We start from the raw sequence: 72089 nt of genomic DNA, 5'->3' as shown, positions 1-72089 counted from the left end.
CACCCGACGTTCACTTGTAAGAAATGGCTTATAAGCCGTGACAATTTTTATCACGCGTTTTAACATTTAACTTAAGTCCAAAAACTGAGACAATGTGGGCTGAACAAGTAATGCTTTATAAGATTAAAAAAAAACAAGAAACTATTTCACATTATTTTGAGCAAAAAACATGAGCACACGTAGGTCAGGCAAGGAAAAAGTTGTAATAGTTTACAGCACGGCATTGAAATAATGGCTACAATGTGCAGCGCATACATGGTTACAATATGCAGCGCATTATCCTCTTGAGGGTAAACCATCTGAAACCTACACGCTCACAACAATACATTTAACCGACAGCTGCTTTCTGACAACCAGGTAAGTCTCGCCTGAGCTGGGTATTCGAAGGGGAAGACCCATGGTTCCACAGGGGGCGTATCTGGTTCACGCAGACATTCAGGGTGTTTTTGTTTTATTCTTTACAGAACTTTACATATTTTACAAAAAAAGGATGTGGCAGATATGTGGATGCCGTCTTTCGTTATATCTGTAGGGCTCGGTGGACAATGAATGGGTGAATAACCGTTGCAATGTTTAATAATGAACCAAGATCTGTTAGCTAACTTGTTTATTAACGGCTTAATTGGCCATGGCGCAATTGCAGTTTTAAAAGGAGTCATTATTAAAGGCAAACAGAATTTCGACAATTCGCGAAAAGGCAACGAGGTTGGCCAAATTAATAGTAAAAGTTTGCCTTTCTTCGCTTGATTCAGAAACCGCGTTATGAAAATAATACGTAGAATAGTAACTTAGTCGTCTTGATGTGTGGCGCCGGCGAGTCCACCGAAGAAACGCTGTCGAGTTAGTGACGAGGGGACAGAAACAACTGCGTCATTCTTCTACGCATCAATATCAGCACAACCTCATTCGCGCTTTCAGCGCGCAGTTTTTTTAATTAAGTGAACAAAGGCAAAATTTTAGCGATGAATATCTCAGGACAGAACGAGCGGGTTGGTAGAGATAATTAAGCTTGAGGAAGAAACGAAAATGGACGGACAAACACAACAAAAACGAACACCTCGTTACTTTCGCTCAAAGCTCGTTGTTCGCGAACTTTTTAAATTAGGTTGGCCTTTATTGATGGCTCTCTTTAAAGCTGCAATTGCAACATGGCCCATCAATGCCTACCGCAAAAATTAAAAAAAAAAAAGATTTGAAAATATTGATTTTTTTTACGTGCCCTATACTCTGTTTCACCTTGTGTTGTACCGCAGGAAAGGCTACAAGCGCGAGCTCCTTGCTCTAGGGCACATCTCAACGGCACGAGCTCCCGTGCACCAAGGGCAGCTGCCAACGCTATGAGCTCGCGCTCCTAGTTTTCGCTACATGCACCGCTCAAAGAGAAAAAAGAAAAAAGAAAAAAAAAAAGGCGGGCTGCGCGAGCCGGATAACTCGACTACAGCGCCGCCGCGAATTGTCAATACACGCGCCCTCACGAGCTCCCGTTGCCGAGCCGCTCCGGTCCCTACACTACCCAAGTATTCTAGTACACTGTATTTATACTTCGTTTCAGCTTAAGTCCAGGCTCAGCCGACGCTATACGATTGAAAGGGACGAATTAAGCAACGTCAAAGTCGCAAGCTGCCTTTTCTGTTTATGATTGGCACACCATGATGGCGTGCTTTTGAAGCTCTTTGATTGGCCTCATCAGCACGTAGCATCGGCTGCGTCTAGACTTGAGGTGAAACGAAGTATGTGATGATGAACCTATCAAAGCAAGAACAACGCACAAGAGTCCATACGAGGGCACGCACAAACACTCCTCTGCATTTAGGGCGGCCGTTTAAAATAGAAACGGTGGTCTTTTCCAGTCAACGTCTACTAAAATCTGTCATCCGACGGCCACCATTTCCTGCCGTACGTGCAACTAAACGTACTCTATCTTTTGGTGTGTGATTCGCCCCCTTCATCCTTTTTATATATTCTTAGGTGAGTCTACAACGGAAAGACTTGTATACGTTTTTATTTTCTTTCTTTATACTTATAGAGGCCTTAGTTTTACCAGATAGAGACCGCATTGACATTCACAGCAGTGGAAGAACGGCAGTGCACCCGCCGATGGTCTGCTCTTCCGACAGAGGCTCGCGGCTGCAGCGACTCCGCGCACCACCCTTCGCAGCGCTCCGTCGCACGCTTACAACGGTGCAACATGTCCATCTCTCCTTCTGTAACTTGAAGTATGGCGGCTTGGCCCCAGTGATGTGACGTGGAAATAAAATCAAGGTTAAATATTAGCGATCATCAACAAACGGAAAGCTCGGGCAGAGATAAAATGGGCGCCCGGTAGGTAGCACCCATGGCCACACTCTAAGAAATGCCCGTGCGTCTGCTTTCCCGCACAACAATTAGAGACCCAATCACCGCAACTTATGGAGGCAGCTCAGCGAATGACGATGCCGAAACATATGTTTAGACTAGAAAACGCAGTCTGAATTGTGACATTAGGCAATGCAAAACGTCACGCCCTTGCATTGCATAATATCACAACTCAGTCCGCGCTTTTTGGTCTAAACATATGTTTCGGCATCGTCATTCGCTGAGCTGCCTCCGTAAGTTGCGGTGATTGGCTCTCCAAGTGTTGTGCAGGAAAGCAGACGCACGGGCTTTTTTTAGAGAGCAAGTGCAAGCCACAGCGATCTGAAAGCGCGGCAGAATTAAAAATAACGGTCGTGGTAAAACTGCGCGCGATCGGCGAGCTCGAAAACTTCTAGCAAACAAATCGTGGGGCTAACGTGGTAGCGGAAGCGTACGTGTTTTCTACGCGGGGCTGCGCGTCGAAAGTGTTTGCTATGGGCGCGGCATACACACGCCTTTCGAAAAATCGGTCACTGCGCGTGCTCCTTTTCAGTCGACGTGTTAATAGAAGGTTCGCAAATTTCATGTTACCGTCACACAAGGGCAAACATTCGCTATCACAAACATCACACATATATGTTTCGAGGTAGTTAAGGAAGTCTGCGATCGCGCAAGCTTCTTGCCACGAACGAATCCCGGCTCGAGCTCTCAGTTTCGACGTGCACCTCGTGGTTCTCTTACCGCAGATTGTTTCTTCATAATGTTCCTGCGATCTTGCTCTGCCAAAACTGTATACTATAACGAAAATTGTTCGCCTTTCGTGATCCTTTGGCTGTCCTCTTAGCTCGTAGTTGTGTCCTATCAGCTCGTAGCTTTGTCCTAGCTCGTAGCTTTGTCCTATCAGCTCGTAGCTTTGTCCTATCAGCTCGTAGCTTTGTCCTATCAGCTCGTAGCTTTGTCCTATCAGCTCGTAGCTTTGTCCTATCAGCTCGTAGCTTTGTCCTATCAGCTCGTAGCTTTGTCCTATCAGCTCGTAGCTTCGTCCTATCAGCTCGTAGCTTTGTCCAATCAGCTCGTAGCGTCGGCTGCGTCTGGACTTAAGGTAAAACGATGTATGAAGGTCTTTGGCGAACGTCAAGCGGTATATACACAAATGCACCCCGGTAGAAAGCTTGTACATACCAAAATGACCAGAAACAAACTTATCACATTTAAAAAGACTATAAAATGACTCTTCATTCTCGAATAAACAGGAACATCTCAATAAATCGTGGATGTTCATAGAACTAGACAAGGGTTTTTGTAGTTTGAATGCGTTAACTTTTACAGAAACAAATAATAAAAACGCGTGTCGGCACAGTTTCTCCTCGCCTCTCCAGTAAAACGGATGGTGACGTATGTCGTGTGAACCAAAAGAAAGGAGAGAAAAAGCTTCGGTGCCTGCTCTGCTAACACTTGGTCATCTGTCTGGCATTAACTTTCGTTGGCTTGTGCTGCTAATGTTCATAATCGGATATTGCTATAGTTCTCAGATTTCTCTCACGGCACTAATTTGCCATAATCACATAGGCGAATATTTGCCGACGAATTGAATGTTACCGGGTGCACCGCAAGTGATGCAGTGTTCGTAGCCAATTCGTGAGCCGAATTCTGCTGACATGCTTCAGCACAAAGTATGCATCGACGTAAAAAGGCAGTGCGAAGTAGAGAATCAAATATATAGCGATTTCTTATTTTTCTAAGTTTCACAGTGAAAACCCCGTTTCTGCATGGTTGCCTACCCACGTGTGCTAGTTTTCATTCATCCCACTAAGCAGTATACAGGTTGTGAAATTTGAAGACGACACAGTACACACCCGACCATTGAACCTCCCCGAAGCACAATAGCAACGCAATAGCGACACAGCGAAGCTGACATTCTTGCAGGAGACGACGCAACAATAGGCAACAGTGCCGAGAGATAAGGTCAGTTGACTTCACAAGAACGGAAAGGCGTCGGGACAAAGAGAAGCCAGAGAGGCTATAGCTGGGATACCCAACTGATTATGTGGTCACTTTCCGCCAAGTTCGGTTGCAACGGAAAAGCTTCATAGCCAAAACGGTGCCAAGCTGTCAACCGTAAGATTTTTGTTCCGCGCCAGCAGAATTTGTATCCTCTCCGGCGTAATTATAGACACACTTTTATTTACACGTAAGAGAACCGATCACCCGAAAGAATACACGCTCATCGATCCATCTTATACCTACGCTACTACAGGGTTTCGGTAATTCTCAAATTATGTTGTTACATGCAACGGAGAAAGTGATTGGTCCACAGCATGTGCCTGTAGAGATCAGCTAAAGGGTGTAATCTCTCCAAGGTCGCAGGGACGCCGCGCGTTCCTCGCATTTTGGAGAACTGGCTGACGCGCACTCCAGTCGGACCAAGCACGTTCAATAAGATTGATGAGGCCAGTTTTGACTGCTTGCCTGAGCTGTTTTTACTGGTTCTTTAGATGAAAAGTAAATATAGATGTCAATTCAGAACACTACCTCTAGTCGGTGACAGGTTAAGCGTAAAGTGGAAGCTCCTCGCACCTCTTTCCACTTTGGCAGAGCGAACGCTGGAAGGAGGTCCCCTCCTCTCCAGCGTATACGCTCTGCTAAAGGGGAAAGAGGTGGGAGGAGATTCTACTTTATCCTTAACCTTTCACTGACTATAAGTACGTTAAAGCCTTTTTTACAAACACCCAATGCATATTCGGAGTTCTATTGCCTTGTTATTATAGCACCCAGGAAATGGCTATGTTATTAGTTACTGCATACTATTTTTGACCTTGTAATGGACCACATGGGACGCTATTTGTAGTCGCAGCCAACGCAACGCTGAGAAGGTGTCCCGTGACTTCACTCACCACGCGTCGGTGCATCCAACAGGAAGGCCACGTGGCACGCCCTGATATCTGATTGGTTCCGGAACGCTCGTAGCGTCCGTTGCGGTCCATGTTAAAGATGTTAAAGCGAAACATAATAGTTTGGGGAGAACGATCGATGAAGTGTCCCCATACATGAACTTTGAAGAAAGCGGCGCGATGCTTCAAATGCAAGCATACGCCCTTTCCGAGTAAAACATTATGTAAGCTACTATATCCTTGCGTAACATAATTGCTTCTTCGCGCAACCTGCAATACTGCTGTCAGTGTTCATGAGATGTAAATGTGGGTAGAAAAATAATGCTGCTCTCTGTTGTTTCTGTAATTCCCCTAACGTTTTGCCAGCGAGTCTCCCTGGCTAGCAGTCAGATATTATGGCTTTGAAGTTTGTACCTCGCTGTGCCCGTTGCCCCCGTTGTCACTTCTCGGCAACTCATCGGCATGCCGTGTGTGTAGCCCCGTTTTTTGTTTCTTTTAATATATATTTTTCACGACTACAGTCCGGAGTTCTGGAAATACCTCCTCCGTTGTCGTCTGCAAGGCCACGGCTACGGCAAACAGCCACCACAGACACACTGTTTACGATGGGAGGAACCCCGGAGGGGGCGACCTAAAAGCGACGCAGTCGGTAACACTTTTTAGGATCACTTTCCTGCTCGGGAAACTATACTGCCACTCGCTCGCTCCGCCCGGTCCGAATAACAGATGGAAGTCGACAAGGCCTTTCGGTCCAGCGGTGACTGCGTGCGAGAGATACAGCGTGACGACGCGACCACGTATATACGCAGCGTGTTTTGACTCAGACGAGGGCGTCGTAGGGCTTAGAGGGGTTGCGTAGGTGTCCCTTTGTTCGTGCTGCTCAAGTTGTCGCCCGCCGCGGACAGACAGAGCCGCTGGGAGGAGCGCGGAGCCCGAGGGGATGTGCATAATGAATTACGCGAGGAATCCTTTTCTCGCGCGAGAAGAGAACGGCCGGGCTCTATGCTGACCTTGACTACTGGAGCTGGCATGCAGCGGTGCTGGCTACTGCGCGCAGCGTACGCAGAAAGAACAGAGCTCGTTCGTGAGGGTATTACGGACAAGGACGGAACTCCCCGAAGATTGCCACGACGGCTCCCGACTTTCTCGAATAAGAAACACAAAACAAATAGAAAAGAGTAATAATCAACAAAAGAGATGGTGGGACAGGTGGATATGTGTTCTGTCCCTGATGGATATGTGTTTTTGCCGGCCCATCTTTTATGGCCCGCAGCGCTGCGACCGGCGATACGACGAGGAATCAGGCGAGCGGAACGGTGTCCCGTGGTGGCGACCAAGGGCGTGACGTAGACCCTCCTCTTGCTGAACGGCAGTTAGGAGAAAGTTGTGTCGTCTGTGCGTCTGTGTCGGGAGCCAAGTTGCTCGATCGCGCATCGCGTTTGTTGTCGTGTGGGGTGGTGCGGGTGCCAGGCGTGGTGGGAAAACCAGGTTACCCCCTGGGCACGGGCCGCTCGTGGAATATATTACCTTGCGAAAGAAGGGGGGAAGAGAAGAGATCAAAAGAAAGGCGTGCAAGGCACTCGGATGTTTCAGATGCGCGCTTCGCTCAGCTTGTTTCCCGGAAATGTGGAACGAGGGATGACGGGAGGCGATGATGTATCGAAGAAGCGACTCCTTTGTTTTCGAATGCGCGCTATGTTTTGAAGTAAAAGGGCGAAGTGAGAGAGGAGGGTTAGCAAGAAAAATGCCCGATAAGCATTACGGCCGGCAAACTGAGTGTTCTCCCTGACAGAGGCTGAGTAGAAATCTTCAATATCGAAGTAAAAAAAAAAAAAAAAACGCGTATGTACGTACTTTTTTTGAGAATGCTTCTCCTCATTCGATCAGCTGACAAAGCAGTCCACCAACCGCGAGCTATCAAACTCGCATCCTGACATACTTGGGGAGCGATTAAATTTCTTTATTTTAATTACTTTTTTGTAATGTGGAACTATAATTGATTAAATTTGGTTAAAAGTGATTATAGTCAGCGGCGTAGACTTTCCATTTTCCGGGGTGGGGGGCAGGCTGAGAACATCTCCGGAAGGGGGGGGGGGGGGGGGGGCGGAGTAGTTCTTTCACGCACAATTTTGTGCTTTCCCGCGCAATTTTGTTTGCACCGGCAATTATCAGTAGTTTATTTCTTGGGGGTACATTTTACAGCGTATGTATATCGCCATGTGCCCGTCGCTGTGTGCGTTATTTTGTTTACATGCCACTACTAGAAGCTCGTTACGTGGTACGTAGACAGCGTCTCGGTAAGGATCATGGCCCGGGGGGGAGGGGGCAGGCCCCCCCCCCCCCCCCCCCCCGTAGTCTGTGCCAATGAATATAGATGTAATTTGTTTAAATTTAGTTACATTAATTGCAGAATTATAATTACAATGAAAACATCTTATTTATGATTTTGTGACGCTTGAGATTTGTACCGTAGGGTCACTGACAGGCGAAAGAACACTGAACGCGCTGACCCAGCATGAACGCACAGCTGGACAACTATCAAGGTCACAGCATCTGCACAGGTGCTATGTCTTCGAAGCAATCTTATTGGCTGGGACCACAGACAGTACGTTCTTGCAACATTCCGATGCTGATTTCACTGTGGATGGCCTTACACCGAGGGTCAATCACACCATGAATCTATTATTTCCATGTGCCTCTATCCCCTCTAAAGACCCACGGTATTACTTGAGGCTAAACTTGCATCACTACATGAACACAATTGGTACGATAAATATAAACATGTCGTGTTCTAAAAGATAAAAAATAGACCATGACTAAGGACCAGTAGAATGATTGAAAATAGATAAATAAAATTTGTCGATTAAAAATACCAGGAAGGAGTCTAGCCCTATAACCTTACGTAATGAATACGCTACCATATGAATCCCCAAAGTTTGTTTGTGAGATGTTTTGACATAATTTCAGTTCATGTTTTTTTCAATGTTAGCAGCTCTTTGTTTTTTAAGAGCGTTAAGGTTATGAAGTGCTGCCTCCTATTCCGAATCAAAATTTATATATTTATTTATCTCAAATGATGCCCGCCCTTGCCGCTTATTGCAGGGTGGGAACACAACGTTTTCGTAAGACACAAGAAGTTGAACATCGAATAAACACCATAATTGCATCGCTGAAACTCAAGATAGATAATTGCATGCGCTTTTTCACGAAACGCATCTACACGACAGATAACGAATTTAAGGAAGACGCAAATAACAACAGTCTGGGGAAAGCGATTCCATCTTTAATGGTTTTCACAAGAAAATAATCTCTATAATTATTTATATTATAGCTATATACAACGGGTCAACTGCCAGTATGAATGACCGTGACCGAGTGGAAAAAATGATGTATACTATAGATGATATTATTCGCTCCCATTCTTTAAAATGTTGTTTAGCTTATCGATACAAAATGGTGTTTTTACATATAAATAAAAATAATCGACTGTAGTGCCAATTCTTAAGTATGGCAGTTATTTGGTGTTAGTAATTATCGTCCTGTATTCTTATTAAATATATTTTTTCAAAACTGTTTGAAAAGTTAGTGTACAATAGTTCGTATATCTTTTTTGTTTAATAGATAGCTGTGCAACATGGTTTTAACGTGGGCAGACCTATTGAAATAAACCTAGGCTGCACACGGTGTTAGGCCAATATTCGAATTACACTGGCAAAACATTGAGCAATGATGGTCCAGTGGAGTCAATCGCTTACCAACACTGGCTGTGCCATTGTGTAAGGTTTCCAACGATGGCTCAAGTTATCCATTGGAAATACAATACTGGAAGAAAACTGGAATACACTGGGCAACGTTGGCTTGTCAGTTTCCTGGGCTTGCCAATATTGGTGAACAATGGCATAAAATGGACAATGTTGGCTTGTCAGTTCTATTTCTATTGAATTACCAATATTGTATGAACAGTGGTATAGAATCGGCAATGGTGGACTATAGTTCTATTTGCTTACCAAAATTAGATGAGCAATGGCCTAAAACGGGCAATGTTGGTCTGTCAGTTCTACTGACTTGCCAACATTGGAGGAATACTGGCATAAAATGGTAAATGTTGGCTTGGCACAACCATTAGCTTGCCAACAATGAAAAACAAACCATTGGCATAAAGTGGCTGATGTCAGTAATTATTTATTTATTTATTTCAAATACCCTCAAGGTAATAATACATTGAAGAGGGGTTGTTAACATTGCAACGACACTGGCGACAAATGGCTATATACCTATAAGAAACCCGGGAGGAGGGGAAAAAGGGGGACAAAGGACAAACAAAAATCTGCTAACAAAGCTAGGTGACTTGTGCGCGACTGAAAAAAATCGTTATTCTTGTCCAGCTCACTTGCACCTCTGTATTAATTGCATTATCAACAAATGGCCAATGTTGGCTTGTCAGTATCACTGGCTTGTGAACTTTGTTTGGTACAACACTTACATAGAATGGTGAATGTTGAACTGTCATGTAAATATTGACATGTCATGCGCAAAATTACGCTTGCTAGGCACTATTTCAAGCACGACTCGTAACTTCCACAGTTAGCTGAGTACATCTCTAAGTTATCTTTTGCTAATTATTCAGACTCAGAGTCAGGTAAATCAAATGTAACTATATATATATAAAGCATTTGATAACGTCGATCATAAGCTGTTACTGCTGAACTTATAAGAGAAATATGGTCTTAGTAGAGCTTTGTACAATATTCGATTCAGTAGTTAACTTCATTAAAGACGGAGCTGTGTAGAATATTCACTTGCCGTTCACTACCTTTCATGTCTGTATCGCTAATAGGTCTCAGGTTTTGGTCCTCTAGTCTTAGTCGCCTAGTGTGTCCATAAGGCGACTTGATGTCCTCCATGAAATACTCTCAGGCACTTACGTTCACAAACGGCGCAAAATTGTTGTTTAGTCAGCTGAATTTTGTTTAGCCTATAACATTTGCAATCAAACAAACATTTAATTTTTTTTTTAGAAAACGTTATATTTTATTGTTTTCAGATTTTCTAGAAAATGCAACCACATTTTCTAGAAAATGCAACCAAAAGTTGGACTATGCTTCTAAGGAATCTTCGGGTTCTCGTGGTCAATCAGCATTTCTCTTTCTCCGTGTGTCCTTTATTGTTAATCAGTTTCTGCGTACGATAGGGAATATGAACTCGTTTAACTTGGTAGTTATTTCCTGTATTTTGAGACCGTACTCACAATCGCTCAAGATGTGAATTTGAAATCGTAGTATGTAATTTCATCTTTTTATTTCTGCAAATGAAAGCGTTCAACACATGCACTCTTTTTTCACTGATCTACAACATGCATGTTTTAAATAACTCACCATTTCTCGCTTCTGAACACGAACGTTCGCGTAACAGTTAACACGCACACTTGTTATACCTTTACCGCAATACTCACCGGTTTAGCAAATTCAATATGTTTAAAAGCAGGCAGTTTTCTAACACCGATATTTTTGTTCAATGCTGTCCTTTGAAGAACGTAATTATAATTATATTTCTATACGTGCGTATTTGATGTTTGTGTGTACATATATTTGTGTGATTTACGTAACAATGCTCGGGCTCTCGGTAAGGACGTGAAATAAACGATGAATGATTGGATGAATTTTACAGCTGAAGTAGATGGCTAAGAATACGCTAATTCATTGAATATTTATTTCTTATTGTATTATTCTGTTCTGATGTTACCTAACACAGGTGAAACCAACTAGACAACGCAAAAGTGAGGGCGTAAGCATAACTCCCAAAATAGTTTGTTCGCACGAGTTTTCGTTCAAAGAAAGCACTTACTAAAGCCACGGGCTTTCCCCCTAACCTTTCAAATCCTCGAAATAAATCTTAATATCACAGTTAAGATACATAGGAAGAGAGAAAAAAAAACTAAAGAAAGAAAAAAAAAACTCGATTAGTTCAGAAATAAATTAAGAACAAATAAAGGCAGTCACCTTGCACTTGCCAACCAGTCATAGAAAAACAAATGACAAGTTATTACGAGCACGAGAAGCCTCTAAATTTCGCCGCCCACAGATTCTTTTTGCCAAGACACGGCCTTGACAGTAATTTATGGCACTAAGACGACTAAATTTCTCAAGGTAGCATGCCAGCCATCTCAGACCCAAGGTTCCGTCAAACAAAAAAGAAAAAAAAAGAAAACACCTCTGCGACGCTTATTCAATTATGTTTTCATCGAAGCCGCTCACGCACATCAGTAATCACAATCGCGAAGCGAAATATATCAAACTCTCGTTAAAGGAACATAACGGACGCGTGGCCACTCGAGAGACAATTCCCAGAAGCCCTCTTTCTCTCGTCCCGAACAAGACAACATGAATGTTCGGCCGCGTCGAAGGCGTGGGCGATGCCGGAGCACGCGGAGTGGGGGCGGAAGAGGAGAAGGTAAAAGTCGACTCCGCCGCAGGGCCCCGTCAGCGACGGCCGACCGACGCAGCAGTGAGTCCGCGCCGAAGAGTGGCCTGGGTGGAGCCAGCGCAGCGTGACGCGCCCTCGCACATGCACGCGCATACACGGACGCCGCCACGTGACCCCGCTTCCCCTTTCAACTTCCCCGGTGTATTCCCGGCTTCCCATCCGGCCCCGTAAGCAGACGAGCCTCGAACAACGGCACGAGCAACCGGCACAGACCAAGCGGACGCCCTCGCATGGACCGTCCGGGTCGCCGTCACCAGAGCTAGGAGCACGTCACCCGGAGACCATGCTGCTGTTACTCGCGATCCTCTGGATCCTCTGCGATGCTGGAGGCGGACAGCAGCACCAGCAGCAACAACAGCAGCAGCAGAGGGCCCGGTTCACGCCGGTTCACCGTTTTCCACCGCCACCGATCGTCCCAGTTCCCGGGGGTGGTGTCAAGATCAGCCCCGAGCTGATCAACCAGGCGCTTCAGCTCCCGCCCAACTACCAGGGTCAGGGGTCCGGATTTGCGCCGCAGAGGATGACTCAGCTGACTATATCTCAGGGTGCGTTGCGCGGAAGGATGTCCAGCACTCCCAGTGGGAAAGGCATGGTGGCCTTCATGGGCGTGCCTTACGCGGCGGCTCCCATCGGACCCCTGCGGTTCAAGGTTCGTGGTCCATCGACAAAACATCGCGAGTGTTCTTTTAATAAGACAGAGAAGACAGCAGAACAACTGTTGGAGATCTTTTGAATGGGGCGTGCCATTTTGAATACGTTAGCACTTCTTTTGAGAGTCTCAGCGCTGAAGGGCTACTGAGCGGTGAAAGTGAAAGAGTCCTTGAGACATTGCGTAAGTCTTAAGTCCGATTCACGGTTGGACGTGCCAAAGTGGAAAGTCAGCAGGGCACCTCCGTCACGGCTTCGCTCTTCTGCAGCAGTCCGCGCTGGTGTATGCCAGAGAATTCACGACCGCACCGTGTTCAATGAATTACTCCGCTTTCTGTACTATGACAGGCTAATGGGCTGCGAGCTGAATGCGAATGGTAATCTTAGACCGTGAGACAGATGGCCTACTCCTTTGTCTCTGGTCGCATCTTAAGGCGTCGGATTTAGTGCTTCCTTACGGAGACTCTTGCCAAAAGCGTCCAAATTACCGGAGCCACTCGCGTGTCAAAACATTGCGCTGCTGGCCCGCATCGTTACTGCGCCATAAAAAACGCCAATTTTTTTTTGTGCGTTTTTGTTTTGAAGAATGCGAATCGTCGAGCCGATGGCCTTGGATAAGGGTACAGCGGGACCAAACAGACATATTTCGAGTAACATTTGAACGTGCATATATGTCCAGCAATTATGTATAACACCCCTCCCCCCCCCCCCCCCCCCCCCAAAAGAAAAGAAAAGGAAAAAAAGAAAGTATTCGTTTTTGTATGACAAATATTTATGGTATAGACGTTTTCACACAAAGTCGTCACGCTGTATAACGCGAAATATCCAGTGATTAGACAAGTGTGTGAGATCCTGCTCGTAAGACGTTCGTACACGACGATCAGCGGCTGGGCTACATAGGATTCTTCCTTCGGATGATAGTCACTGATAAGATAAAGAGGGTGCAACTCGTTCCGAGCATATTACTATCTTTCCCAGCAAGTGAGATGACGGCATTAGCCAATAAGAACTCAGAAGAACGAAGCAAGGAGCGTGAACATGATTAGCCACACCCTGCACTTGCTTAATCTCCTCGGTGATTAAACTAAAATAGAACGCACCTATATGTCTCTTGCATACGTTTGCAACTTCAGGTGTTGTTCCTGGCTGCCCTGACACGTATGTACATTGGACGTACACGGTAGCGATGTTGGTGTCTTAACGAATGGCAATAAAGTAATTGTGTTGTGCGCATTCATGGTTTAAACGACAGCAGACCCCCTAATGGGGGTCTGCTGTCTCCGCTGCAAATGAGAAATTTAGACGTACCCCTGCTAGCCTGGGGGTCTTTAACGTGGACCACAAAATAGTAATTAGACGACCTCTTGCCGGTATACGATACAGATGGGCAGAAGCGGGGTTTGAACCCAGGACCCCACGGGCTCTGCTGCAGCGCGTCCTTTGGCTGCACGTGCTCTGAGCTGCGGTGTGCTGACAAACTCGAACGCTGGCTACGTTTACACGAATGCGATCTTATCCCATCGATTCGAGCAGGGACCAATCACGTGCAGCCTGTGTTCCCACTTCTTCCTATTCCACCCATCTGCTACCAATCAAAACAGTCAAATCTCGATTTTATGCGCTCACATGACGCGACCGTATTCCATCCTGTAAATGCCTCCACGTTCACTTAGATGCAACCGTGGCGCATAGAATCGAGATTTGACTATTTGAATTGGTAGGAGATGGGTAGAAGAGAAAGAGGTGGGAGTACATCCTGCGTGTGATTGGCCCCTGCTCGATTTAATGCGCTGCGATCGGATCCATGTAAACGTGGCCACTTATCCTCTCGAATGGCGGTGCTGAAGCTGATGGATCAGCAAAGGAGCTACATCCGATCATCCCGTCAGTCCGGAACGCGCCAGCGTCGCTGGGAAGGCATCGGCGAAACGGCACTCCAGTCTGTGATCGCGGTCCTCTCCCGCCCGCGCTTCCTACAGCGGCGGCGGTCGCTCTGACTTTCGATGGCGGCGTATTCCCACCGGCTTTGTTTTCCGCGCACTTGGCTTCGCCTGGCCGAACGCATTCATGAACGTTTCCTCTTCGGTCCGGTTTTCACTCCCGATACCTGAGGCGCAGCACGCGACAAGAGCGCCGTAAACACTTTTAGGAAGGAAGCGGCGGTTATTGCTATTAAAAGGTACAAATTATACGGATTGTTATTTTCCTTATATTGGGCGCAATGACAATTTTGAGATGTATAAATGTATTTAACGGCAACGATGGCTTTTTAATTTCTTTTTCTTATTGTGCTGGCAATATCGGCTGTTGAGAATTGATCCACGTTGTTTCATCAACGCCTTTTTGTTTCTTGTGCCAATACCCCAGAGCAGTCGGGGTTTAATTTTTTAAAATGCATTTACTTATTTACCCTAAGGATCCTTTCGAGCATAACAAAGAGAGGAATTCGTTAAAAATTAACACGCTGACAGTAAAAAGAAAAAAAATCGAAATAAAACTCGCAAAACACTAAACGGCAAAAACACAAGGGGAAAAAAATTGTAATTTCTGCGCATCTACATTGACATTACTAAAAAAAAAAAAAATCCTCCTTATCGCAGACAGTAGTATCATGGTAAATGACCGTCAAAAACTAATGTATAGACCTTGCCGAAAACTTCATTTTAGCTTGATTTATTTTACGGAACTACTAAAGCTACAAACGCTCACACGAATTCGAGACTGCCCGGTACAAAAAGATCCGACTTTAACTGACGCTATCGTTACCGGTTTTCAGGAATAGAACCCGGAACCTATTATAAATTGCTAACCAAGTAACGGGTGACCTTCAATTGATCGACTAATCGATTAATTGGTCTAATGTAGAGGTTGAAAGCATTGTAGAAGCAGTGTGAAGCTACATATATATAGCATTTTAACATAGGCATTACCATTGCTGTGTTTCATGTAGCATTAGCGATTCAGGAAATGTAAGTTTTACTGAGGTCAATTTTATTGATTTTATTGCTTTGTTTGGCTCATTTACATGTGTTTCCACGTGAGATCGTACAATGATGGACCGGGCAAAATTTTGTTATAATTACGCAAAAAAAAAAAAATGTCTGAAAGCCATGTTCTTGGCAATAGCATTCAGCAATGTGGTTCATTTTCTTCCGGAGGTATAAATAACATTTCAAAGCTTGAGACGCAGGCAATGCCAATGTTTTGCTGCGGTACTTTGTACAGTCATCCATTTCACACCAAAGAATGCACGTAATAACTTTTTTTCAATTTATTTTATGAAAACAATTTTAAAATTGTACACAAAATGTTAAAACATTCCCATAAAAATTATATGCAAAAATATCTCGAAACATGTCAAACACGTTTTACCAACATATTGACAAATTATTGACCTACGAACTACTTTATATAAAATGACGCAATATATATATATATATATATATATATATATATATATATATATATATATATATATATATATATATATATATATATATATATATATATATATATATATATATATGATCATTTTTAAATGCAATTTAGAAATATATAATAAAATATGATTAGCCATTATTGTAGTTCTGTTATTAATGCAGAAACGCAGCTGATTGTTCAAGACATGGCAAAATTGCAAGTCAATAATTAAGAAAATCCACTTTTTATATTTTTTAATCGGTCTTAACCGTTCACAGTGATCTGAACTAACTTGTAATTGCAATACATTGAGTAAAATATGACCTTCTTAACCAAAAAACGACAACAAACTACTCCAATTGAGCTCAGTATGTCTTCGTTTAGGGGCTTTGGCCCACACCGTCGGCTCTTAAGAGACGTTTCCTAGAACTGTCAAAGACTGTCTATGCTTGCTCTATCGTAGGGTGTATAAAGTTATGGTGTCCATAGTTTAGCTTCATATTTGTATGTCCTTGCGTTGCCTCCTAAGACCCCCCCCCCCCCCCCAACCCGTTTTCCCCCGCCCCCTTCTTTTTTCTCTTCCCAAACACGTTTCAATTTATTTCTCTACTGAACGCCGAAAAAGGCTGCGCATGCCTTATATCTCTATAATGTGAAAAGATTTAATAGTTTCAATTATGCCCGCCATTCTTCTAATTGGAGTTATACCTTGAAATTTATTCATTAGAAAGTTTATTACTAAAAGCAATTAATAAGCTAAGTATCTCAAACACTTATTTTTTCCTAAATGTGCCCTTTGGCAGGAACCAATATTGTATCAACCCTTTTCATGTGCGATGCGTACTTTTCACAGGAAAGATTTGGCCCGCGTTTCGTGAAAACCCCTGTGTGTATAGCTGATGCTTCTCCCAAAGACATCACTTTCATATAGTATGTATTTTACAGAAATATATAAAATATGACCCGGACCATCACTGTATGAACTGACGTGGAAACATCCAAGAACAAAACCCTCGTGGTTGTTGACTTCTATCTGTATTCCATTGTACCGTACGCATGCATACTTGGAAATGGTAAGCTGGTTTGTTTGGGTCACAAAATGTGAACACCAAGATACTTATACTTGCCAGATACTATTTCCCTTGCCTTGTTTTTACGGTGATACAGATTCCCCGTGGGGGCTTTGTGCTTCACGGTAATGTGCCTTGCATAGAGTTCTCAATTGTAGTTGCGTTCGCCGACAGTCCTTCATTAGCAAATGGCCCGGGGAGGTGGAGAAGGGGAGGGGGGAAGGGGAGGGATTACGTGGCAACGCGAGGAAATACAAATATACAACTTAGCTAGGGACAGCATGGCTTTCTATCGACAAGGGCTGTACAGCACTGCTGTGCAGCCCTTGTCGATTGTAAAAAAAAAATGACTTCTTGGAACCGACGTTGTGCGGCAACGCCTCTAAACGAAGACAAGCTAGCTGAATTTGAGTGAAGGAATTTTTGTCGTTTTTCTCTCATATGTTGCTCAATGTTTTGCCATCACAAGTTAGTTCAAGTGACTGTAAACGGTCCAAGATAATTTTTAAAAAAAATTGAGTTTTTTTTTTTAATTTTGACGCGTAATTTTGTCACATTTAGATAAATAAGTTGCGTTTCTGCATTATTAACAGAACTACAATATTGGCTAAACATAATTAAATACCTTATATATTCCTAAAATGCATTCAAAGATGATCATTTTTACACATTTTGAATCGTTTTTTATGAAGTAGTTCGTTGATAAATTATTTGTAATATTTTGGTAAAACGTGTTTATTTGACGTGTTTCGTAATCTTTCTTGCGTATAAAACCTCCATTGTATTTTTATTAATCTTACGCGTACATGTTGTAAACCTTTCATGAAATAAATTGAAAAAAAATACTACGTACATGCTTCGGTGCGAAATTGACGACTGTGCAAAGTATCATAGCGAAACCTTGGCAATGTCCACGGCTGGAGCTTCAAAATTTAATATCTTCGGAAGAAAAATAACTACGGCGTTCGCATAAAGCTGAATGCTCCTCCCAAGAACATGGCTTTCACGTATATGTTTTACATAAGTATATAAAAAGGTGACCGAACCATCATTGTACCATCTGTCGTGGAAATATCCCCAAGTACAAAGAGGTCAGCTATTTCATTCACGTTCAGTTGTTACCAGCCATTACCGCTGAAGAGATTTAAAACTGTGGAATAACAGTTATTTGCCTATATTCACACTTAAAAAGGTGTACGCAAAAAAAGTAATAGCGCAGAGTTTCACTTATTTCTTATCACCGTTCCCATAGGCGTGAGACACTGGTCTTTCAAGAATATTAAGAACATGGCAGGCTTATGTGTAACAAACAACGTTGACAACAGGTCAGAATTAATTATTTATCTCATTGTTCCTTTCGATTATAATAAATAAGAGTGCACGCAGGCACGGCATTCATTTTTACCTGCAAATTGCTTGTACCTGGTTCTGCCTCTCCAGGGTGCATTGTCCCGGAGTAGCGAAAACCTTGCCAGAGATTAAATTATTGGTGTTGCGTTTGACAGCGATAAAGATTAGGCCCCTAACAGCCCCATAGAAGGTGCACTTTTGACCAACTGATGGATGAAGACGAAGGGTATTGCATTAATTTCACAACACTATTTAAAGGCGACTTGCAATTGCGAATTTAACTTATTTGAAAACCTTAAGGTTACGCACCCGCTATTGTGGTACTAAATATGTTAACCAAACGCAGGTAAACATTCCAGGTTGCTTTAACCAAGGCTTCTCTGCTGCTTTTTATCACGCAAAACAGAAACGGATACATTTATATAAAACATAGAAAGTTCTCCATTTTCACGTCAAAGCAACCTTTGAGAGAGTCCTACACTTATTGAACATTGACAAAGAATCAGTAAGAATACCTTCTACTATACTGTGTTTTCTAGCTTCAAAAAAAAAAAGAAGAAAAAAAAAAGAAGAGAACTTCTAGATTTAGGCGTGAAGTATTTTTACATCACCCCATGCAGTAAGATTAAAAAAAGAAAAAGCTCGAAATATTGCAGGGTGATGACAAACGCATAGGATTTTGCAGTTGGTGGGGTGCGAGCAAACGGAGTGCGTTGGACATATATATAAAACAAATCATGCAGTCTAAGTTGGTCCAAGCCTCCGAACGAGAAATAAATTTTATAAATACAAATTTAGTCAACACATCTTAGTGTAACCATTTTTTTTTTTTTGTGTGTGTAAAGAGCGGCCGATCGAGTTTTGTGACTTTAGCTGGCGTACAGAAATTATTTTGATTGGCGTTTACTTAGAAGCTGAACTCTTAAATTTGAGAAAAGACTTTAAAAGAAATTTGATTCTTGTCTTACTTTATATATAAAAAAAAATTATTTCTGTTTGTCCTTTGTCCCTCTTGTTCCCCTTCTCCTGGGATTATTTTCATCATTACTGTCCAGTTTGCTTGCACCTTTGCATTTAATTGCATTATAATCCTAACCTTAAATTGCAAGCTTCACCCTTGTTGGTGTTCGACTGGTGGCAGCTGATAAAACCCGTTTGCTCTAATGACGTCTAACCTCTGGTTAGCTCAGTTGGTAGAGCGCTCCACCTGTAATGGGAGGTCCCGGGTTCGATACCCGGACCAGGCGGATTTTTTCGGTCGCGCACCAGTCACCTAGCTGTGTTTTTGGAGATTTGTGTTTGTCCTTTGTCCCTCTTGTTCCCCTTCTCCAAGGATTATTTTCATCATTACTGCCCAGCGCGCTTGCACCTTTGCATTTAATTGCATTATATGAAAAGCATGTTCGCTGAAGAAATATTTCAGGGGTGCAAAAATGGCATTTTACTCTAAATGGCTCTTTCGGATACCGGTATAATTTAAACAAAAATTTTCTCTGCAATAAATGACTCCCGTAACCTTGAATGCAGCAAAAAGAGTTGCAGATATGCAGCAAAAAGAGTTGAACAAATTATAATAAATACAGCAAAAAATGATGAGAACGGGATAATACATCTGGTGTACAATTAGCTATAGTGAAAGTAAAATTATGTTTTTTAAAATATAATTACTCATAAAATAAGAGGATAATCAGACTTGTACCGTACGCATTACAAGTAATCAAATTACTTGTAATCAATTACTTTATAGAGTAATTTTGTAATCAGTTGATTACTTTTATTAGGCAGTAATCGCAAGAGTAATCTGATTACTTTTTGAAGTAATAAAATTACTTGTAACCGTTACAATTTGTCCACGGGACCCCCCCCCCCCCCCCCCCCCCCCCGGGCACGCGCCTTTTTTTTATGAAATGACAAAAATAAAATTTGCTTTTTTTTTTTTTTCCGAACGAAAAAAAGAAAGATTTTTGCGGAGCTGTAGGAAACGAGGTCAATCTCTTTCTATGTACAGTTTCTGTAAAATGTCCGTTTTTTTTTTTTTTTTGCGAGCTGGGACTGGGAGTGAGAAGCCCCAGGGAAGCCACAGTGCGTGACAAATGCCATTCAGGGCGAAGTTTGAGGAAGCAGAATGTAGCTTTGTGAGTCCTTCGTTCAAACTATAGCCCCCTCACGCACACACACACATAAATAAAAAAATTAAAAAATCCTGCTTAGGGTACCTACTCGCAGCCCGTAGGAGAACCAGAACCGAAGAATGCCTAAAGTGGATGCAAAATATAACAAAGCCAGTTGAAATATTTCCACATTTCTACTACGTAGTATTTGTGACAAGCAATGTTTCGAGTTGAGAAGTGGTCGGGGCGATCTCTTCCGCTAAAGGATACTACACATGATCCGTTTCAATTCCTGGAGCTGCTGCTCTTTCGTATAACATGCGAGTTCATCCACATGTGAATAATAAAATGAGCGATGCAAACTTTGAGCAACAACCCTTGCTCAAGTGTAACAAGATCTAGAACCCCCCCCCCCCCCCCCTTTCCCACACACACACTGGCGAACGCCCAAATCATTAAACGTCTTCAAACGAATTCTATGCTTGTGTCCGCATTGGGAAGGTGCAACGACCACGAAGAGGGAGCCAGTTTTTCTTCAATACTTGTGCAAATGTGAAATATAGGTTGGAAGTAGTTCATTGTTACGAGCGCTACAGATGTGTCTTCACACAATAAAGTAATCGGAAAAGTAACGATTACTTCTTTAGGTAATGTCCAATTACTTTTGCCGTCGAGTAATCAAGTAATCTAATCGAATACTTTTTAGCCAAGAGTAATGGTAATTGTAATTGATTACTTTTTTTAGTAACGTGTACAAGACTGAGAGGATTGAATGATATAGCACATACAGAACACATTACGGTAATGATTAAATACATTCGTGACATATGTACGCCAATCAGATTTTTGAAAATTATTTAAATTAATATCAATTTATGCTATTCAGTAATAGACTCGTGTTTTTATCGGCTCAATCAGCACGTACTATCGTGGACACTGTTAGCTATAACACGGCAGCGGCGGCCGTCCCGTAGCCCCAGCGCCCCATAGCAGGCGCCGTCCGAAACTCCGCGCATGCGCCGTGCGGCGGACTCGCTCTTCCCGTTTGCGAGCACACCCTCGCTTTGCCGTCTGCTAGGCGCAGAGCAGGCGATGCTACAGTGCTGCTCGTCTGGTACCCTCGCTATAGCGAACTGGTCTCAAACTCATTTTCAACCGGCGATTTGTATTGGGGCAGATCGCAGAGTCATTAAGGCATAACCCCTGTTTAAGATTTTTTTTTTTTTTTTGCTTTGTCAGAAACAGCATTTTTACCGATATGCGTTCGCAAACCAGTATGAAAGCAGCAGGTGTGATACAGAAATAGACTGTTATACTCCATTTCACCTTAAGTCCGACCGCAGCGTACGCTTCAAAACGACAGAGCCAATCAAATAGCGGCAAAGGTGCAACGTCACGGAGTGCATCACCGGGAGACCCAATAAAGGGCAAAAAGTGCTTTTGTCGCTGCTTGGTGGGTCATATCGTCTCGTAGCGTCCGCAGCGCTTAGACCTAAAGTGAAACGGATTATAACTGCAAGTTTGTCTCATAAAAAAATTTAATCTACCGTGATGTTACATTTAGTATACGATGATTATCCTTAGCCAGCGGAGTCAGGGAATCAACCGTGGGCACCTCTTACGCGGTGGTTCGCTGAACCATGTTCAGCAAAAATTGGCGACCGCTGTGGCGTCGTCTGCTTTGTGCCTAGCAGACGACAAAGCGAGGGTGTGCTCGCAGGCGGGAAGAGCAAGTCCGCCACACGGCGCATGCGCGGAGTTTCGGACGGCGCCTGCTATGGGGCGCTGGGGGTACGGGGCGGCCGCCGATGCCGTGTTATAGCTAACAGTGTCCACGATAGTACATCATTAATCTCTTTATTAATTTCGAATAGCCTCTAACAAGAAACAGGAATTGACAAAAATTAATGAAAAGACATGAAGGCGGGAACATTATAAAGTTGTAATCTACAATAATGAACGTATAGATAACTTAAGCAAAGCATCCCATTCATAGAACTGAATTTTCCAAGCCATGACATTCCGATGAAATAAAATTTTCCTAGAAGTTGACCCGTCCCTTTCAATCATGCTTTAGGTAAACATTGAACTGTCGATTACGATATCCGTACAGTTTATAGAGAAGCCTAATATTGACGAAGTCTTTATACTCACATTCACTTCAAGAAACGTGGTAAAAAAGACCAGCTCCTTTCGGAACATTTTGTAATTAAGTAGAAATTAAGAATCATGTATAGGCATCTTATATTAGCTTTATGTTATTTTATCAATACGCGCGAGTTCCAAAACCCAAAGGCATAATTTGTTCCTTTAACAACCATGTTTTGTAAGAGCTACTTCGCGCACGCACGTGAGTAATGCACGATTTTTTTTTGTATCACAACGAGTCTAGAAGACAAACGATGCTGTGGGTGGATAACATGATTTATCGAATGAAAGTATAGCTATGGACTTGACATTATTATTATTGCCCCCAGTTACTAAGATGCTCACTTGTGCTGTGTAAATACAAACCTTCGAAAGCTCCACAATCAACCCAATAATACATTATGCAAAAAGAAGTGAAATATACAAATTTAACTATTTCTTCATATATAAATTTGCAAAATAAAACAAACAAACAAACCCCATTTTCGTGCATTATTTAGAAAGGACAGATCAAACAGAGGAGTCCCGAAAGCATAATGTTTTTTTACGACTGTCGGTTGTTGTGCTTAGTTGATATATCACAATGTCTCGTCGCAAATAAATCGTTTAATGTACGTTACGACATTTTACCTCGACCTGTACTCTGTTTGAGAAAGAACGCCACCTGACAAGCTGCCCGCCGTTTTTTTTTGTTTGTATGGCATAGATGTATTATTTGACACGTGTTGCATTCTAAATTAAGTTACCAGAACTCTTCTCAAGCTCATGAGGGTCACTACTATAATATACTATACTACGCTATACATGAGAGCCGGCATGCAATACTACACTAAACAGGAGAGCGGATAAACTACGATATGCTATACGATATTATACTATACTACACTAATGAGGGTCGCTGTAGTAACAAGTCAATTAGCGTGTTCATAGGTCCAAACCCCAACAATGTCCCTGCAGAAGCGAATTAAAAAAAAATGTTTAGTCACGTCTTTGTATTGACATTCAATGACGGAAAAGTTCTTTCATTATTTTATTTATTTAGTAATACTGTAGTGTAAGTCCAGTGAATTAGATGAGTATACTACAGTTAAGAATACATTGCAATTGCGGCATATAAAAATTTAAAAAAAAATTAAGAAGAATCGCTCCTATAAACAACAGTTTACTTAAAAGACGAAGTTGTGTAAGATTTTAAGCTTTGAAGATTGCTGACAAAAAAAAATTGGCACCAAATAAGTTATACTAACGTATGACTTATTTACCGTACTAAAAGATTGAAATGACTTACACATGTACACGCTGTCATAGATAAAATAGCTCGAGCGTAACATGCCATAAAGCCCGATTTTGAAGTCACAGCTCACTATTTGGTTATTCTCAAGTCAGACTGAAATGCTTTTTGTCAAAGCGGTACATTTCATTGGCGCTCATGACCACCTAGTGATACATGATGACCTCGATCATATTATATTATGTAATTCTATGATGCGATTAATAAAATCCTCGCATGTTTAAGTGTAAAGAGAGATGCTAGATTAAACGATGTTATTTAGGTTCGCTAAAATTCTAATTGATGCAATAAATAAGTGTTATACATTAGGAGAGGAAATATAAAGTTCTAAGTAAAGGTAAGGTAAAGTTACACAGTGCAAGATTGCACCACATACATTTCCTTGGTATACGAAGACTAAACATTAGTACTACACCAGTCAGAGTGGAAAAAAAAAGTTATGATTTTTAAAGAAATTAAATAAATCACATTTGTTTTGTTTAGATCAAATTAATTTGATTTAAATCACTGTAGCTAAAATGGCAGTTCTTTACCACTTGATGTATATCTTAAGATGGCAGATTGATTGATCACTGATAACAATGCGTAAGAAAGAATTACTGTAAATGTAAAGTGCAGTATAATTAACAACTTTTTATTGTTGTAATCTGTGCGATACTCTTTTAGTTGGAACATTCTCGAGTTCTCACTTGATTGCAATAGAACATAACTTTTCTAGTTTTCGTTTCTTTGTTCAGCGTTCTGTTTTTGTTGCAATAGCTCGTTACGTAGCTGGCGAACGAAATGTAAGGCGGAAATCAAGTTGAGCGCTCCGATTTGCTCAGAAGAGCATTTTTTTTATGCTCGAGTTCAGCCTGACATAAATCTTTCTTGCGTGATGATTCTTTGATTTAAATACAAGACCAAAGTGCAACATAGAAAGCATCATATGATAAAGAAACGGTAAATAATAAATATTTCCGGGATTATTTTTATAGGAAATGGTTGATTTAAATCATCATAATAAAACTGGTCTGCTTTAAATCACGATTTCAATCCTGATTTAAATGAGATTGATTTTTATTATCCGCCCTGTTACCAATCAATGATTACAAATACAAAAGCCATCATACTACGCTATATGCATGTCAAGATGCCAAATGCCGTCATTTTGTATGATTTTGTCTTTTAGTAGATTTCAAATCGGTAGAGAAATTTGAGGATTGACTCAATCAAAACATATAAAGAAAGATGATAAAGGCGAATTTAGTGTAGGTTGTCCAAACGAAATGTCTGTAAGCGGTAATTCAGAAAATGACCCTTGCGAAACTAAAATAGTGTAACACTATTGCAAGTATTTTTTTAATTTATTATACCTTTAATACTTCAAAAATGGAAGCAATAGACGTTTTTATATATTTATAAAGCGACAGGGTCGAGATGGCAATGATAATTGGTGATGCTAGATCAGTGTCGTCGAGCGGAGATTAAGCTAATGAAGCACTACCGATAACCTGGGGTGTTTAGCGTGAATGAGGCAGTAGTGATTACACGACCTCAGGCCGCCGCTCAATGCCCGCGTCCATATTGAAAGTGGTCGGGGCATGGGACTGAGCTCAGGATACATGGGTTCTACAGCTCGTGTCGCCATACAAGCCACGGATTCACAGAAGAGTCAAAACATTAGCAAAAGAGTGCAGTGACACTGAATACTTCCATTGAACAATGAACAGACAATGAATTGCAGGTCTGGAAGACATTAATTTCCTATACTTCGTTTCAGCCAGAGTCATGACGCAGCCGACGCTAAGAGGTAATGGGAACAATTAAGCAGCGGCAAAAGCGCAAGTCAAGGGTCTTTTCTGTTTATGACTGGTTCAGCGCTGATAGAACGCGTACATAAACATCACGAACACCCTGGAGCGTACTTTTAACGCTGTTTGATTGGTCCCATCATCTCGTAGCGTCGGCTACGTCTGGACTTAAGGTGAAACGATGTATAGCTCTCGAATGTCATTGATAATTTTTCATACGTACATAGTGTATTTGCGCATCTTCTCTGATCGATAGAGCCCCGCACGCATAAGAGTTGGATCATCCATATCCGATCAGTATCCGCAGTCTTTTTATCCGCATCCGAACCGCATCCGTGAAATTCGAAACCGCATCCCACCCTCAATTCGCGCATTCATTTTGCATTATGAAATCAAGCAGGAATAAAAATTAAAAAAAAGCATCTGGATGGTATTATATAAGCCGTCTGCTTACCTTTGTGTCATATTACAATGAAAGTAATTTCATCGCATTTTTCTTTGTCGTATTTATAAAACAAGCGATCATCCTCCCACAGACACTCCGCATCGCTCGAAAGATGATCGCAGTTATGAGATCGTCTTGGGAGTCCGTGACACTGACACTCTGTCCAGAAGTTGCGCTAAAAAGGGGGAAAAAAAGAAAGATGTTTCCTTTCCTTTTTGTTTTACAAAACTCACTTCAAGCAGACGCCTGTTTTATAATCATGAGAGTTAACAAATGGCAGACTAATGAGAGTATGTCATTTTATTTTGGCCAAACAATAAAAAAATGGGAGAGGAAAGGCGCTCATTCGCCGCAGCAAAGTACTCGTGTATATGTGGTAAGGACCGAGTATACCACAGTATTCAATAATGGTACCTAATGGTTTCAGTGTCAGTTTTAAGCACGAATCCGTAACTGCATGCTCAGAACCATATACTTAAAACAACTCAGTGCCAACTGTCGAGAAAAACCAAACAGAAAACGCACACACATTCAATGTTTCACTTGTCGAGGCATGCTGTGCAGAAGAGACAGAATAAGGTCAATATGAACGGATTAAGACTGGTTCGCCTCTCTTAAATTAATACCCGCTAATGAGAAGTCTTTCTCCATTTATCTACTTGATGCTGGGATGGCATGCACGAACTGCGCGCTACAAGAATGAGGTGGGGAAACTCGTGATGGCGCAAGTTTCACAACTCCAGAAGATCGAATTCAGACCCCTCGATCTACTTGTAGGCGAAGAAGCCACTTGCAGGCTTCTAATTTTTGTGGCTTGTACGTTTCGGGGTTGTTGTTTTTGTTTTTTTTTTTGCACAAAGAACGTTTTCTACCTTATCCCTGCCAAACAAAAACAGGCTTTCCGGAGATGACTGATGCTCCTGCATTCTTTACTTTTTCTATGGACAGCGTTTTTGGCGAGATAAAAGGTTCTACAGCGATCTTTGCCGAGAATCAAATCTTTCTTGAAATAAAAAATACACTTCTCCTCAATGTGGACCATTTTTCTAAGAGAGCTATAGTTTGCTTTCGCAATACATTCGATAAAGCCGACCGGGGATATCCGGGGATATCCGCAATCCGCCAAATCTGATTCATTTTTATTGAAATCTGCCAATTTACTGCGGATATCCGCGGATGACCCGTGGGTAATCCGTGGATATGCAGGACTCACAGATCGCAACGTTGCTAGTTAATTGATAACAATTTGAAATCAATTTAACCAGTTGAAATCACAGTCTCGATAGCTCGGGCTCTGCATTCGTCGTTTCTTTCCGTTTTGTTTTGTTTACGCACACAATATATATATATATATATATATATATATATATATATATATATATACTTTTTTTTAAACAACAACAACAACAACGTGCTCTTGTATAGTCACTACCAGCCTACGAAATGCAGAACAATCGGTTTATTGTGTTCAGGCTTCTGGCTTCGTGATTCGTTCGTCGGTGTCCTTATCAACTAATGCCTCACTTTCACTGGTTCCGGAGCGATAATAAAAATCTTGAGGCTCGCCACGGTCCGCGCCTTTTAGGCTGCCAGTGATTTAAGATATGCTTGTTTGGGGCGCTCACCCAGACGTTAAGGTGACATTTATAACTGCAATTAGCACGTCAAAATGCGGGGAAAAAAACGCTGATGTCATGTTCGCGCTGACCGTCCCGCGCGGCATGCGAAGTTGGGAAAGCTGCTGGAGTGCGAAGGGTGGCTTTATGCATGAGGCTTTCGCGTGCACTCAATAGCGGTTTTCACGGTGCTGTACAGTATATGTATCGACGCTTTGCGGCAGGTGTGCATGAGCGCCACCATAACCGACCTTCAGTTTTTGTTTTCTCTTATTCCGTTCGCTTCACTTCATCATTGCCACAGAAGGACAGGTTATTGCCATTTTAGTTTCTATTGTGGCGTTCTCTCCAGCGTTAGCTTTTGTGGAGGCTCGTCAACACCCGTTTCAGTGGCTCGGCATCTCGGTACGATAATAGAAGGTCAGCTAGGTGGAAATCGGTGCAACTAGGTTAGGTTAGGTTAGGTTAGATTAGTTTAGGTCAGGATGCGTTAGGTTAGACTGGTTAAGTTAGTTTGGTTATAGGTTAGGTTAGTTTAGGTTAGGCAGGATTAGGCAGGTTGTTATAGGTTAAGATTATCAAAACTGTACCTTTAATATTATGTCGTGCAGCGATATACGCTGACGTGTTAGTTTGCTTGAGCGGCTTTTTGACGAAGAAATAATCTGGATGCAAGGCGTTCGATGCTGCTTCCACGTGACGCTGAACCGTATAACGCTCGTCGGTTCGGCAGTAAACTGGGGCTCGCGGAGAATGTGCTTCGACAGTGGCGCGGGCGAGGTGATGCCACGCCGACCCGGAAACGGAACTCTGCCGCCATAGGTGTCTTCAAAACAAACAGCGCGCGTACATCCGCTCCTAAACGTGTGTCCCGCTTTGGGGCGCCCACTTCGCTTTCACCCCGTGCCGAGCCCAAAGCATACTCGTGGTACTGAGGAGGTCGACATTTTTAGGCCTACTAAAATCTGTGTGCAAAGCGCTTGAAAATATAGATTTTGCCAAAAACAGTTCTATCAAAACTGTTTTTTGCAAGATTGAACAGAATTCCAGTACTGGTAATAGCGCTTCTACGACATTGAAATATGGTACCACTTCCCACATCATCAATACATTCTAAGAACAAATAGACGGAAGGCTCAATAATTAAATAAATAGATAGTCATGCATCATAAAACAATTATACGCAATTCGTAAATTGAAACAAAAAAGGAAAAAGAAGCGACGTTTTTCTTCAATGTCATATACGTATAATCCATGGAATGTAGAATTTATAGAGCGATTGTTTAAACTTGTTTCGAAGATATTATACAGTTTTGGGAAGTGAACAAGAACATACTGTTTATTAATTTACCCGTTATATTTAGAGAGAGAATTGACGTCACGTGACCTGACCTTTCGTGACATAAGGCCACGTGAGGTCATGGTATCACATGATGTCGATGGGGGAATGCTAGGACGGACGAAAGAACGGACAGACAATCTTCCCGGAGTGGGCGGTTTGGTTAAAATAATTTTACTCATTAATAGGACGTCATATGAGACGTAATGGCAGGTTTGACTCCGTGTTTCAGGTAGAAGGAGACAAGAACTTCTCCCGCTTTATATCTATCACTATAAAATTAATCAAATTTGCACACCAGTCGAACCTGTGATTATCTCGATTATAGGTTGTGCACCGTGTTTTCGCACCAAAGCAGAGGCATTCAAGATCCCTTTGGAACTATTTCGCCAAGTTTAAGTTTTTTCCGCATAAAATGAAAACACCTCAGATATTTATTTACCTCAGTCATAAAAATTGAAATGCAAAACATAAAGGTTTGCTCTTTTCGTTTTTTTGATACAGGCTTTGACATCATGAATCAGAAACAGTATGTTATGAATAACTATTCAGTTATCTAAACCAAATCGCGCGGTTTTGAATTGTCTTGTAGTACTAGAACGTTTTTTTTTTGTTAGTACGCAACGCAAGTAAACTCTAGCAATATATGCTCTTATGTGAAGTTTCAGTCAGTTCTATGCGGCAAGGAGCTGGGGAAGTCAAGGAAACGAGAGCGCTCGGCCCCGTAAGAAGGCCGAGCTCTGGTTGGAATGATTAGTGGGTGAAAGCAAAGCTAGCTGCCTTCGTCTCTTCTCACACTTCGAACGCGTTCGATTGCCGAACGCCGGCGTCCGGAGTTCACGTTCGAACATGGAGTAGAGACAGAGGCTGGATCTAGCTTGGCGTCTACCCCCTAATCGTTCCAGGCAGAGCTCGGCGTTCTGACGTTCTCGCGAGCTCTCGTCTTCTCCTCTCCCTCAGTTCCTCGTCGCATAGACGAGCTGTAACAAACCTAATTGTTATTTAGAATAGTCTAATAGCCTCGATAATGTACGAATACCAGCTGTGCCGTGAGGACTGATAAGTGGCAGACGACAAGGTCTAGTTTTAATAAGTGGGAAAGCCCTAAATTCAGAATTTTCGGTATTATAAATGACCAGGCAAGGCACATTCAATATCTAGACTTTAAAGGCGCGCTACATAAATTTCATAATAATTTCACATCGCCATATTATAAGTCATTATGCAATTTTGTGGAGGTATCATAGTGCTAATCGTTTATTGAGCATTTCCGATCGAATTTCCGATCGAATTTCCAATCGAAAGTCCGCCGGTGGCTCTCTTTTTGTACTGAGAACACGGTGACTGAGACTTAAGGCCGGTTCAGCCACTTGTGTTTGAGTGCGTTTGACTGCGTTACATTGAGAAACGAAAGCGAGTCACCGGCCCATCTGTGCTTCGTATGAAGCGTGGAATCCAATTCAAGGAATCATCTTGGCACGCGATATAAGCAGCAGGGATATCCTGGTTTCTCGCTGCCGCAACGCAGTCAGACGCAGTCAAACGCTACTGTCTGAACCAGGCTTTACACGTTGTGTGCAGTGATGGCAAAGGGAGAAAAGTACCAGAGCGTGGATGTAAGAAGCACTTTGTATGCTCGAAGGTTCGTGCAACAATTACCCAAGCATAATGCTGAGCCAGTCTCTCGCACCAGTGACTTTACTAACAAGTCACAGCGCACACAACTTGAAAGATCGAGTATAATGATAAAGCTATTAATTTGTACATTACCCCTTAGGCGGTAGTTTGCTGTGGAGATTGAGGTTCAGATGCTGACTGCTAAGTTTTACTTCAAAACTGCATCTCCAAGGGGCGTATATAATATATTATAATACACCTAGTGAATTGTGTATCTTTTTGGCACTGTGAATGGGGGAAACACAAAGTAGTTAGTCTTAGGGCTTATATTGAGGATGCATTATCACAGCACCCCAGTTTGATTTGATATGTAAACAAAAATAAATGGTGTTTCCGCATTTACAGAAATCTGGAATGTCCAATTAACGAGTGTCTTGTTTGGTATCACGAAGTGAAGTCGTGCAGAACCAACTATTCGTTTAGATCACTTCTATTGGTGAGATTTTATTTATTTATTTATTATATATATTGATTTATATATTGAAGTTTTTAATCGATATCAAATTATACAAGTACCAAATTATATTTTGTGACAATTTATTTCTTAAGAATCAGAAGCAACCGTGAAACGTTTACTACGACATATCGAACTAGCTAATTAGTATTGTTTGCATTATTAAAGGATGAACTGCATATACATGTATTTAATATTATGACATCAGGGACTTATTTTTCTTAAGTGAATGCTAGACGACACGTACAAATTGTTCCCACATAATAAAAAAAAAGTTTTCACTCAGATTTTTTGGTGTTTCTGAACCGATGGTGCTGCCGATACTGCCTAATTGTTCAAAGTAAATATAAAAGAGACCGATTCCAAATTGCGACCTTTTCCAAACATGACTATTTCGAACCTCAAATCGCAACGTCGCGTGTGAATCAGTGTCCGCTTCGGTGGCCGTCGGTCGTACACACACAGAGGCGTTCGGAGGGCACACAACGGTCGTCCTTCACCAGTCACAAGGTCTTCGCCGGATCGTTTCTTTTTTTTTTTCCCTTCCTTTTTTTTTTTTTTTTTGATGGTTGACGTTGTAGCGTACCTGTACCATGGGCGGCGAAAAAAAGAAGCAGCGACATCGAAAACGAGCAGCTGGGACCGCCGCAAGCGTTCGGCGTTTGAGGCAAAAGCTCGCGTTTTGGACCCGACAAAGGTTTCCGGAAGACGATGCAAGTCGAGGATGGCCGGCGCACAACAGAGCGGATGCTCGCCCAGTCGCTTATGACAAAGGGGCGAAATGACCACGGGGAGAGGGAGAACAAGCCACCACGAACAACACAAAAGAAATACCGCAGAAAAATATGGTGCCAAAAAGAAAGAAAGAAAGGGAAAGGTTTCGACTTGGCTTTTACTAGCCTTGCAGACGATGGCTACCATAAGAGCCTGTTAATGAGGTGATTTACAAGCGCAAATAAAATTAAGCAAGCAATGATCAACAACACAAAAGAAATACAACAAAAATACGGCAAAAAAAAGGGAATGGCTTCGGCTGACTTCGCTTTCAGTCTTGCAGACGATGGCTTTCTTAAGAGCCAGTTAATGCAGTGCTTGCCAAGCGCACACAGAATTAAAACTGATTACAGTTGGCGGCACATGAAAAGGGATTCTTCGACAAAAGCGGCGCAGTGAATAATGTTGGAGGTTCTATAAAGCCCAATAATTGGGGTTTTGTGGATATTGATACAGCGGGTAGTTGGTCAGCCATTTCAAAGTTACGACGAGTCACTCGCTGTAGATGAGCAATTTACCCAGTGCAGTACAACCGCTATAGCCTGGGATCTTTAACGTGCACCACGCTGTAGTGATACACGGCCGCACGCCGGTACGATGCTCATACAGATCGCAACAGGCAGGGGTACGGATTGAACCCATGATTCCTGGTTTCTGCAGCGCGAGCTTTCGCTCCGCGGTCTCCGAGCTGGAGTCCCAGCTTGGAGCCCGCTGTGGCCGAGTAGCCCTTTCGCCCACTCGGCCACCGATACTTTTTTTTTTATTACATGGAAATATTACTAAGACACAGTGTTGTACGGAACGGTGTTCCAAGGAACGGCGTTCTTGGAACGCGTTCCTTTTAGGCGGAACTTAGGAACGCCGCCGTTCCATTTGCATCCCTGCAACTGGAACAGGAACTCCTTACATTTTTACGGGAACGGAAGAAGGAACGGCGTTCCTTTTTCTTTGTCTGGTGGGGTCATTTTTATTTTATTTGTAAGAGGGGAATTTTGAAAAAAAAAAGGATAAAAAAACATTATATTTACGAAGAGGAGGATCTCGTTCAGTTTTTTTGTTACTTAGGATTTATTTTGTGGGGTCCTCGCTTGGTAACAGTTGGGTGAAGGAGAGCTAGTGACCATTGATTATTTTTTTCAGTGCCCGAGACTGCGGCACAGAAATCAAAACATTTGGTCGAAGGAAACGACAGAAAAAAAGACGTCTCGAACTCAGCTACTTTCCTTGCTTCCCCGAATCCTCATACACCCAGAAATCTAAGGCCGACTGCAGTCATCACTAAACTTCTACAAAGAAACCAGTTACACCAAAAGAACAGGTTACTTACAGTGGTGTGTTGAGCGCTCTGTTGCTGCACAGATGTATATTTTTCCTCACCGTCACTGTAAAACACACTCGTTAAACCTCATCGACGTGACTTGGAGGCGTAAGGTGAAATATACATCATACGCACCCTTGCATCCCAAACATTGGCCAGATGCACAGAAATTAATCTTCCTTCTCTGTCCTCTTCACCCACCTTCAAACTAAACAACGAGTCCAACCTTCACGGAGAAGGACTGGTAGTTTTCAAGACTGGCCTTCAAAAAGCCCTACCTTCTTCCCCATTTGCTCGTCTTGCTGACAGCAGCATCGAGAAGCAACTGTTGTTAAGTTCGAACACGGGACTTTGTTAGATTGAAACCTGTGAGGTTGTTGTAAAACGCTCGTGCAATGGGGATAACGGTATATTTGGCTCGTCTGAATTGTCCACCAGAAACATGACTATGGCAAAACGCTGAGATTTTTAAGAGTGAATATATGAACAAATGAAACCTTGCTTCCGCTTGTTTTTTTCTCCTAGCGTCCTTCCATCACGGCCTTCAAATTCGATCGTGTGTTGCTATTTAATGGGCTAGATAAAAAAACGTTGGTTTCATCTAACTAAATATTTTAATTAGCAAAATACAAATATAACGTATATGTAACGACACGTTCCATTTTTTAAGCTGTAACGGGAACGAGTTCTTTTCTCACAGATGGAACTTGTAACGGGAACGCGTTCCAAAAGTCGAGAGGAACGAGGAACGAGCTTCCGTTCCTCTCTTTGAGGAACGTGTACAACACTGCTAAGACAACAGCAAGACAATAACATGGTAAGGTTATCACGTCCCAATTCCTATTACATATATTTCCTTATCTAATATTCTCAAAGACTTATCGTCGTAAACAGGCAGAAGGAACAAAAAGGAATATTAAATAAAAACAAAATGCACATGTTAAAAGTCAGGTAGATGAATGCATCGATCAAAAAGAACATATCACTCTGTCCGCTCATCAACGAAGTTAAATACATTTCGTACATGGGTTACAGATTTCAATAAAATGTGATTTGGTAGGTCGGGGAGGGTCCGCATTCCTGTCAATCATTCTTGTTTACCAGAGGCTATTCAACACCATTAACTTAAACAGATCGTAAGGAAAACTATCGTTCATTTTTAAGGGCAAAAATCGGATTGTGTAAGCATTGATATTCAAGTCTCTTTTCAGTGTCCTTTGTAGGACATCCCAGAAAAGGTAAGCATCACTGCAGAAAATAAAACAATGCTCTATACGGTTTCTGGTTGGTTACAAAGGTGACAATTGATTGACCACGGCACGAAAATTCTACGTTCACGAAGCTAGGATTTTACAGGTAATGCAGAAGTATGGAACTTAAGGAAGAATGACTTTGCTGTATGCGAGACATGTAGTTTTCGGACGCGTCTGAGGACATCCTTTTCTGGGCCTTCACTATATATGCTTCGGTACAAAGGTTCAGAGAACAATAAATGAAAAAAAAACAAAACAAAAAAAAAGAGCTGTTAGAAACTCAATCGCGCTCACTACTTTAATAATAATAATAATAATCCTTTATTTGTTATGGGGTAACTTTGAGTTACCCCACAGGACGTGATGTGCTTGCGGGTATCGTCGTAACCACCGAATTAGGTAATGCACTCGAGAGTTCCGTCTGTAAGTAAGTACAAAGAAAATTATGAGATGCAGTTCTGAAGAATAAAATCGAGATAATACTTGCTTTAGAAAGATGTGTATGAGACCGAGACCGCCGACATTGATGGGGCGAAAGAGGTTATCACGTCTTATATGTTCCGAATTGGGAACTCCATATAAAAGTAGCAAACACTCTGTGGAATTTTTTAATATGGCTTCTGGTACAGCAAATCACTTGAAGTATATACCAAAGTTTGGCGGCGAGAAACATATTACAGGCCTTAGCTCACCCGAAAACTGACCACTAGTTGGATTTCATCTTGTCAGCTTGACATTTAATTTTTGACACTCGTTCAGTCCAGTAATCACCATTGTTGCGGATACTGTTAAGACTGAAAAGGAACTTCAAAGTACTGAGGAGCAATGCAGCTCCACAATATTTCGGCATACTCTGAAGGTGTTGTGGCCCATCGCCCACACCATATGCCAATACTTCAAAAGAGTAGAGACTGAAACCTTCCACAATAGGGATGTTAAGTACACTTAAACAAAGGGATTCTAAATAAAGCGAAAATAAAGACGGGGATAACGGACATCCTTGTTTGACGGACGATTCTAGACGAATTCGATTTAAAAGTTAACCGTTAGCTATAAGCCTGGTGGCACAAACACGATAACATAACTTATACCCGTGCCACACGGGCAACTCGAACGCCATTTACAACGAATGACATTCGTGTAATGGACGAATCGGCTCGCGATTTGTCGCGCGTGGAACGCCCCACGCTCGGAGTGTCGCGCGCTGATTGGCCGATCGTTCAAATGTCATTCTTTGCAAATGGCATTCGAGTTGCCCGTGTGGCACGGGTATTAATGCCCTTTAGAAGTGTTGGTCCTGGGTTTACATGACGTAAAATAGCAAACAGGAAAGCATGGGACACGCGATAAAAAGCCTTAGCCAAGACTACTTGAACCATGGCGACTTGACCGGCATGAAGAACACAGCTTTCTATCACCGTACGCGCAACGTGGATGTTAGTTTATATACGTCTCCCCCTAATTCCACAGGTCTGGTGGTCTCCAGCAACACATGACGTGACACACTGTAGTCGTTTTGTTAAAATTTTAGCACAAATCTTGTAACAACGTTGCATAAACTAATTGGTCGGTAGCCTTCGATTCGCTCTAAAAAATAACGGCGGTAAAGTTGCCATCTCATACGCCACCATAAAGACCTCAAGAAGGAAGGGACATATCAGGTCTTTGTATGTCTAGTAAAACTCTGCAGGGAGCCCATCAGGTCCTGGTGTTTCAGACTTTGGCAACTCGTCTTCCGCGCATCGAACTTCTAATGTTACTGGTCCACTAAGGATATCTCGCTGAAGGTGGTTTACTCCGGGAATTAAAGAAATTAAGTTTTTTGCCAGCTGGATGTCTAAATGTTGCGTTTTTTTCAGAGAGGCTTTTGTAATGCAACTCAAATACGTTCATGATGACTCTTTCGTTGTCTGAGAGTGTCCCATTACATTCCAAAACTCTCATTTTCTTTAAAAGGCCGTTACGTCTCTCATCGTTGAATGCACGACGCAAGGGTGTCTCTGAGGACAAGAAACGCCTACACCGGGACCGTACTAGAGCACGGTGTAAACGAATGTGCTCGTATTGCTGTAGCTGACATTTGACGCGAAGAATGTCTTCTTGGAACATACCAGGTGTTTCGCACTCTAACACGTGAAGCATATATAGATTTTTCAAAAGTGTAGCTTCTTCCTTCTTTGAATGAAAGGACGCAATGTATGCACATTCGATTGCTTCCTTTCTCACTTCCTATTTGAAAGAGTCCCACTGAGCAAATATGCCAAATTTCTGATGCGTTGACACATGATTAAAACATTCGCGGACACGCCTCTGAATGCCTTGGTTGTCTAGCATTGCTGGGTTTAGTTTGCAGAAAGCCCGTTTTGGTTGCGCCTTTCGCAGTACGTCTGTTCCAAAACGGATCTTTACAAGGCAGTGGTGCGAAAAAGAAACTGGTTTTAAGTCATAAGCAATCACGTGTGAAATGAGCGAGCTTGAGGCGTAAATGCGTTCGAGTCTCGCATTACTTGAAGCTTGAAGGTGAGTGAATTGGAGAGTAGTTTTTTGGGAAGCTCCAATGTCAAAAAGCTAATGGTCGAATGCAAGAGTGTTTAGTGTGTCGGAACTTCTGTCGGGCCTTGTAGAAGGAACTGACCTCTCTTTTGTGCTACACATACAGTTGAAATCTCAAAATAAAACAACTTGTTTATCGGTGCTAAAACATAAAACCAGGCTTAAAAAAAAAAAAAAAGATCGACGCTCTTTAACGTCATCATAGGCATATATGCAAATTAATCTCCAGTAGGCAGTGTATAAAAGAAAATAGGAATATATGAGCCTTCCCTTATCATCGACAATTTGAGAAGGTGATGAATACCCTAAATTGTTCTTCAAAAAGAAAAACACCCTCCCGACAAGCCAGCAGCATGACTGACGCATACCTCGGTATGTGAGAGGAAGGGGTCTAGTGCACGAGCAGTATCATCGTCAGACGATGTCTTTGTCTCTTGAATAGCAACAAAATCACTATGTTCCTTTAACAGGAGCTTGTACAATTGAGATTGCCGTGCACGTGAACAGAGTCCTCTCACGTTGATGGTAGCGAAGCGAGGGGAGATGTCAGGAAGGTTTTAGTTAGGGTGGGAGCACATCGTCATCGTTCCTCGCGTCCAGAGCTTCAGATTGCGACGTCTTCTTGTGGAGGAACTCTCGCACTGCAGATGGCCTGCGTTTCACCTCACCTTTATCGTCCTTCTTGCTTTCGGCAATACATACCTCGGTATCATTTTTCGTCGTAGGAGCAGGTCGTTTCACCGATGTGCCACTGGACGTCGTGGCGCGTTCGCGTCGAGCTATTGCTTGCTGGCACGGTAACTCAGGTAGTGGGTTAAGGCATGGGTACTCGCTATCCGACCAATTTCTTTTTGTTTCCGTGACAGACTCAACTGATGTTGACAGTCCTGGAAGGGTGTTGGAAGACTCCGAATCGGAACTCAGTTCTTCTGGTTGCTGCGTAGACGTTTGCGTCTCGGCCCTTTGTTTCTTGACAGGGGAAGAGGCGATGTCATTTGTGACATCAGCGACTTCACTAATGTCCATAAGCATGCCCCCCTCCCAGTTCTCAAAGTGTGTGTGTGTGGGGGGGGGGGGGGGGGGGGGCAAGGCATGTGTTTTGCCCCCTGAAACAGCCGTTACTGGGCAGGGCAAACACGGTCGGCAGCGCCCAAGGGATACCAAGGGCACCGCCCCCCGGCACTGGGGGGGAGGGGTTAGGTTTGCACCCCCCCCCCCTCAAAAACAAGTTGGTACGCCACTGTCCATAAGATGGTCCTGTACAACATCGTCCGTTAGGTTTCTCTACTGCCTTAGCTCGTCTGCGTAGCTGGTGACGCACTCACTCGCGTCGTGTCCGTAGCATCGGTACTCGCCGCATCTCGCGATTCTGCACTCACGACGGATGTGACCAATTCTGTTATATCGAAGGCACAGCGGTGGCCGACCAGGGACGAGCACCAAGCTTCGACAGCCGAAGACCGCGAGCTGATGCAGAATATTCGTTGCATTCATTCCATCTCTAAGTGTCAGGGTCACCTCTTTGTTGAGCGCTTGCATGTGCTCCATTCCAGCGCACTTCCACTTTTCTCGTACAATGGAACAGACCGTGCCAAAAGGCGTCATTGCCTCTTCGATTCTCTGGCGTTCCATGTGTACAGGTAACCAGAGAAGTTTCAGTTTCACATCTTCGGTGTCGGGATCGATTATGAGACATCTGAGTCCCTTCAGGGTAAGCTCCATTTTGTTTACAAGCTTGGTTTTAGTTAAGGCGTTTGCGCACGTCACCATCCAGACATGGCTCGTCTGAAATTGGCTATTCCGATGATATCTTGGGCGTCGACAACATCTCGTAAGGCGTCACGGAAGGCTGGGGCTCGGTAGGGTCGTCCGGCGAGATCGTCATGAAGAAAGACGGAGTTCAGGCTCAAGTTACCTGTGGGTATACGAGGTAGCACGGTCCGGTATTCATTGGTCAACATTTCAGTAGTACCGGCCAAAGCCTCCGCGGTTCCCCGGCGGAGGCTTTGGCCGGTATATTTTCCTTCGAGAACATCAAAAACACGACCGTTCTCAGCGGCGTCTTCTTCTTTCTCCGCCACCGATACCCCGCTCGTACCCCGCTCTAAAGCCCCTCGATACGGAAAAAAGAAGAAGTTTGCGGCGGGGACGAACGTTTTCCACGAAGGCTCCGCATCTCGCACCGAACGACGCGAAAATTTTCCTGTTTTCCGGAAAAGACTGATACCACGGAAGGAAGGAGGACGAGAGGAAAAGAAGGATAATACGGAAACGTGAGTGGGTCGCATATTACCGGCAATATCGACATTTTAGAGACAAGCCTACCCCCACGCGGGGATGGCATGGAGATGGACGAGACGGCCGCCGATGGCGAGAAAAGAATAGGCGGAATACCCGAGAGGGGTTGGAATTACATTATTAGAAAAAAGGATAAGAAAGTCAGCTCGTCCACCAGCGATGTCAAAAACAACATGGGGTCAACCGAGGAGCAGAAGCCAAAAAGGAGGAGATTCGGACCGATGCCGGGAGACGAGATAAAAATTACTGTTAGACCCGAAAAGGGTCTGAAACTCGGAGACACCAGAGAAGGATCCGTAGGCAAGGCACTAATTAAGGCCATCCGAAGAAACCATGCCCTCCGAGATGAGGAAATCACAACAAGAATATTGAAAGGTACCAACGCCATAATAGTCAGCACGAAAAGGGAAGACATCGCGAAAGCGGTGACAGAAATCGAAGAACTTGAGATCGAAGGGAAGAAGCACAGCTTCAAAGCTAAAGTCATCATGGAGGACACGGTAAAAGGAGTGGTATACAGAGTCTCTAAAGAGTTTACAGACGAAGAACTGGGAGAAAACTTCAGTGTAAGGGGCAAGTACGCCGACATTGAAATAATAGAAGCCAGAAGAATCAGGGATACGGAAGTTGTGGTCCTCACTTTTAGCGGGGACCGTTTGCCAAACCAAGTGTGCTTATACGGGCAAATGGCACACGTGTGGGAATACAGGCCGGTGAAGCAAGTATGTTTCGTCTGCATGAAGCCGGGACACAGGAGTGACGTATGCCCCACGCCAGACGCAAAGGGGTGCCGAAATTGCGGCCGAACGCACGCGGAAGGCGAAGAGAATTGCAGGGCAAGATGCGCATTCTGCGAAGGGGAACACCCCACCGGGGACAAGGAGTGCAAAAAGCGATACAAAGAACCGACGAAAAAGGTGCAGCCCAAAACTACTGATACACTGACCGACGTCAGCAAAAAGAAGGCGTGGGCGGAGGCGCAGAGCAACATAGAAGACTTCCCTACGCTGAGGTGGGTTACTGGGCAAGCCAACTACCCCACAATAGAGGGAGAGAAATCGGACAAGCAGAAAATTTCCGAGATGGAGGAGACAATTAGAGAGCTAAAGAAGGTGGCAGAGATACAAAGGGAACAATTTCAGAGAACAATGGAGATACAAAGGGAACAATTCCATAAAATGGAGGAGCAAAACGCCAAGATGGCGGAAACCATTAAAAGACTGGAAGGAAACTCTTGGAGACAAGAAGAGAAGCACAAGAAAGAACTGGAGACTCTCCGAAGACGGTGTGAAAACAAAACGGACGAGCCGAAAACTCAGCCGAAGCCGGCAGAGGCACCGAAAAAGACGCCCAAGGAAAGAAAGGGTCCGCTCGAGGAAAGAAAGGAGCAACTAGACAACAAATTCGAGAACAAGTTTGAGCTACTAGAAAGCAAATTCGAGCAACTGGAAAACAAATTCGAGCAAAGATTCGCTAAAATTGAACAGATGCTCGCAAGTTTACTGGACGGGGCGGCGGGCCCGCCTAGGAGGAAATGTGCAAAGGACGGCTACGAAAGCGATGTCAGCTGCGTGAGCAACGAAGGAGCCAAAGCAGAGGCAAAGCAACCGTATGGAAGGTAGGCTTCTGATATGGCAGTGGAATTGCAGAGCCTACCGAGGAAAACGAAGCAATTTTACATTTTATCTACAGGACGAAGTGGAAAAACCGCACCTAATCTTGCTGCAAGAACCGAATTCAGAAGCGAATCTGAGTGGGTACTACGTTTACGGCAACGATAAGAACAAGCCCAGGGTCGCCACGCTCGTCAATAAGAACATCACGGTCATACATCACGAAACAAAGCAAGAAGTAGAGAACGTTCTGACGGAAGTGGTGCCTAGCAACAAGGGAGGCAAGAGCACATTCGTGCTAAACGTGTACGCGCAACACAAGGGCTACAAGACCGAGGACCTCGCGGAAATCATGGAAACGGCATGCAAGATGGCCGGCAAGGACAACGCGATAGTCGTCGCGGGAGATTTCAACTCGGCGCATACGGAATGGGGCTACGTAAAGGACACGAAGAGGGGCAAAGAGTTACTCAAGCTAATCGAGATGCACGAACTAACGATCATCAACGACACAGACTGCCACACTAGAGTGGGAAACAGCGTGAGTCGAGACACAAACCCGGACCTCTCGATGATCAGGGGAGCCACGGCGGGATGGATAAACACGCAAGAAACCCTCGGAAGCGACCACTGCATCATTAGGATCGAAGTAGTGGCAGACGCCAAGCGTCGACGCATAGGAAAGAATCAGAGAACAGACTGGAGAAAGTTCAGACAGGAAGTGGAAACAAGACCCATAGACGACCTTGCGCGGTGGACAAGGGAACTAAAAAGAGCCAAAGAAGACTACACCAACGAGGTAGAGCTGACCGAAAAAGTCACTGCAGTTGACTCGCGACTCGAAACGCTGTGGAAGAAAAGGCGCAATTTGACTGTAAAGTGGAAAATCAACAAACTGAACCGGAATTTGAGACGTCGAGTGGCGGAACTCAACGAGGAAATAGAAAAGTACGCCGATGACTTGGCGCGACAAAACTGGTGGCAAAAATGCGACAAACTGCAGAACACTTTGGAAACAAAACAGACCTGGAACCTGCTCAAATACCTGGCGGACCCGGCATCGACAAGAGGCGAAACCAACCGAACTCTCACGAGGATTGTACACAAATTCCAAGGAGACGTGCTAGAATACATCAAGAACAGGTACGTCCCGGATCAAGGGACACCCGAAACCGGAAACGAGTATACGGGACGAACCAACGAGAGTCTTGACAGAGACTTTGACGTTGGGGAGCTGGTGGCAGCCGCCGCCGAAACGACCAACAGCACACCGGGGAGGGACGGCATCACCAACGCCACGCTACGGAATCTACCGCAGAAGACTCAGAAGCAACTCACAAACTTTATTAACGAGGTATGGAACAGCGGAAAAGTCCCGGAAGAGTGGAAGCACTCGCAAATCAAGCTCATTCCCAAGCAAGGAAAAAAACCGCATATAGACAACATGAGACCTATCTCGCTAACGTCGAACGTAGGCAAACTCATGGAACGCATGGTGAAAAACAGGCTACAGCGCTACCTGGAGGAAGAGGGGCTCATGCCGCACTGCATGTACGGTTTTAGGCCACACCTGAGCACTCAAGACGTGCTACTTCAGATCAGGGAAGAAGTGCTGAGCGGCAAAATCCCCGCCAAAGGGGAGCACATCGTGCTAGCCATAGACCTAAAGGCGGCCTTCGACAACGTTGCCCACTCCGCCATACTAGACAACTTGAACGCCACCAACGGAGGCGAAAAGACCTACAACTACGTACGCTCCTTCCTGGAAAACCGCAGCGCCACCATCCAGATTGATGACACAAAGACTAAGACGTTCGACATGCCCAACAAGGGGACGCCGCAAGGAGCGGTGCTGTCACCCCTACTTTTTAATATAGCGCTCTTCAAGCTATCCGAGAGACTGGCAAAGATCCCGAACATAGAGTACGCGGTATACGCAGATGACATTACGATATGGATCACAAAAGGGTCGCTAGGAGAAAAGGAGGAAAGGCTGCAAAAGGCGGCAGAAGTCATACAAGAGGTGGCAAAAGCAAGCGGACTCCACTGCTCGCCCGAAAAATCAGAGATTCTGAGGATTCATGGACGAAGGTACGACAGAAGCATACCCATCAACGTCACGATAGAAGGCCACACAGTGCCCGAAGTGAAAGAACTAAGGCTGCTGGGTATGTGGTTACAACATAATGGGAAAGCCACGCTACAATGGGAAAAGATCTCCAAAACCATAGACATCATGGGAAGGATGATTAAGAGAGTCACCCACAGGAAGTGGGGTCTAAAAGAACGAGACGTGGCGAAGATTGTTCAAGCCGTCGTCGTAAGTAGGATCACTTACTGCATGCCGTACCACCGGATCACCAAAACAGAAGAGAGAAAGATCGACTGCAAAATGAGGGGAGTGTACAAGCTAGCGCTAGGACTACCCATTACCACATCAACCGAAAAACTCATGGCCATGGGCATCTCTAACACGTACGGAGAGCACAAGGATGCCATGCTGACGGCGCAGAAAGAGAGACTCGGACGCAGCGAGACCGGAAGACGCCTGGCGACCAAACTCGGCTTCAACGACGTGAGGACAAAGGCGACCAGAACGGCCGACCTAAGCGATATGGCGAAAAATACGTACATCGTACGACCCATACCAAAACACATGAGACCGGATACGCATGAACAACGAAGACTAGCCAGAGCCAGGTACTACGAAAGGATAGCCAAAAAGGGAGAGGTGGCGTACGTCGACGCTGCCGACTACCCGGACCGGGATGCAAAGGTAGCCGTATACCTGGACAAAAACAAGATGGAGAAAAATAGCTGCTCGATGCCCAGGGCAACGACGGAAGAGGCCGAAGAGAGAGCCATAGCGCTCGCCATGATGGACGGCTATAGGAAGGGCAGTAGCATGCTCATCCTGTCGGACTCTCAACAGGCCTGTCGAAATTTTCTAAAAGGCAGGATTGGAGCGAGAACCGCCAAACTTATAAATAAGGTCACCCCGAAAAGTGCTGGAGTAACGCACGAAATCGCGTGGATTCCCGCTCACGCGGGCGTCACGGGTAACCAGGCAGCAGACGACCGAGCCCGTGCTCATACCTTCCGGGCCGGTCTGACGCAGCCGGGGAAAACCGTTATCGTGAACCCGAGCTACTCGGAGCTACTTGACCACTACAAGGCCTGCCGATTCCAGTTTCCGGAGCCCGCGGACAGGTTCGACAGAATAGATGCCGCCCTATGGAGGAGACTCCAGGCGGGCAACTTCCCGAACAAGGTGCTGGCCAGACACGTGGATCCGGACAGGTACGAAGACGACAGCTGCCCCTGGTGCGGCTCCCGAGCGACACTCTACCACTCCACGTGGGAATGTACGAATAACGACGAGCTTCCCAAGCTCCAAGACGAAGAAAAAGGCCAAGCCGGCTGGGAGAGGCTGCTGCGGAGCAGGGACCCCGGAGAGCAGCTTAGGCTGCTCGAAAGGGCCAAACTTGCTGGCCAGCTTCTAGGGATCCTGGAATGAGGAACCCTCCCCGCTAAGGCTCCACTTCCGTCATCATCAGCATCATCCCTCATGTTCCAATAAACGTTTTCCTCCTCCTCCTCCCCTCGATACGTTTGCGTTTGTCTTGCAACTAGCGTTCGAATGCGCCACTGCACGAGGCCCGTGTCTCGAGCGGCCCTTGGAAGCAAATGGCGGCGCTCATTCACACTGGAAGCGGATCCGCGTTCGCAAAGCGGCTGCGAACGCGGTTGTATAAAGATCCAGCACAATTGCACGCGCACTTGATGCCATCGAGCACGCGTGCAATTGTACTGAATCTTTATACAACCGCGTTCGCAACCTCTTTGCGAACGCGGATCCGCTTCCAGTGTAAATGAGCGGTTAGAGGCAAATGACGGCGGAGCAGCCGCTCGTGGCATGCGCGTGTCTTGCGCGTTTCCACATTGGTTGGCGGTACTTGCAAAAAACGCCTTTATCAAGGGGCTTCAGGAGGTTTTGCCTTGACATAGAACATTGAAAATACCCGCTTGCCAACCAGCAGACAGAGCTAGACACGTCATTGCGTTGTCTCTAGGTGGCTCGTCCAGGAGGAATCCCATACTAAATCAGTGTGGAGTGTATTTGTAGACGACAAATCAGCGGTTCGATCTTTGTATGGCAGTACTTAAAAAGAAACTGAAGCGGCTTTGTATTTCAGGAAAAACACTTAAATCGTCTTCATTTGGCTTCCAGAATCACAAAATCAAGATTTTTTTATTTTTTTATTTGATACAAAAAGGCTGAAGAAAATCATATTCAAAGTACCGCTGAAGCCCCTCCTTCCTGTGTGTGACGTCATATCCAGAGTTTTTGGAATTTCCGCTCTCCTGCGTCTTCAGCGCCTATCAAAGCTATGCAAGAGCCCTCTTGCTATTTTTAAAAAAGGTAAAAAAGAAAAGACCTCCCGACTGTTGTCAGTTTTTGTTTTCTCTTTTTTTCGTTTACTTCAATTCATCATTACCATAGCAAGACAGGCTATTGCCATTTTATATTATAATGTGTCTTTCTCCCCAGCATTGGCCTTTGTGGAGGCTCGTCAATGTCCGTTTCAGTGGCATCGGTAAGACAAGAGAAGGTCAGCAATGGCGGCTGTAACCTGACGGGTGTGCAAGTCGTTAGAAAATCGTCTATAGACGCTTTACACACGCGCCAAATTACAGCCGCCATTGCTGAACTTCTCTTGTCTTACCGAGATGCCTAGCAACTGAAATGGTAGTTGACGATCCTCTACAAAGGTCGATGCTTTAGAAAAGGACACAGTTGAATCTAATATGGCAATAACCTGGCCTGCTATGGTAATGATGAAGTGAAATAAACGGAATAAGAGGAAACAAAAACTGAAGGTCAGTTATTGCGGCGTCCATGCACAGCTGCTGCTAAGCATCTATACCTGGCAAGCTTGTATTTGCTCGCGCTGCCCACACGAGCGACACGCGCTTGGAGGCCGAAATCTATATGTATGACGTAACGATTGGTCGTAGGTTTTTTGCGTTTTCTGGTGTTTAGTTACATCTTCAGGAAAACGAGCGTGGCATTCAGATTCACGGAATAACAACACTCTAGAATTCGCCTCTCTCTTTTTTTTTTTTTTTTTTTACGCTTTTAGATAGCAATTTTTCTGCGGAGAAAACATTGTATTGTTTTGCAAGGTAAATCATCATCACACTAAACTATTTAGAGTGATAAAAAATGAAAAGTACTTAATTTTGCACTGGGGAGTGGTAACGGTTCTTTGAAGTAACTTTCCCAAATAAGCGCATTTTGCATTTCGATGGAGGCTATTAGGATACTAACAAAATCTACTGTCATGCTGAGAGGTAACTGCACTACTCTAAAGTGTCTCGTCCCACTTTGGGGGCCCTCTTTTCTACTATCAACAATCTGTTAAGTACTAGGTTTGTTCAATGACGTATAGAGAAAGCCCTTTACATCAGGAGAGGTCATATTTGATGCGGAATGAATAACTCTTTGCATGGTGTCAACATCGCTATCAACGTGTTTTCGATAATGTTTTGAGGCACTGTTATTAATCAGCTACAAACAGTAAAAATCTATGTTTACTTTATTTGTTACATAAAGTAGCCTAAATACGAATTGGTGCATCACTCTGCCAACCGACAAACGCTACGAAAAAAACTAAACAACCTACGGGCCCATGTTAGAGCACTCCTACCTATGTTTTTATTATTTTTTATTATTAAGATATTTCATAGCTCGCAGCTTAGTATCACTATACTTCGAGGTCGACGAGCAAAGTTTATAATCTGAGTCAATCAGATCGGACGAGGAGCGCCTATAGACTTTGGACTCGAGATCATATAAAATACGGGCTCTACCCGAAGTGCCACAACAGGAGCCAACACCCCCGGTCGTTTTCTCTTCTTCCCCCAATTCCTTGGGCTGCAGCCTCCCGTGGGTCACCCCGGTTGGAGCTCGGTGCTCGACTCGACGGCGTTCCGGTCGGCGTGCCCGCAGTTCGACTACCGGGGCAGGATTGTGGGCAACGAAGACTGCCTCTTCCTCAACGTCTTCACGCCGGGAGTCCGGGTAAGCGCAAGCAAAATACAACACGCTACATTCTGTGCAGCACACAAGCCCCTTCCCCAAAGCTATCTGTTCGCCTAAATCAATCATTTTCTTTTCTCCGCTGGCCTTCTCTCCAGTGTTCGCTCCGCTAAATTAAAAAGAGCAGAGGGTATTATGGGAGGAGCCTGCCCCGGTTCTCATCCTGCAACGAACTACATGGACAATGAGACGCGTGAATGTCTCGTTGTCGGTTTTATTCTCCAGCATTAGCCAAAGTCCAGAGCGTCCTCATTGCATTGGACTCACCACTGCCGAAGAAGAGATCACGAAGAAAGGAACGTGTTCAGAATAGGTGTCTCACCGTTTGTATACGAACGATGAGACACCTTTTGTCATCGATAGCTTTAAGGGGCGGTTCAACGATTTTGGGTAGGAAGGTTTTCCCTTTTGCACATGCTTTCTGGCACTATGGTGGGGGGACCCAAGTATACCCGCACGTAATGCCGCTGTCCAAGAAGCTTCTTTTGCCGCCGCGTAATTTCAAGGACAAAAGAGGACGTTTTCTTTCAGTCTCTTCCTTCGCCGAACTTGACGAAAGTTGAGGGGATCGCATTGTTGGCGTTCCAAACAATTCGGTCCCCAGGATTTCGTCATCAAGCTTGACATTGCTGCATTGTAGAACGCCCACGAGCGAATCACGATGCAGGAAGCATGAACATCATAACTACGACCTGCGTTTCTTGAGTTTTCGGTGTCTATACCTAACTACAATTCATTTGTCTCTTCGGAAGACAAAAAAAAAAAAAAAAAGATAGCGGTGGTGATGCCTTTTTTCTTACTATCTCGAGCTTGTCGAGCTGGATTTGTTTCTTTCGAGCTAATAAATAAATTGAGCGCTGCATGGGGCACGTAGCGCTCAGTGGAACACCGAGCCGGAGAGGCCTCTCGAACTGTTATATTAAAATAAATTTTAACTTGCACGCATTAGTTTTGCTGTCAATAGCACTCAGTGGTTCATAAGAAGCAAATTAGTTTATATTATGATGCTCCTTTATACTTGTGGATGCGTCTCACACGTGCACAAGAACACGAGGACATTTGTTTTTTTTATATGCAATTGATATTTTTTTATATTTTTTTATGTAGGCGTCACTGTTATCTATTTCTTTGTTGCTGATTTTTTATGTTTCTCTGATGGAAGTAACTTCTATTTTTGAATAATTTCTTGTGTTATTTTTATTGTTTTTTTTTCTCACCCCTGCCTTGTACTTGAAGAGGCTGAGGACTGGTCAAGTTGCTCGGTCAGTTTTTTTTTCTGGGCCCCCATAACACTTACATGCTCGATAAAGTTTTTCTTCTCCTTCATCATCAACATCATCATCATCATCATAATAATAATCATCAACTTCTTCTTCGACTCATTCATCTTAATATTATTATTATTGTTGTTATTATTAACAAGACAGGACAATCTAAGATAACATCAGATGTAGAGAATTAAGAGAGAAAAAAAAAAAAAACTGCTGTGCACATTTTATTCAGCTATTTAAAATATATGAACAAAACTTTTTTTTGTAGCATGTGTTAGTTCTGCCTTTTACCGCAGTTGCCTTCCACAGGGTGGCGACCACTTGGACGCTTCACTGCCATACGTTTTCTCTGTCACATACGCGCTGTGGCATCTATCGAAACGAAAACGTCATTCTGACTAGCGCTTTTCCGATATTCACGCGTCCGAAGTTTGTTCAGAAACCCAATTTCACCCCGGAAGCCTTTTTTCCGTTGCCAATCTGCAACCACGGCAATGTGCACACTATTGTTTCCGTGAAACGTCACCACAAGTTACCAATTACGCCGTAGAGCGCCACTAGGAAGCTTCCAGGACTTCTGCAAGATTGTGTATTTTAGGAAGAAAAAGCGGAAGCAATGACTGTGTCGAAACAAACGAATATAGTATTGTAAAAGAGCTAGGTCACATTGCACGATGGAGACACCCTGCATATGCCGACTGCTCGCTTCGAATCATCCTCCAGCGGTTTTAGCGCCTTCACTCTCAGACAAAAAACAACAGTTAAAATGGGAGTTATAATGGGAACTTAGTTTTTCACTGCCAGCGATGAGCCTCCCTCACTCTTGCTCTCGATGGTTTTTCAAAAAATATCAAGTTGTTTGCATTTCGCTTTCAACGAGGTCTCGGCGACGGTCTCGTCGTAATAAACAATTGTCTTCCGCCTGTGTCTTGAAACAGGTTTTCAATTTACAGATGTGTGACTAAAGGAATAACAATAAAACGTGGCCATCGCTTTCATCAGGATCTGTCAGTCAATTTTACGAACAACAACGGCTAGTCTCCAGTCGTGTTATTTTTTTGTTTTGTTTTAGGAAATATTTTAAGAAGTGTCTGCAATAAACGGTTCCCAAAACTTTAGCTGTTCTTTTTATACAAACCAAACTTTGATTTATTTTAGACCCCGGTAATATTTTAGTTAAATACGCAGCGCAACGGCTTAGACAACAGGGACTTTTAGCAAACCATTACCGTTTCCGCGTACCGCACTACAGGAGTCTTTGAAGCATGCTTTTAAGAGCTTGCGTAGGTGATACCGTGACCGTGGGGCGCGCGCTTAAAAGCATGCTTCAAATGCTCCGGTAGTGCGGTACGGAGAAAACGGTAACGGAATTGCCAAAAGACCACAATATGTTATAAGAAAGGATGTTACAACTGTACCTTCCCTGTTTTACAACAGTTTCCAGTGAAATTTATGCCGAAGGCTTTTGAACAAGTGGCGAATGAGCTCGCTATTCTGATTGTGTGCGTGCCACTCGACGTGCGCCAATGCGCCGACTCTTCAAATCAAGCCGTCCCAAAAGGAGACTTCTTGCCGGCGCCATTTTTAGTGTCCATGCAACGCGCACTTTTCTTGTTACCCGGAACAACGGTCTGTTACTCTGCTAACTTCATGCCATTATCTGTCTTGTTGGCAAGTACGGGTTTTCTTTATTTTTATTTTTTATGGTGAAAGATGAAGAAGCGATACGTCAATCACTGGGCATCAAGAACGTGCGGAGTGCCCACGTTGAAGCTGTAGCAAGGCGAGCGCCGCCACGCAGAAGGGGAACAAAATCACGTGAACACGTACATGCGGGCTATCCGCGGAGATCTGTCCATATCTGCAAAGAAACGAACGGACACGGATAAATATATTTTTCAGCTTTGCCAAGTAGCGTATCGGATGTATAGATACACTGTTCTGCGGCTGCCTGTTGACCGGATGGTTTCTTTGCAGATTGGATGGTGAGTTAAATGGCTTAGATACGCGAGGCTGCGGTTGTTTAAGACGAGGTAGATGTGGTGATGGCTCTCGTTGACGATCTAGATGCGTGTATTCGGTTTAATTAGTCATATATATGCTCTACAAGTTCAGCTTCGGAGATTTCTGCCTGCTATGAGGAAGACCGCTCTAGGTGTTTGCTACGTCACTCTAAAGTTTTCTCTCTCGAAAAGCGCTCTGGAGAGACAATTGTTGTACGGGGAGCACTCGGCGAACGACGGGGATGATAATTTTTAGACCCCAAAGAGCGGTCTGAGCAGTGGTACTGAGCATGGTGAAACGTCATGTTCAGTGGCAAAGCGCAGACAGCTTTTTTTAATTTTTCTTTTTGTTTAAAATCATAATTAGTTCCGCGATTGGCCGACCTCCCTTCGTAGACTGCAGCGATTGGCTCTCTTAGGTGCTTTGTGGAAGAGCAGACGCTCCAGATTTCTTAGAGTGATGTGACCTTGGAATGGTTTTGAGACATTTTAGACGGCGCTGTTTCGCTGTGGGTTTCACTTAGAAGTTCGCTTCACATTTGCGTTGCTTACCCGGTAACATGAGGAGTCTCTAATGCCGGTATATATGTCTCGACATTTTGGGATGGGCTATCTGACCCCCACACACAAATGAGTTTGAGACTCCTGCACTAGTGGCACACAAGTGGTGTCCAAATTTTGGGGGACGGGGGGGGGGGGGGGGGGGGGGGGGGAGAGAGATGAGTTTGCAGAGAGATGACTATTTTGATGACCTATCATTTGCTATGTCGTCATCAAAAACGTTATTTATTCCTGAAGCAGCCCGTGTAGGTCAATCTTCTATTTAAAAGGTTGACCTGAAAAAGTTTAAAGAAGCCCCCCCCCCCCCCCCCTTTCCGCCCTAAATCCGCCATAGTGCTAGTAATTTTGTGTAAAGAAAGAAACATTCCTATTAATATTGTTGCACAGCCCCTTTAAGCAGAACCCACAAATATAGGTCGGATGCAGACAACGAAATCACCATCCGCACAGGGCTTCACTCATATCCCGTATGCGGAGTGCAAGTTCGCCTGCTTCTTTTGTAGGCGTTGCGTTGGTGCCAGAGCGCCGAGCTCTGATTGGCTCGATTGGAAGAATAGCTGGTAGATCTGAAGGCAGCTATCATTGAGGTCTACCCACTATCCTTCCAATTAGAGCCAATCACAGCTCGGCGTCTTTCTGACGTCACCACAACTCCTGCGGAAGAAGCAGACGAACTTGCGCTCCACATAGGAACACAAAAGCACAAAACATGCAAAATAAAAACTTTCGCACACCGCATTGCATACGTAAGTCCCAGATTGTGCTACTTGGATGCAAGCATGTGCAGCATGTAGGCAAATCTAAGCTTGACATATTTGGAATTCTATGCACGCTTGCCCAGTTTGTGGGCACGGCAGTGAGAACGTGCCGTTTGCACTTTCGAATATACAGTACTATTAAAATATAGCATATGTACGCCTAATATTAATCCTTAACACGATTACAGGCAACTAGTTCTGGGCATGAGGTGCCCTTTCTTTATTAACAGATAAAAAAATGCAAAAATTAGATTACTACCAGCGGTGCTGGCTACATATTTGCACGAGGAAATAGTGCCTATTTGTTTGAGAATGCACAATTACTGCAGAAACCCAGCACCGGGCAAAATACCACAAGGTATAAAATTACAACATTAAGAACAACAAGTAAAAGTGCAAGTGATGTATAATATCATGAAAGGTACCCGAGACTGGGGTTCATAGCGGACAAAACGAACACATTGGCTTCTCCAACACCACTATGTTTGTCTTAAAGGAGCAATGAAACGATTTTTCTACTTTCGGTAAGTATACTTAGAATCACCCCCTAACGTCACAAACTCAATAAGCTTGCCCCAGTTTTTCTTTCTAGGAAATGACAGGCACCGAACAAATTTGAGAAATATGACCATCGTTCCTTCCCTCAACTCGGAGCCAGAACAAGCGGTCACGTGGTCTGGTGCATATACCGTATCCTATGTCGCCAACGTTAATCATAGCCACGCGCTGGGAATAGCAAAGTAGAAAACGCTTGCTGAGCCCCAGGCATTGTTAGAGTTCGGCTATTCACATCACCGCAGTGGTTGGACACGAGCCACTACTCGAGTGTCCGCCGAGACATTGATTGTTACGAGCCGAGGTCGAGTGCTCACTCAATTCTCGTGTTCAAACCATGCACCGCGCTCAGCTGGCATCAGGAGGGTGGTTTCGATCCCACCATTACGTCATCAAGCTTTGAGAAAGCAAGACTGAAAGAATTAGTACCCATTTAACCTCGCAATTTCACCGCAACAAGGAAGCTTCTGAATCAGTGGCGGTCCGTGCAAGTATACTTGGACCAGACTAGGACCAGTACGCCTCTGCAAAGTCATGAACATTCCCCTCGATATCGTTTCATGACCCCTAGCTTTAAGATGATTCAACAAGCCTTGTGGCAATCTCATTCTGTCCCACGATGCTTTTTTCCTTCTTGTTTGCTTTATAGAGCAAGTATGTACAGTCCCGCGATTGCACTATCCTCGCTACCAATAATGGGCAAATTCTGCGCGCAGCCCGGTCAGCAGCAGCCCAGCTACCCGGTGATGGTGTTCGTCCACGGCGGCAACTTCGAGTCCGGAGCGGCCAGTCAGTACGGGCCCGAGCGTCTGGTGGACAAGGACGTCGTCGTGGTCACCATCAACTACCGGATAGGCATCCTGGGTGAGAAGACTCTCTTGTCCTGCCTTTCCAAACAGATCGCGAAGCTCGTTCTTGTGAAGCAACGCGTCGATGACTTCGCTAACCTCATCGGGACCATAATCACTCAGGTGAGGCGAGCCCCCTTCATCTCATTACTCCTCATCCAATGAGCGTTATGCGGCACTGACAGCTTAAGAAACGCAGGGCGTGACTCTATAAGCTTCTTGCTGCGTGATTGGTTTTTCGGCAATCTTGTCGGTTCATGCCTCACTCTCAGTGGCTGCGGAACAATAATGAGATGCTGACAGCTCGCCACGCCGTGCTGTCAGCAACTATTGCCTTTGGTTTGCTCTAAAGTATGGGGAAATTATGGCAGACCGTCTTTTGTATGATCTATGAACAGTGTGACCCCGGTTTAACGAACCAGCTCTGCCGCTTTTACCCCCAAGATATTAATAAAATCCATTCATTCTCATAAAAACCGAGATATATATGTATAAGTACTTACGTATCTTTAAAATGAAATAGGAATTTCTTCTTAGGCATATAATTAAATGGGGACCATTGTATTCCCCTCACATGTTTAACGTGTTTACCAAACGGCTGTGAAGACTTTACGGGAAATTCCATCTGTGCAAATAAGGCGCATTGAAATTTCTCCAGCACGAATCGCCAACGTGTCGTGGCTATAGCGTAGCGGCTGCAGCCACTTCGCGCACGGAAGCTTTCGTGTAGCTTGTGTTTGAACAGGGCGACAACTGATGAGTGTGTTTTTCGTTTGCGACAATAGGAGTCAGAACACTTAATTATTGGCACTGCCGCGTCGCCACATTTTGCTATTTTTGGCTTGCACTTAGCCAATCGCTGCCTTCTTGGGTGGATATCGATAGACCTTCCGCGTGTTATGATCGATGTGCTCGGAAAGTTATACACGTACGCCATGGTCGCGGTATTTAACCTTAGAAACTCACGTTTTTATATATGTTCCAAAAATCTAAGTAATTATTTGAGCACTACTATGTAAAGAATCGAGCGGAGCTCGACTGCGGCATTACTTTTTGGTTCTGAAATGAGGCTGAAAACATTGCGCATGGTAATTCGGTGAATCGGCACTATTTGTTCACTCTTTCGTGCAACTGAGAGTTGAAACCTTCGGGGCGTCAGGATCCCAGGCATCTCATTGTGATTCCGCAGCCAATCAGAGTGCGGCGTTAGACGATAAGACCACCGAAGAACCAGTTATGAAGCAAGATATGCATTAACATAATAAGCCACCCACTTGCATTTCTTAAGCCGCCGTTAAGTGTAACACCTACGGCGGTGGGAAGCAGGCGACATCCATGCCGTGGCGTACGACGCCCAGCACGCGTATGTTCGTCGCTTCGGAAAACGGGGAAACCACGCGCCACACGCACGAACGCTGAGAATGCTGCCGTCCAGAAGTCATTTTCTAGAACTGTATCTATGATTGCCAGCAAATGTTTCGAGCATGAAGCTAAACGAGATGATCGTTTCGCGCCAGCCGCCTTCTCGCGTCAGTCGCTTCTCCGAGGCGCGCCGGTGTAATGCGGCCAAGCTTGACGTGAGGGCATCCGCGTTTGTTTTTATTTATTTATTTATTTATTTATTTTAGCGGTGAAGCTTGACGCGAGCGGCGCGGTGCTCGCGTCAAGGCGCGCGACTACTTATATTTTTTGCCATTGCGGAGCCATACTAACAAAGCTAGCGAGTGTAATCGAAATAGATAAATAAATAAGTTGAATTTGTCGGCGTGATTTTTGTGACCGCGTAAATTTCGAGGAAACTCGAATACTTCGAACAGCTAAAGTGTGCTGCGAATCGAAACGACCAGCAAAACTAAATTCGATACTGTCGCTCCCCTAATAAAGTATGAGTAAATATGAAGCGTTATGTTCCCGCGACACGGCGATGGTTTATTATTTACCAATTTTGTCCGGCGACTCAAAGTAATTTCATTTGTCACGTAATCTGCCGTTGGAAGGCGTCAAATTGTATTTTTTTCTTTGGCTGACAATTGAAAACGAATGCATTAAACAAATAACGCGGAAAGTGTTTAAGTGCTGAATTTCACGCAAACACCGTAAAAAGCGTATAACGAAGAACCGTTCAAGTGTCCAACGGCGGGATCACATTAAGATGTTCGCCTGTCAGCTATTAGCGGCGAGATGTTTCGGTGGCGCCCTCGTTCGGTTACCTTTCGTGACGTCATTACGTTAGGAACAACAAGTTCGATGGTGTTTGTAATGGGCATGGTGGAAGCCTGAAATTATAGCGCTCTCTAAGCAACACTGCCAACACCGTCAAAATTGAAGTTCTTACATTCCTCTTATTTCCGTCGATGAGATATCCTTTGCTGACGTCATAGTCAGCATTCGGCCAATTGTGGTGGGCCGACAACAGCGACGCTTTTGATCGCTCACGTCGCCAATAGCATGCGAACATCTTGATGTGATCGTCGCTATGGAGGCTCCATCAGTGTTGGATCTCCATAATGATACCAACGAATTTCTGGCTAGAAACGTGAATACCTCTCGCAGTCGCACATATATTATACCACACTCCAGCATACTCGGAACACCCGCTTGGCACCTTTAAAACATCGCGCCGTGTCTGACGCGACGTCCTCCTGGCCGCCGCAGGGTTTCTGAGCACGGGCGACAACGTGTGTCCCGGAAACCTGGGCCTGCTGGACCAGAACCTGGCGCTCAAGTGGGTGCGCGACAACGTGGGGCACTTCGGCGGAGACCCCGGTCGGGTTACGCTCTTCGGACAGGGATCGGGCGCCGTCAGTGTCTTCCTGCACATCCTTTCGCCGCTCAGTCAAGGTGAGATGTACGCTCAGCTACTGGCGTATCCTCTTCTTCGTTTGATTGATCCGAAAATGGTGCCTGAAGCAGGTCTCCAATTGGTGTGTTTACCGTGGTCCCAAAAGTGGTTCCTTGATTTCGCTGTTGCCTGTTGCGATTCTGGCGGTGGCACAGGTGGACTCGGCGGACGCCTGTTCTGATGTGGGTTGCCCTGTAGTCAGACATTCGACAGAAACCAAAGCCGACACAAGGTGGGACGCAGCGACGACAGGAACCAATGCGCCCAGCTCTCTTTTTTCGCCAGCATTTCTGCGACTACGCTTCGGGATCGGGACATCTGACAGCATAACACGCCGTCTCCTGTGGTGAAATTTGTTGGCACCTCGAGACGACTTTGGATGCTTGGACGGGATAGCACGCTGAACATACCAGTCAGAGACGCGTTCCACACACCGTAGTCTAAGTGGATGAACCGTACGGCGTTACCATGAACGGTGGCTGCATCCATATGGACTCTTTAAATATGAGTGCAGCTTCACTTCACCACATATGCACCTTCACTTCACCACTCAGTACGATAGTGTCATTTGCCGGTCTCCCCAAAAACGACGAAGCTTTCGCCGGTGTCGTTTCCAGATTGACTCCCGCAAAAAAGCCAAGCACCACCCAATGGCTAACGCGCCTTGGCGAATTGTGCAATGAGCAGAGCGTTGCTTTTCTTTTTTTTTTTTTTTGTGGGCTTGAGACATCTACTGCAGCTCAATTTTTTCCAGGCTACAGTACTTGCGTACAACATACCAGGATTAAAATAAGATTAAACGTCAGGGCCCGTTTGCTCGAAGCTGGTTAACTAACCGTGGTTAACCGGATTTCCCTACGAGGGGGAAGTTTAGGTCATGTGACCGGCAGAGTAAGGACGGCGGGGAAACATGGCGGTGCCCCGGTGAGTGAGCGCCGCTCGCTTCGGAGATAATACGTCGTTGTAGCTGCAATATCGGGCACGTTTGCCAGAAATGAATGGTGCAGGAGGCTTTCGATTTGCCCTACCTCAATTAAAACGCAAAGCATGAGCAATGACATCGCCGCATTTTTTAGATAGTCTTTCGATTCTGGCAATTCGTAAGCCTAAATGAACGCGATAATTGTCGGCATGGCAACGTCTTTGAAAAGTGGATTGCCTTGACTCAGTCGGCCGGGTACTGATAGTACACAAAAGCAGACAGCGTCCCCATAGACCTGATGCTGAATTTCCCAAGCACCGATGTGCATGCTACGAGTGTAGTTACACGCGCTGCGCGTGCTGGCGTCTGCAGTAGTAAGTATTCGAAAGCAAAACGCCTACAACAAATTTTGCCGTGCACGCGCGTTCGTCAAAGATTTATTATGATTAGTTACTTCGAATATTTTATAAGTGGAAGGCCAGTGCGCGCGGATCGTTGAATTACACTTCCAGTGTTCTCCTCAATGTTAGGGTAATTTACTAATAGGTCAATTTTCACTGGAGCCGAATTACAGGTTTCTCAATTTATGAGAGTTATATACAGTTCTTACATGCTGGCCAACCATGCTGCCGGTGTGACACCCGCATTTCACTGCTCACTTCTTTCTCATCATTTCTAGGACTGAACTTCGTCGTCCACTTTTGAACTCGGAAGGAAATTTCAACGAGGCTTGTCTTCACTTCAGACAGCCAAATATTTCGAAATTTTCCAAACATGGGTTAATTTAGTTTTACCTTACCGATTATCTGTACCACGAGCAATAAAAATTGTTTTTCGAGCTCAAATGTATGCTGCGCTGCGTCGCGAAAACACGGTAGCGCGCATTTTTGGGTCCCCCCATTTAGGGAACCTCTTCACGGAAGCCACTTATATTCGCCACAGCCAGGAGGTGACACCAGCTACCAACCCAATAATAAAACACGGAGCTATCGCTCATCCACCCCTCGTCAAACTTGGCTAGGTACTTTTAGGTACCTAGTAGGGAAGGGCAGTTAACTTTTAACCGCGGTTAAAGTTAACCGGCTTCGAGCAAACGGGCCCAGTTGGTAACCGTTCGGTGCGTATTTATCGGCGTTCTTTCAGTACACTCGAAAAAAACGTCTGTACGTCTATACTTGCATGCACGACATTCGGAGAGCTAATCACCACAACTTACGGAGGCAGCTCAGTGAATGACGATGCCGAAACAGATGTATACATTAAAAAACGCAGTCTGAGTTGTGACATTAACCAATGCAAGCGTGACGTTTTGCATTGCTTAATGTCACAACTCAGACTGTGTTTTTTGGTCTAATCATATGTTTCGGAATCGTCATTCGCTGAGCTGCCTTCGTAAGTTGCGGTGATTGGCTCTCTAAGTGTTGTGCGTGAAAGCAGACACACATACTTTTTTTTAGTGTAGATTCTGAAAGCCGAGAACCTTAATCATTGTCCCGGTGGTTGCCCTCAGGTCTGTTCCAGCGAGCCATCGCCGAGAGCGGCTCCCCGCTCAGCGACTGGAGCATCGAGCCCAAGCCGACCCAGTTCAAGGCCACCGTGGCCGAAGGGTCTGGCTGCAAAGGAGACGGGACCTCGTACGCCTTCATCGAGTGCCTGTCACAGACGCCCACCAGCGAGCTCTTGCGGATACAGCAGGAGAGCAAGGTAGCCCATCATACCTCCTAGTTAGAGAACACAGAAATTTGCCCTTGTCGCTGCCATGTCTCTACTCGTCTGAGAAAGCACCTTCGATTGCAGGCATGCCGAAGTTACCTTTGCTTGCGAACCGTGGGTGCTTTTACATGGGACGCGCGAACCCTATACGAACGAAATCAAAGTCCGTCGAGCGCGGCCAATTCAGTTTGGCAGCAATGAAACATGTGCATGTAAAAGGCACACGTAATGGACGCATCACTTATAAAGCATTATTGGAGTTACCGGCGTGAACACTTGGCATGGAACTTTCTAATCTATGCGGAGCGCAAGTTGGTTGCGATGATGTCAGGACGCAGAGCTCATTATGGCTTATTAAAAAAAAAAAAAAGATAGCGAGCAGATCTCAAGGTATCTTGCATTGAAATCTACCCACTATCCTTTCAATCAAAGCCAATCAGAACTCGGCTTCGTTCTGACGTCACCGCAACCCCTGCGCAAGAAGCAGACGACTTGCTCTTTGCATTGGGAAGGAGATCCAACCGTCGCGCCTTTTGTGGCTAAGTGGGGAACTACACCGATGTGGACAACAACGACATAGACGATTTGTTTGTGTTTTGAAGAAGCGCTCGGTCCACATAGCCGACCGTTCCGTCAGCGTTCGGTTGGGGCTCGTGTTCAATCAATGAAGCCGAACTCGGACGCACCACGCATGGGTTATTTACTTCGTCTTTCTCAACTGAACACGAGGGTGCCCAATTTTTTACCCTTGCTCAATCGAGAAAGATGAAGTAAAGAATCCAGTACACATGTCTTGTGTTGGAAAACATAGAACTCCAGGAAAAACGAACTGGACATAGTGCCCTTTATAGTTCCATCTCCTCCCCAATTAAGAAAAGTTTGTCAAAACTTCGGGTTTTTGAGATTTGACCAAAGTAAAACCCGTTAATACAAAAAAAAAAAGCTCTATCTGGCGAGCAAGTGTTCTAAAATGTGTCTCTCGCGCATATAGAAACGCAAAGGGCACATTTCGGGGGTATACAAACGCACGAGGTACGCAAAGCAGCAGACGAACTTGCATGACGTATTGCGACATGGTTTTGAACCATGCAGTGCGGGGGAAGAAAAAACAATATACGACCCAGAATCGTGGCCTCTGATGCGTTCCCGTCTCGGGGTTTCGAAGCACGTCGTTATGGCAACGAGCCGCCCTGCGTAGTTTTTTTTTACTTGCGAGACATCCAATTCAGCAACAACCTTATTTTCCGCAGATGTTCGGAGATTTTCCTATCCGGACTGCCCCAGTGGTGGAAACCTTCAACCCCCAGGGCGCTTTCCTGCCTGAAGACCCGATGACTCTGCTCGACCGCGGAGACTTCAGACGACTGCCTCTCATTGCTGGAATTAACAAAGACGAGACGGCATTTTTTTATCCCTGTAAGCTAACCAGACTTTTGGAGATACATTTGCGTTTACTCTCGTGGTTTTACAATATTATTTCCCCTTAGATTTTCTTTTCTCTCACGTTGTTTTCTCTCCCAGCAGAGACCAACCCTCTCCGTAAAGCACTTGGATGAGCTAATCCCTGTGATCTACGGAGGCGGTTTGGCGAATGACGAGACCGGGTATATGTTTAGACCTAAAATACAACAACAATGTGCGCTGTAGCAGTGATTACGATGAAACGTCGTGCTCAGAACCACAGCGCAAACCTTATTTATTTAGGTCTAAACATATGCTTAGCCTCGTCGTACGTCGCGCTGCTTCTATAGATTGTAGCAATTGGCTCTTTCAAGTTTCTTGCGGGGGAAAGTTGACGCTCCAGATTTATTAGAGCGTTGTCCTTCGAAAGCAACAACAGCCCCAAGAAACGAAACAACAACAACGACTGACCGTATTAAGAACCTAAAATAAGCATGTTTGTTGTCAGCCCTATCATATCGTTATGACTTAATAGCCAATGAGAGAAGAGTGTCATCAAATAAGAACAAGCTAGTCATGGAACGACGAATGTCGTCGCATTTAGTCACACTTTTTTTCTTTTCTAGCGACGTTTATAGCGATAAAACTGTCTGCTGACATACGCTTATTGTCCTCGCAGTTCTTTCGGGCTACATGAGGCAGCAGGCAGCGCGCAGTCCTTCCTACGTGCGGAACATGCTGCTGCCGCAGTTCTTCAGCAGCGCTCTGCGGTACGACAGGCCGTCGCCAGATGTCCTCGACTCAGTCGACGACTTCTACTTCAAGTACATCAACCCTCTGGATACCAACAACATGATCCGCGCTTTCATTAACGTGAGTTTATACAGCGGGTCAGAGCAAGATCACTATCTTCCAATAACCTCCCCCTCCCCCCCTTACGCCTGCTTCTGCACAACCGGCCCTGTGAACTGACATGCCTCGTTTTCCGTTCGGCTGTTGTAAACAGTCAGACCGCGGGCCGGCTGCTGGTAGGACGAACAAGAGCTTGGTTTGCTGATGATTTGATTGATTTCTGATATATAATATTGAGGTAGTCTTTGAAAAGAAAACCCTTGGTGAAAACAGCAACAACGGACGGTTTATTTTTCGACGTTTCGGTCGGAGTCCGGCTATATTTGTTTTTAAAGAATTTTAGGTGCTTCAATAATATTATTGGTATTCTTTATGCAATGGTATGTCCCGGAAATCACGAAATTACTTAGGTACTTAAGCGTGTTGAGGGTACGCTGCTAAGCAGAATAAATAAAGTACACAACAAACAAGTTTTCTTTATTTTTTGCGTTAGGATCACGTATCATTGAAGGATATTTTGCTTCGCAACCGTTATACGGAGTGGCGTTTCAATGCAAACTTCATGACAGCCTCTGAAGTAACCTTCTGTTTAGCGCTGAGAATTTTGCAAAAGGTTTTCTGTTTGCTTCTTCAGGCTTTTCAGCACTTGCTTCAGTGAACGACGTGTAAATTAAGACGTCAAAATTTTTTTCCCCACATAATATGACGAAATATTTTTCCCTATAAGTCACATATTTGACTGAACTTTAGTCATTTGTAGGGGTCATCCAAAATTAGAGGCTTTCAAGAACATGTGGGAATGTTTTGAAAAGAGTGCACGAAAATAGGAAGACACAGTGACACAAATGCTCTTTCGTCCGCAATGACATGAAAGTTATTGACAAATGCTTTCTGCTAATCTTGGGGATAACAGCCTCTATGGTCCACAGCTGTCTGTTGACCTAATACACAACGTGTCCCTCAAGAAAGAGTAAAATAATTTTTCATCCCAACAAATAAACTACGCCGAACCGTTATTTTATTCAAAAGTTAGTTCTTTTTTTTTTTTTAGTTTTTGAGAGAAAAATTGAGCTTTTTCTTGGCAGCTACAACGCCATTCCTCCCCCTGTATTCAAGGGCTTCGTCGACTGCATTTTTCTCATTGAAAGTTTACCGAAAATTGCTTATAACTCCTGAATCAAATAATAGAAAGCTCTAAAACTTTGGAATGTGGTCCGGGCCAGAAGAGTTGCGTTTGGGAAAAAATTGAGTAGTCCGCAAGGCGTAGTTTATGTAAGCAATAAACAAACAAACACTGCAAAGTGTTTTTCTTATTACTTTACTAAGTTTATTACTATTAACATAGTAAAAATTGTATTGTCTTACTATATTACAGTAATCTATTGCATGTATGTGCGTGTGTATTTATTCCGTAGTCGCTTCTCTCACCGTGTGAAAGTTTTTTTTTTTTTTTTCTGTTAACTGAGAGTTTTATTTATGGTGTACTTATCTTGTACCTAGTAGGAGATTATATATAATCCATACTGTAGATTACTTGATTTGAAGCAGCCGGTCCCAGGATAGGGGACCAAACTCTTAAACTCATCCAATAAACGTTGAATTTAATTGTTTTGTTTCATATATATTTGTCGATGCCTATGCTCAGATGTCGACGGACGCCATGTTTGTCTCCGGCAACCACGCCACGTTGACGAGGTATTCTCGCCACGAGCCTGCAACGCACATGTACGTCTTCGAGTACCGCGGCGATTCCAGCCTGCTGGACGCGCGCCTGGGCTTCCAGAGACAGCCTTTCGATTTGGGTGAGTCCAAGATGACCACAGGAGCGTCGGAAGTAAGCTACCTCTGTACGTCGGAATTGTTGGAAAGATTGAGAGGGGGGGGGGGGGGGGGGGTTCCTCTTTTTCCTCCGCATTGTTTAATAGAAATATCGAAAGTGGTTAAGAACGGGTCCCCCTGCTTTTCCTGTCTTAACACTACTGGATGTCCGCCACCTTTCTTCCACGTGGTTTATGACCCGAGTATGTGATCGTGATCTGAAATACTGCAAAAAAAAATATATATATATCTTTGCGCGCTCAATACTTTGTGAATTTTGCGAAGTGTGGGTTTCAGGAACATTTCGCGGGCACAACAAATACCGCACTTTTGAGCGATCACGACATAATATGTATTTGATACAATAAGGTGATGTATTCGCGGGATCAGTTGTTCCCGACATTTGTTAAATCGTTAAAATATACAAAATTTAGGCCCTAGGGAAATGCAAATCGTCAATAATTAAAAAAAAAAATCTGGCCTTTGCGTTTAAGGAGGTAAATCACAAATTTATTCCCGAGCAAGATTTGGGCGTTGAGATAGTTGCTAATGAATAAAAATTTACCTTTTTGGCTACAGAATGACATAGGGTAACGTTGCTGCACTAATTTTTTTGCACATTGTATAGAATTGAAGACGCTTCACACACGAAAACTTTAAACCATACCTGTTGCAACTTTGCTTATTTCATTGACAGTCAGCAAGGATTTGATTTCTTTTTTTTTTTAGTTTGATAAACATATGGGGTGGTATTTCGTCAAAATATTTAAACCTTGGCTATTGTAGCTCATGGTGAACCGAAATGCGTCATATATTTATTCTGATATGCACACTGAGAGTATAGGACTGGAACATTTATATCCCAAAGACCAAAGAAACCCCCCAAAAATTTAATTTGAAACATGCAAAATTTGGTGCACACTATTTTCGAAACTTAAGCCACACGAGAAGCACAAACTTCACAGAAATATTTGTTCTACGCTTTTTTCTTCTTTTTCTTTTTTGGAGGGGGGAGGGGGGGAGGGTGGATGAATAGTGTTCAGACCTTCACGCGTAGTGGCCAAGTTCTAAATTAAAAAAAAAAAAGCTGCATGAAAAAAAAAAGTAAAAAAGTAATGAAAAAAAAAAAACTGAGCTAGAGGGTGATGGTGGATGTGCTTGTCCGCCTTCGCTTTCTATAGATAAACTTCTCAGTCAATCTTTCACCGTAAAACTACAATACTCGAATCTAAAAGTGCGCGGAGGTGCTGTGCTCACACGCTACTGATCTAGTTATATTTACTTTAAACGCGAACACAATCGCTTCTGCAGTGTTTCCCTAAAATTTACGCACAGGCTCTTAGACCAAGGAAGCCGTTTCGATGGGGTATGCCTCAGAAGAATTTCTTCTCTGCAGGGGTTTCGAACGGCGACGAGCTCATCTACCTGTTCCAGGTGACGGCGGACGGGTTGCGCCCCCTGTCGAACCTCGACTATCTCGTCAGCAACCGGATCGTGAACCTATGGACGGACTTCGCTAAGAGCGGGTGCGTAACTCGCAAGAAAAAAAGAAATGGAGCAGACCATCACGCGACGTGATTCGAACGGACAGCGTCAGCTGGTGCTACATTTAGCTCACATTGTGTCGTCATTGACTGGAAATTGCGGTGATGTTGCGTCACGTGGTGTCTCGGGTAAATTGCAGCCGATCACACGCAGAACAGCTCTAAGTCCGCTGCAACTCAAGAACGTAGGGCGAGGGAAAGAAATGCCGGGGAGGAGGATGCAGACGAAACGCTGAAGAGAGGAGGAAAAGGTTTCTCCTCTCCTCTCCAGCGTTCCGTCTTCTTCTTCCTCCCCAGCCTTCCTTCCCCTCGCCCTACCTTTTTTAGCTGTAACTTACACGTTCTTGCGGACGCGCTGCACAAATTGCTCGGTCGTACCAGCGTGTCCATTGTTCGCTTGGTAACGTCCTCCTCCACCTGCCGCCTCACGTTCACTCACAGCATGATCTCGACGTCGAATGCATTCCATCCTAACACCCATGGTGACACCGTCGGAGCCTACAGATCGACGACGGTTTTTCTCACGGGCGCGTTTACGTCGTCGAGCAGCCGCTGCTTGCTCCGGTGTTATGGTTCGGCCGCCCCATTGCTTGCGCGCAAAGGCTTAGAGCACTGAGGGAACGGGTGACCGAATACGAGACGTAGCAAATGGCGAGGTGCGAGATCACATCTACTCCAGTGCAATAGACTACTTTCATAAAGCCCTGCATGCAACACGGCGCGCGTTGCACTCTGGGAACTAGTTGGCCAGGGAGGAGGGTGGCATGGTTTCGGTTTCGATCGACACGTCGACAAGAGATTGTTTTCTGGTTCCGAAAGCGTCATTTGTGGTCTCTAAACTAACCTAAATGGTCATACCTCGAAGCTTTAGCACAATCCCGAGACGTATAGCTTGTCTTAACACATGCTTGCTGTATTTTTGTACTTGAGCCTTCCTGTTAGCGTTCCAATCGAGGTATGTGGACGAGCCAGTGCTGGGAGTCTCGACGCTGCGAAGCTCGGGTGCTCGGGGATCTTGCTTGTGTACGAATCAACAAGCTGTAGCAAACAATAAGTATGCATACATCGAGCTCGCGCCTTTACATTAGTGTTGTTGATCAGGAAGTTTGTTTGCTTCGTGCGTCCATAAACGAAATATTACTTTTGCCCCCACCCGCTTGCATTCAACTAATATTCAACATCGCGTATGCGCATAAAGTTATCCTGCAATCATATAGGCAAATTCGCGCATACAGACCGTTTTAAGAATGCAAAAGTCGAGCACTTGTGTGAAGAATGTCGCACCGTTCGCCAGAAGTGCGTCAGCCGGGCATGAACCCCTATGCGCACCGCATTGGGGTTCATGCCCGTCCGGCGCACGGTGCGACATTCTTCACACAAGTGCTCGAACGAATTCAAAGCGCATTTGACGGTTGCTAATGGCCATAGTATTTGTTATGTGTTTGCTTTCTTCCTGCCTGAGTATGCCGAGATAATTTCAGACACACCGTTCCCGGCACAGATCTCGGGCGTCTGTAAAAACTCGTCCAAAAAGGCTTAGCGAGGAGTAGGGGACGCTTTTTAGGGCCTCCGTCGTAGCTAGCCGATCTCAGCGTTTGCGAAAAGTTAATCTTCTATCAGCATAAAATTTGAGTGGGACATAAATGATGACACGAGGAAGACATCATAGTAACTTTTGTGCAGTAATGAGGTCGAATTTATTGCGTAAACGCTGGCCTCAACTTTGATACCCTGTGATGATGCGGCTTGCTTTTCGCCCAATGAAGTAACAAGAAGCGGACGTTTGGCAAACAAAATGCGTGTAAGGTTCCAGACGAACAAATTTCAGTTGTAGTTCACTGGTACTAGACGGGATTACTGACATTGAGCTCAAAGATACACTCGTGGGACTTACTACGTTCGCATACGCACGCACAATATCCGGTGTTTCGGGAACCAAGGAAAGTGCCCCGGTCTTCGTTTCGCATCGCTCGAGAATGAGTGTATTGTACGTTCGTGAAAAGTCAGATAATCGCAAACGCAAGCAGCGCGTTCGGTCGCGGCGTGATAGCATGAGATGCAGCTGCTCAGTCGAAACCGAAACTGAGTGGCCAACTAGTTCCCAGAGTGCACTGCGTGGTATTTCGCCGCGGTGGGGCGCGTCGGTTTTGGAAGAAGTCCATTGCGGTTGGCCGAACGTTCTGCGCTCAGCCGGGACTATCATCAGCGAAAGGGCGAAGGTATCACTGATGCACACGCCCTCTCCTGGCGCCCAAACCACCTGGGATAAACGCGCGCATGCTCGGTTCGTTTTCGGCAACACGACACTCTCCCAGTATACAACAAGCCCAAGACAGCTGTCGCAGTGAAAAAATCAGGGTTACCTATCGGACAATTTCGCGTACCCGACATACTCCAGCGACAGCTCAATTAGCATTAGGGAATTTCGAAGCCCTTCATCATAGGAAGCGATGGTTATATCTGAAATTTAGTGGACGGTTATTAAAAAAAATATAAGATATTAAATATGTATTGCAAACAAATTGTAAAAGACATACATCTTTCTCACATCACTGGGTAGAGGAAGGTTCGACGTTTTTAAAATCCCACCAACCCATGCCTGCTACTGTTCAAGATCTGAAACATCGAATTGTTGAGGCTGTGTATTCAATAACTAGGGACCAGTTGATTCGTGTGGGACAATAAATTGACTACTGTTTTGGTGTTCGTCGCGCAACACATGGTGTTCATGTTGAGTGCAAAGAACCTCCAAGACCACAAAACTTTGAACTATTAACCTTCCACTGCCCGTGACGCGCAGAACGAGTCCCTCATTTACGGTTTGTTTGAAATAAGAATGTTAAATATGGTGCTTACCTTTAAATAGCTCCGAATATTATACGCGTCCGAATAGTCGGTTGAATCGAACCGCGTAAACGCCATGTATAATCCTTAGCAAAAAGAGGAAAAAAACAAACAATCATGATCCGACTTTAGGCTGCGGACGATATACGAGAGACGCAACGCTGTTCGCTTTCAAGCACTATACTCAAACTTAAAAAAAAAAAAATGTTGAACTAAAGATGCCTAACGACAATATTCATTTGGAATGTTTTTTTTTTTCTTTTTTTACTTTGCACGAGCTTACTGGCACAAGGAGTATTCACTGGGCGCCATATTTGTGGGTGCTCTTTAGAGCGCATGCTCAGAACGAGCCCACATTAATAGGTTGCTAAGATCGGCAGTCTTGATGGTGTGGAATACACTTTGCAAAAAAGAACCGTGGAAGCTCGCCATCAGCACGCGCTCAGCAGTCGCGCACACAGCTATGGCCGCCAGTGAATACTCCCTATACAGGTGCGCAGTTTACAAACAGGTCTTCACGAGCTGTGGGCAAACGCGCAGTTCTCGCACGAGGTGTAGGGCATTGCGCGTGCGCAGAAACCAGATTCGCGTCAAGTGGAGCGTCTGCGCATGCGGCCTGCCGATAGCAGCGCCACCCCAGCAGCGTGACGTCAGCACCGCAACCAAGAAACTCGTTTGTTGCGGTGTAATTTACGGGACAACCAGCGAGCGTTTTCTTTCAATCTCTCTGTCGCAAAGCTTTAGGACGTGGCTTGGAGGTCGCAGTGTTGGCATAGTCCCCCGAGTGACGATATTTGAAGCCTTCTCATAGACTGGAGCCCGAGCATAGCGTGAGGGCTCGATTTCGGTTCGTGATAATAGGGAGTTGTAGTAGGTCCTTTTTCTCCTCCGCTACGGTATCCCCGAAGGAAACGCCGCAGCTGCGCAGGCGCGCCGCCAGCCTTCTCAGCATAGTTCAAGGTCTCGGGGCGGATTACGGAGCGCTATCCGGGTGCTTAGCGGGCTCCGGGAACGGTCTACTACAATTCCCTAATCAATAGCTCGACAAACAAAGCATTTCATACGGTGCTCGTGCCAAATCTCTGCAACGCCAATAGTCGAACCCTAAAGCCGGGGTCACACTGCGTATTCGCAGAGTGACTCCGACTTTGCGAGGGCCATGTGATTATAAAGACTCTAGATAAGAGCTTCCTACAAGCATAGCAATATTCTTTAAAGCACCGACTGCGTGACGGTGCAGGTTTTAGAAAGCGAACGGCGGCAGACATCAGAGGTCTGAACTGAATGACGCCATTTTGTCCCAGCGAAATGTGCTTTGTCGTTTGTATTGGTTGTCGTTACTTGGAAAAGAAGTATCAAGGGACTTTAGGCAAAAAGTGTGGGTATCGCCGCCTGGTGGCATTTTTTACAACCCAGAGTCAGGATACTTCAACGTCCTCTGCTGGTGCAAGTACGTGCAATGCAAATTAAAACATAACCGCGTGGGTCGCACGTGCACTATTCAGGATGAGGTACTACCCCATTCACACGGTCAACATAAAGGTGCCTTTATTATAGGTCCCTTTGCTATCGGCGAATCAGCTCGTGCTCTTGGATCACGAGCACACTCCACGCGCGGAAGATCGTTAATTGATTGGCCGCAGATAATAAAGGTCCCTTAGCTAAAGGTACCTTTGCGGTCGTGTGAATGGGAAAGCTCCTCTGTCCTAGGAAAAGTGGCGCCATTCACTGTTGTGGAAATGCTCGAGACACGTGCCGCGCGCCACTTCTGGGAGGAACATGGCGTCTGAAATCTAGAGGATGAGGAATACGTAAGCGCCTCTAGCGAGCTTCTGCATACAGATTTGAACGGGAGTCACCGCGAGATCCGTGCTTCGAATGCCGCGTAGCAATGGGAAACACAATAAAACAACCTCCGAATTTTTTTAAAAAAGAGAATCAAACAAAAATGAATTTCGATAAACCCCGAATTCTCAGCGAAAAATACACAAAAAACCCTTTTCTAAAATTTACGAGAAATAAACTTAGAAACACGGAATCCTACTTATGGTGTACTTACGCCACACATATCCAAATTCTAGCAGCAATGGGTTGCACCGCATGAGACGTTGCGTAAATGGATATCGGCAGCCCGGTAATTGATGCGCATATAGAGCTATCTGATCTCACGATACCTTCCTCTCGCAGGGAAGCACCGCAGTTCTCCAACTTCGAATATCCCCGGTGGCCGCGAGTGACGCCAAGCAACGTGTCCACGTATGTCATCGGTCGGGCCCTGATACCGGCGCCAGAGTACAAGCCCGAAGCCTCGCGATTCTGGGCCAGTGTCTCTCCCGCCCAGATGGGATGGCGCGACAGCTCGACCATGTCAGGCGCCCTGGTCACAACAAGCGGCTACGTGGAGCCGCTGTATAGGACACTCTCTTGGGCTATGGTCGCGGTGGCCATAGCTCTGGCCATCGTCGTCGTTGTGCTCCTCGTTGTGCTCTACAACCAGAAGAAGAGCCAGAGCTTCCGGGCCAGTTCGGATTTCGACAACTCTCGGATGTCGGGATCCACGCTCTACTGATCCCAAAGTAGCACCACTCGAATCCGTGGCCATACGTAGAAAGCAAGGTTTCTGTAGGTTGTAGAGTTTTACTCTAAGCTTGTTTACATCTTGCGGAGTGTAGGTGACTCGTTGCGTAATTAGTATCCTTATCGGGCAAACAAAACCGAAGGAGATGTCCTGCGAAGAGAGAGGCCTCCATCTGACTCTGATGTTTACGGTGCAGTTTTTTTCTTTTCTTTTTTGGAAGTTTAAGTTAGCATCTTTCCGAGTGTTAACGTGCAGATTGTTACCACACACAACCTTTCTTTCTTCAGAATGGTCAAATTGATTAGAGTATTTTCTCCATTTGTTTGAACCTGATGATGTCAGTTTTTAGACAAGTCATTTACACTCACGAACGGGCAAATAAGTTGAAAAATTTTACGAGAGGTACCGTGAATGATTCTCTAAGCTACATACTTTTGTAGTCCTGCAGCAGAGGTCTCTGAGACATCTGGCAAGGCAGAGTGTGGATATGCCTGGCTCTTTTTTTAGTCGCAGCCAATTACAGTTTCCGTGAACTTAGCCAGGTGGCGCCAGGCATTCTTGACGGTTTATTAGACATTTAGAAACGTTCGCGTGAAGTTTATCCGAGTGTGTTGTTTCCCACTTTTTGTATTAATACACGCAGCGATGAACCTGCACGAAGGGCGACGGTTACTCAGTGTTGGCTACTCAGTGACCATGACTCCAAGTACGCCTTCTCCAATTGTGAGGCAGTGTGTTGTGGAAGCCCTTATGTAGTCCGTTTCTCAACTAGGACGCTCAGCTGCGTATCATTTCTTTCTCGGATTATGTTTTTGTAAAAAGCCATTGCGATGCATTGTACATAATGTTTGATTATAACTTAGTATTTAACTTTTTTTCTTTTGTAAATGTAACTTTAAGGAAAGTAGCACGTCTATGCCCATAAATGAAAGTAGTTCCCGTCCGGCACGTGTATTACATTGATTACTACTTTCACCTGTGTTTTTGAGTGCGCATCTATGAATCCCGCGAGAGCTAAAAACGTTGTCCCGTGAAAATGCTCCACTTAACTGACAACGAATAAAACATCATCTGTTTTTACTGTTAAAATACTGTCATGCATTGCCCTTTGATCAAGTACAAGTGTTTTGTATCGAAATACATAAATGCGAGGTAGCATATTGTAGTATTTGTGTTATGGCCCCAAGACAGCGAACAGGAGGCGCCTCGGTCGGCTGTAGTCAGCGCGACTGGTGGCCAAAATGGGCAACATTGGGAAAGCCTAACCACCGAACGATTGGACTCGCCGCTCTGCGTCAGAGTTCGGCAAGGCACGCGGACGTTCGAGCTCGAGATCGGGTCCAATGATTGCGGCAGAGGGCCGTCTCAGAGTTGCGAAAATCCCACATAAAATGGCACCACCTGTCGAACCAAACTTCATTGCCCAAGAACGCATAGAAGGCAACTTCGTAAAAAAAAAAAAAAATTATAAACAGGGTCTGACGGAAACGGAGCTGTTCTAGCTAGTTACACCAGCTGTAGTACAAACATTTTATTGATCGATATGTTTGCCTTAGAATGTGCTTTGTCTTAGTTGTGCAGTTGTAGAGGGATTCGTGCCCGAGTCTGTTAACGCACTGCAGCACGGAGCACGTGGATGTAAAGCTAGCAGTCTTTACATCCATGTAAAGTCTGGCGGTGATATACTGCACTGGCGAAGTTTTTGATCTACAGAGGAGACATCAGATGTACAGTGGGGCTGACTAATTTCCCACCGTCTAAACATATACACAAACAAAAGTATTTGTAGAATTTTAGTTTTGATAGTGCAGTATATTTACTCACGACTGGGGTCCCCCCTCCCGTAGTGGTAATCGCACAATATATTACACGCTGCTAAAACGCTCATATAAACGGGCAGAAAAATAAATTGGACTCGTGATGTCTAAGCCTGTAGCGAGAACGTTTCGCTCCAGGCTGCTTTAGAACGGTGGCATACATATTCGAAACAATCCTGCTTTGAGTTCAAATAGCTGAAGTCTAAAAAGGGACTTCCTGAAGACCGTCAGAATAGCAGGCGGCGTTTCGCTAAGACCTTCATCTTCTGCAGCAGCCGGGAAAGCTAAGTTTTGTAGCAAAACTTTGGCTATACCATTTTGCCGGAAAGCTAACAGGTCCTTTTTTGATGCCTAGTATATCAGCTTCTTCGATATTTTGTTGGGACGACGCATTTATCGACAATTCCTCCCCAAGTCCTCTAACATTGGCAAGCCCACTCTGCTCAAAATCACAAGGAATTTAATGGCCTCAAAATGCGCAGCTAGCACAACATAAAAGTACTGCAACAGTCAAGATGGTATTTATTATTCAAAATAATGATTTTTATAATAATTATAAACGACCAAAGCCAAAGACAGATTACACCGAAGTGTGAAATTGACTTTCAACAACATTCTTACGCACAATCCAAATTCACTCTACATCGGGAAAGTGACTTTTCTGCTCAAAATGATATCATGTGAAATGTCACCAGAACGACAGCATTATAACCACGAAGTAAGAAGAGAACAACTCACTCGGAAATAAACCAGACAACCGAGCGTGGCATTCCGCAGACA

At 44.6% G+C, this 72089-nt stretch overlaps 2 protein-coding genes across 2 annotated transcripts in view; one reads left to right on the top strand and one right to left on the bottom strand.

Annotated features, from left to right (window-relative positions):
* The first annotated feature begins 11989 nt into the window (after positions 1–11989).
* LOC8025948 (cocaine esterase) lies at positions 11990–70581 on the top strand. Its single transcript, XM_042292502.1, has 10 exons — positions 11990–12357; positions 46824–46964; positions 52847–52994; positions 55634–55819; positions 58253–58446; positions 59706–59871; positions 60536–60729; positions 62354–62510; positions 63923–64052; positions 69102–70581. The coding sequence occupies exons 1-10, from the start codon at positions 11992–11994 to the stop codon at positions 69481–69483; spliced, it is 2064 nt and encodes a 687-aa protein (XP_042148436.1). The 5' UTR covers positions 11990–11991; the 3' UTR covers positions 69484–70581.
* Positions 70582–71808: 1227 nt separating this feature from the next.
* Positions 71809–72089, bottom strand: part of LOC8025952 (palmitoyl-protein thioesterase 1) — a 1520-nt gene continuing 1239 nt past the window's right edge. The window contains exon 1 of the mRNA XM_002400432.5: positions 71809–72089. This exon is cut by the window's right edge and continues 1239 nt beyond it. The gene's annotated coding sequence lies outside the window, so the exon portion shown is untranslated.

Source organism: Ixodes scapularis, unplaced genomic scaffold (genome assembly GCF_016920785.2).
Source record: "Ixodes scapularis isolate PalLabHiFi unplaced genomic scaffold, ASM1692078v2 PGA_scaffold3__209_contigs__length_174095766, whole genome shotgun sequence".
Lineage (NCBI taxonomy): Eukaryota > Metazoa > Arthropoda > Arachnida > Ixodida > Ixodidae > Ixodes > Ixodes scapularis.
Note: the sequence above shows the minus strand (reverse complement) of the source record. Positions and strands in the feature narration are given on the sequence as shown.

Excerpts from the sequence above, each read along its gene's own strand:
- LOC8025948 (XM_042292502.1), top strand. The coding sequence starts at position 11,992 with ATGCTGCTGTTACTCGCGATCCTCTGGATCCTCTGCGATGCTGGAGGC. Across the intron at positions 46,965-52,846 it reads TCTTCACGCCGGGAGTCCGG|CCCGGTCAGCAGCAGCCCAG; the intron begins GTAAGCGCAAGC and ends TTCTGCGCGCAG. Across the intron at positions 64,053-69,101 it reads ACGGACTTCGCTAAGAGCGG|GGAAGCACCGCAGTTCTCCA; the intron begins GTGCGTAACTCG and ends TTCCTCTCGCAG.